Here is a 72,089-nt window from a genome sequence, read left to right on the forward strand (position 1 = left end):
TACCTTATTAATCTCTGTATTTTCCTTAGAGTCTAACACAAAGCTTTAAATATAGTACGCACTTAATTAAAAGTTTGTCAAATGAAAGAGTTGGAAATTGTGGCAGATAAATTAGTACTAGAATTAGCTTAGAGGCAGGATGTCTGGACCAAGAGAAGGCAAGATTGGAAAGAAAGGGCTGAAGTTAGCAAGAAAGATTTGCTATTGCGAATACAGAGAAAAAGGGAAAAAAAACTGAATGAATTGGGCAAAAAGAGGAAAACCTAGGATGAAGCTGTAAAATAAAGGAGGAGATGTAGGGTTGAGTCAAGAGCTGGAGGAGAACGAGCAGTGGTTAGTGGGAGCTGACCTGGGTGGAATGCTTAAGGAGATGATAATAGATCACCAAGTTTACAAAGAGCTTTCCTTTCAGCAGCCATAATTCTAGGAGGTATGTAGTGCTCATATTCTGGTCCCAGAACCCAGGAAGAAATGAGTAACTAGGGCATAATGTGTCAAGTTGTTGCCTAGTATGTAGTTCATCCTGAACCTGAGGATTGTTGAATCAGGACTCTAGCACAGAAGTAACATCTTTTCTTTTGGGAAATTATGGGGGAGGGACAGTAGGCAGAGGCAGAGGTGTTGAAAGAGGGACCCTGGCTACCTTGAGAGTAAAGAAGATAGGGCTTTTATGCCAAGCTGGGAAAAGCCAGACTTCATAACTAAGCTGTGTACCTATAAGCTCCAAACCTGTATAAAACTTAAACCCAGAGCTTCCTCCTATTTAGTATAGTAATCTTTGCTACCTAAATCAAATCGATCAATCAGTCATTCAATAAACATTTATTAAGCCCCTCCTATGAGGCAGGTATTATGCTGAGTATTGGCTCAGTATATAATTTATGAAATTCTCAATGGGAAAAAAGTTAAAAGGCACTAGAAAAAAAGCAAAAAGCCAGAGCTGTGGTTCAAAGGAAGAGGGCTTCCTTTACCCCTTGGTAACAGGGACCAGTAACAGTGCTACAGCCTGCAAGTCTTCTTTTAGTATTACCACTCAAGTGTTAGATAAAAAGACTAACCTCAAAAGAAGGTGTATCAGTAAGGTGAGATTCATGACCTTGAGGATGACCATGAACATCCCTGTATGGTTCAGAATCACAAATTACGAAAAACTCTCTAGGTGGAAGGCAGAGGAATTATAACATTTATTTAGACTCCAGAGGATAAAATCCCAAGACCAATAATTTCAATTGGACATAGCAATAATTCTATTCCAAAACCAGTAAGCCCCACTTCGATGTAGTAACAAGGAAATTATAACACAGTATTATAGCAAGGAACCAAGTCATCCTGTAACCTTCCCCTTGCTGGGGCCTTCCCTGTAAATACTCACAAATCCTAACTGTCTGCTTGCCTGCATTCTCTCCCTTCTCAGTTCCCTTGTCTCCATAATTTCCTGGTGTCCACTCTCTGCTCTGCACTCTCTCTGCAGCTCCTTCGACTCCGAGTTCTTGCTCCTTCTCCTTGGCTGAATTCCAATTCCTGTAGATCTCTGCAGATTCTGCTGCTCTCAGTTTTGGGCTTTCTTTATATACAGTCCGAGCCAGCATCTTATTGGTTAGAACTCAGGTCTCTGATTGGCTGAATTCTTGATCCATTAGAACTCAATGCACACAACATTGGCTCTGGTCTTAGCAACTCCCCTTAGGGCCCTGAGGGCTTCATGCCCAAATTGGCTTAGTACCTAGTAAGTAGAGGCTTCAGGCCTACTTAAAAACAAAGATATAATCAAGGTTTCTCACCTAGCCCCACCTGAGGCCTATTGAATGAGTGGAGAAGATCTTTGGTCACATTAATACTACAGAAGGATCACTTAGACCTGTAAATCTTAGTGGCCTTCATGTAGCTAAAGCTTCCATCTTTGTTGAGAATTATAAAGGTTAATACCTGACTGACTAGTCTCTTCATAGTCACTTATCTATTATTTTTAATGTCAATTGTATTGACACCCTTTGTCCCCTTGACTATAACCCCTTTAGTCTTCCCTACCCAGGGAGCTATCCCTATAACAAAAAATAAAAACAATAGTTGGGGGGTGGAGAATAGTTCAGCAAAACTAACCAATATACCATCTGAGTCTGAATATTCATGTTACTTTTATATGGTGCCCCAACTCCCATCCCTATAACTTTGTACTAGATGTTCCCGTGGCTGATAAGCATTCTCTATGCCTCTACCTCATAGAGTCCCTCTTTTGCTTCAACATACAGCTGTAAGCCTTACCTTCGTAAAGTCTTTTCAGGTGCTCCCTACTACTAATGTTTCCTTTCTTAATTACCTTGCATATGACCATTTTTATTTACTTGCATTTATTATGTCTATACTTCTGTACGTACATGTTGTCTCCCCCAATAGAATGTAAAACTCTTTAAGGGAAGAGATTCTTTGTTTCTTCTTTCCTTCCTTCCTGTCTTTCCTTCTTTCTTTTCCTTTGTTTCTTTCTTTCTTTTAATTTCATCCTTTCTTTCTTCCTTTCTTTCTCTCTTTCTTTCTTTCTTTCTCTCTCTTCCTTTCCTTCTTTCCTTCCTTCCTTCCTTTCTTTCTTCCTTCCTTTCTTTCTCTCTCTCTCTCTTTCTTTCCCTCTTTCCTTCCTTTCTTTGTCTGAGTACCTAGGACAGTGCTTAGTAAGTACTTAGTAAGTGCATAGTAAGTGCTGAATAAGTGCTTGTTGATTAAGTGTAATGTTCAAAACCCAGTCTTCCCACTTTTCTAAAGAAGAGAGGTAGGTTCATTTTCTTATCTCTTCCTTGGAGCCAGGCTTCACCATTATAAAAATTATAGAGGATTCCATATCATTTTGGGTTTTTGTATTGCTGCTCTTCTAATTTACATTACATTATGTGTATCATTTTTCTGGTTCTGCTTATTTTACTCCACTCCAGTTCTCACGTCTTCCTGTGTTTCTCTGAATTCTTCAAAGTCATGTTTACATTATTGGTCATTCAATTATACTTATATAGAGAGAGAGGCAGTATGGAGTAGTAGATAGAGAGCCTGACTTGGACCCTGGGTTCAAATAACAACTCACATTCTAACTGTGTGACTGTCTGCAAGTCACTTAACCTCTCAATTTTGTATGCAACTCCCCAAGACTATAAATTGCAAAGGGTATGGGTTTGAATGAGAAAGATGCAATGAATGATGGAGTTTCCTTATTGGGGAGCTCCCCTTAGGACAAAGTCACAAGTCCATCTTCTTTCCTTATTTGTCTATTATCATTCCCTAGTTGATCGGATTCCTATACATTTACTTTAAATGCATACCAAGTTGAGGTCAATGTTTCATCGTTTAGTTTTTCTGCTTGATCTTATCTGTCTCTTCTAAGCTAGGGCAGTTTCAGAAAGGAGAAAAAAAAAGAGATCTCTTGGTAGAAAGTCTTCCCTGCTCATTTATCCCTTGGTAGAAGCTTGCCCTATCAAAATATCTTTGTAAAGTGGGTGTTATCACTGTTCCACAGATAAAGAAACTGAGAGTCCCAATGATTCAGCGACTTGTCCAAAGTCACACAGGAAGGCAAAGAAAGAGATGCTATTAAAAGACAGATTTCCAAGGCTGGACTCAACCCTCCTAGACCTGATTAAGCAGATGTTTCCTGGATTGGGATTGATTGCCAACCACCTGGGCCCTTCGCGGTCTCACATAACTCAGCTTCTCTTCGGATCAAAATTACTCCAGCAACCACTGGTATTCATACTTAATCACCCGTATGTAACCTGCCTTTTTGCCCTTCCCTTTTGGAAATTGCTTGAGCTTTAAAATCCCCCTCTGCTGAAGAGGAAGCTGAATGGCTCTCACTCCTCTGGCTGTAACCTTCTGCATTTTGCAAAGATTATTTGGCAAGTGCAGCCCAAAGACCATCTCCAAGAGCATGCAATCTATGGAAAATTCCAGTCAGGTTTTAGACCCAGTCATAGTACATTTTTCTGAGGATCAGTAATGATTTGCAGAGGATCAGTAATGATCTCTGTATGCCGGCTGACAAGGGCATGAGCTCTGCTCTTATTATGCCCTATTTGTCAGCTCCTTCCTGACACAGTTGACCATGGGACTTCTCCGGAACATTGAGATGTTTAGGTAAAATTTCAGGGGCTGCTTCTGCCTGCATCTGCTTATTTCTTAATCCACATTTCCAAGTTGAGACTATAAATAATTCAGCTGAGGATAGTTATTTCTCTCTCTCTCTCTCTCTCTCTCTCTCTCTCTCTCCTTCCCTCCCTCCCCTCTCTTGTGTTCTCTCTTCATTCTTCACCTCTTTCCCTTCTTTCTCTCTCTTCTTTCTCCTCATCATTCTCTCTCTCTGTCTCTTGTTCTCTCTGTCTCTTTCTGTCTCTGTCTGTCTCTGTCTCTATCTCCCTTGCTTTCTCAGTCTCTCTTGTTCTCTCTGTCTCTGTCCCTCTCTTTCTCTGTCTGTCTCTCTCTCTCTCTGTCTGTCTGTCTCTTTCTCCCCCTTCCTTTACTTTGATCCCTATGCCCTTTGGTTTACACACTTGACATTAGTCATAAGGCCCAGCATTACAATCGTATTTATTACTACATAGGTAACTGAACTCATTAGACTTTTTACTTTTCCACCTCTGATTGTTTAAAAGTGACTTGCCAGGACTGGGTTTTTCAAGATTTGTAAAGCTCAGGAGAGTATAGCCAATTTTGGAATTTTGCCTTTGGGAAACAGACACTGTTAATTGCTCTCCTTTTCTTAAGAGACAGGAAGGAGATTCATCTCAGTTCCCTTGGTACTCCTAAGTGCTTTAATAGCTCTGTATCTGTGTTGGATCTCAACAGTGGGCAGTGTTATGTTCTTCCTTTTCCAATGTGGGAAATAAGGTGTGTTTAGCCAGTGACCTGCCTGCCCACTCTCTTAACAATCTCATTTTAACCTAGTTTCCCTGAACTGCTGGATGCATACCCCAAGAGCAGTAGGAAGGGGTGGAGGCTATGTGAAACCCTTTAAGGAATGGTGCAAAGAACTGGTAAAAAATTATTAGATGATTTTAAGTAATAATGCATGTATAAATAATCCACTTTATTGCAACAAAAATAAAGTTCAAATCAAATCAAAATTAACAAAAGTGACACTGACAGTGAATTCTTTCCAAGAGGTTCTAGACACAGGACAGGGATTATTTAATGTGGTATATATGCAGGGGAGATCAAATTGGAGGAGTCCCAGTTTGTATGGAGTTGGGCTGAGCCTGCTAGATCTCACTGAAGACCTGCATTGGGGTATGTGCACATGAAGCTCTCCTGGCCCACTCCGGTGCGCTCTTCCCTGCCCTTCTGGAGTCCTTCATATCCTCACTCCAAGTTTTAATTCTCTCTTCACTTTGTTTCCACTCTTCTCCACCTCCCACTCCCTACCAACACAATGTCCTCAGGGATACTCAGATATAGACCCAGAGTAACTGAACTTTGGCGCTGAAGTTGCCTAGCTTTGTACAGCTGCTCTGATGAAAGGAAGCTTGAGTTATCTGAGTTGGCTGCTGGCACCTCAGGATCTTGGGGAAAAAAACCACACAGGACCTTTGTAACACACTAGTTGTGTGAGCATGGAAAAGCCATCAGTGGAGGGAATTTCATGCTGGGAGTTCCCTATATTGGTGAAATCATGGGCCTTGAGTTGTACTTTCACCCTAAAAAAGGGAGGAAAAAAATAGTTCGTCACTCAATCAGACAAGTACTTGTTAAGAGCCTACTATACGTCATATACTGGGTAAACAAAGGCAAAAATTGAAAGAAATAATTCCTGCCTTCAAGGTTCTTACATCCTAGAGGAGGAGGCAACACATGTATATATAAGTATGTATAAAAGTAAAGTGCAAGCAAGATACATATAATACAAATAAACACACACACACACACAGCTAGAATGCTGCTGGGCATGGAATCAGGAAAACCTGAGTTCAGATCCTGACTCAGACCCTTACTAGTCATGTGACCATGAGTAAGGCCCTTAACTTCTGCCTACCTCACAGGGTTGTTATGAAGACAAAATGAGGTAATGTTTATAAAATACTTAGCACAGTGTCTGGCAGGTAAGGAGCACTTAAGAAATACTTGTTCCCTCCCCCATTCCATGTATTTAAATCCAAAAAACACTAGACTAACTTTTCTTTCCACCCCTTATAACCAAATTTCCAGAACTGTCTGACTACGTTCCACAATTCATCCTGACTAATATGCAGATAGTTTGTGGTAAACCTTAGTGTTTAGATCTGGGAAGAGAGGGCCTCCACTCTGAAAATGTGTCATCATGTAAGCTGGATCTGTGCTTTCACATCACTCAATAGTTCTGCAAGGCGCCATTTTTCTTCATCTTCCTTTATTGGTATTGTTCTGTATTTGCATTGTGAAATCTTTTCCTTGCAAAGCCTAATATAATAATAATAATAATAAAAAGAACATACACCAAAGGGGGAGAAAAGCCCAGAAAATAAACTCTAATTTTCTTGACTATGCATTATTACATTTTTAAAATTGCTTCCTGAATCCCTCTGGAGTTTATCAAAATGAACAGCAATTAACTATTCCAAGCTGTTGCTACTAAAATGACTTTGTCACTATTGTCATTTCAGTTCCCATTGTTTTCTGAGCACTGACAAGGCCCTCCATTTGAATATTGCTGCCTTTCTCAGCTGAAAATGAGGGTATGGAGGAAAGCAGAATGGTGCTTAGTGAAGGTGTTATAAGGCAACAGAAATGTACTGTGGTCTAGAGAACCACGTTGTGAGTAAGTTCATTGTGTAGATGAAAATAGCAAAGAGCTATAAGGCACAGAGATGTTCTTTCTCTTCTGTATTGTGAAGTCTGAGATAGATTTGGGGGCTGTGTTACCAGAGGTCCATCCCAACAACAAAAAGCCAGGAGGTGGTCAAGTCTAATTTCCTACCTAATGCTTTGGGGAGATTCTTGGGCCATGTGACCCCAAAGGTCCCTTGCAAATTTTAAGTGCTGTTTCTAAAATCAAAGTTCCCAGGCACCACTGGTCATCACCAGTCTTCTTGACCCCTGTCTTGCCACTGGACCCTGATCACTCTGGAGGAGACAGTGAAGCTGATGACTTTGCAAAGCTCTGCCGTGCCCAAATCCAATTTACCCACAAGTCATCATGCTTGTGATGGCAATGGCCCTCTTCAAGAACAAAGGACAAACAAAAATAAATATAGCAAATATCTGAGGTGGCTCCCCAGTGCCCTTACAAACTGCCCCCATGAACTCAAGGAAAAAAATACAAATAAATAAACTCTTCTTAGTTTTAATGTTTTGGATTTTGTGACCTAAATGTATCCAAGAAGTTTCAGGTAGCATAAGTATAAATGACTGTCACAATATTACTGCCAATACTGCTACTGCTACTACTACAATTATTACTACTCTACTACCACTACTACTACTGCTGTTGCTGCTGCTTCTATAACTAATACTAGCAATATCCATAAAAATAATAACAATTAATATAACTTCACAAAATAAAGACTACCAATGGGTAAATGTCAATGGATTTGCCCAATGTAACCTCCAAAGGTAGCCAATAAAATAGCTAACATTCATGAATAGAATCAAAAAGTCTTCAATAAGGTACTCTCCTGTGCTCTGTTCAGGGGACATGCCCATTTATTCAGGCCAAATAAATGTAAAACATAACTAAAATGCCCCTGCTTGGGTGGTGTCCTTTCTCATGAGAAAGCAGTAAAATTCCTTTCTACTTGCTACCTTGAAAAAAGAGTCCTCAATAGGCAAAATTCACTTGAATCCAAAAGTAATATATGACAAAGAAACATTGATCAAATGATTGAGTCATGTGGATTTGTTTATAGATATGATGGGGTTTAGGATAGCAATACAATACTGCACCATTTCCACCAAAAATTATAAAGGTAATATCTAAGGAGCATAGATTTATGGCTCAGTGAAGATTATGCAAGGAAATGTTAGAAGTTATGCAACATACGAATGAAAGTTAATGAAAATTCCATCCACCTAGTGGATATCTAGAAAGATTTCATTGGGTAGCCAGAATGAAAACTAGAGATGTACCATTCTTCAAAAACCAACCAATGAAAAGTCCCCATATTATAAATTAAACCCAAAATATCCTTGGGTACTCAAAATATGTAAGAAATGCAGCATTATCAGAGAAAAAAATTGTTTTCCATAAACTCCCAGACATAACATTGACCTATGAAAATTTAAAAATAACATTTTAATAGATGTTACCTTGCTGAATATTCATACTTTTCAAACTACATGGAACAAAAGAATTTCAAAACAAAGCAGGAAAAAAGTCATGCATGACTAGAATGAGGTATATATTATCCCCAGTATCCTGTCTGCTACTGATGTTGATCTGAAAATGCTTTCAATATACCTAGAAAAGATGAACTTATATGCTAATATTTTTATTCAACTACAGAAAGTAGCATTTTATCCTCCTATACAATGGTCTGCAGAACATTAAACATAAAAGAATAAAAGCAAAATAGCAACTTGCCCCAGAATCATTTCTATTTGAACTCTGTTGGACAAGATGAGAAGAATGAGATACTAATAAAAATAAAAAAAAACTTTCTGACTTGGAGAAATGCATCCTGGGAGATGAAGTTCTATTGGCCAGAAGAGAATCTTTTAGCATGTCAGGACTTATGGACTGAATAGCAGTTATTGTCTTAAAGTAAAAAATGTCACCCTTTTCCCTGCTCTAGAGAGATGGAGAGGCTCTCTCAAGAGGGATATGTTCAAAAGGACATAAGATTGGGAAGACACAAAGCATGCAATTTGAGTGAGGAGCAGAGAGACAATGGGAGTATTTATTGCTGCTGCTTCCACCACTATCAAGATTTGGGGCCTAAAAATATGCAGACACTACAAGGGGAAAGATGAAAGAGACTGTGATAACTCAAGTTTGTCAGGAAGGATGATAGTAATATTTCTCGCTTCTCTCTCTCTCTCTCTCTCTCTCTCTCTCTCTCTCTCTCTCTCTCTCTCTCCCCTCCCCCCAACAGGGAGACTGAGTTCCCATTGCAGAGTTTTCCTAATATTTGAAATATATTTAAAGCTTCTATTTTAATTAGTTCCAATGTTACCTTAAAGATGTGATTGAAGATAAATGCCCTGGTTTGAGCATTTCATTTATTTGTGAAAGGGAGGAGGCTGAAAAAGATGGGGCATTATGCAGTGAGAATAAGAGCAAGCAAAAATCATAGAACCTGTCCCTGGATTGGGATCTTTTCTTTTAGAAATAAAAAAAATGAGCGGTTTCCTGTTTGGTGGGTGCCTGGGATCTCACATCACACTGCTTTCCAGATTGCTTCCCCATTCTCATGCATGTGAACAGAAATCTCCCAATGGGGATGGAATTAAGAGAGATAACAAGAAAGTGGGTCCTGACTTGTGGGAAGAAAAGAGGAATGGTTGGACAATGCTAGTGATAGGCACATTCCAAGGGTGGGAGCCAGAAGAAGGAGTGAGTAGCAGTAGCAATAGTCTAGTAGGCAATTTTTTTTTCTATACATATATCCACTCAAAGACATCTAGCTAATAATAACAATGACAACAATAATAACCCCAAGACAACTATAGAAAGATTAATATTTCTTCATCAAAAATGAGGGAGACTATTGATGGATATTGTAAGACTGAATGATAAATAGGTTAAACACTTATAGAAGTACTTCCTGAATAGATACCACCTCACCAAACAAATAGTAAAGATTAAAAATAAAGATACACCTTGGTACTTTTAAATGAAACTGTTATGAACTTACTACTAGATGAAGCCCATAAAATAGCCAAAATCCTGGATTAGAGCTAACAGAGCCTCTATGGGTGACCTGAGTCACAGAAACTCAAACAGTGCGTCAACAAAGAAGCATGAGACAAATGGCTGAGTCAGCAAATTTAGGAAATAAAGGTTTTAATGATGTCAATATGAGAATATGAGATCAGGCCATTGCTATCAGAAATTTCTACACAGACACACACTTAAGAGTCCAGGGTTATATATTAATGCAGATTCTGAAAGGAAATAGTAGATCCTGTGCAACTACCAAATACCTAGAGAGACATGTTAGAATACCTAGAGTTATATTCCAGAAGCTCTCTATCCTTCAAAAACTATCATATAGCATATTGCTATGTCACAAATTAAAAAAAAACATAGTTGAGAATTCAGCTAATTGACCTTTGAATAATTATTAAAGACAAAACTATGGTCCACAATTACTCAGATATGAATAACATTGACACATGATAATTTAAGAATATCATTTTAATAGGTGTTATTACCCCAAAAATCATAATCTCCAAACTAGGTACAACAACAGTACTTAAAATATATTAAATAGACCTAGAAGAACAAATCAAAACTATATGAGAACTAGGTGAAATATATATAATCTCCATTGTCCTGAATGACTTTCAGTGCATATACAGGAGATGAAGTTGCCCCTCAAAACTTTATAAAAGTTTTATAAATTGTGTAAAATTTAATTTTATCCAATTTTTAAAAATCTATTATTTTGTCAACTTTCACAGTATCTCACTGAACATTAAGTATGAAAGAAGAATAAGAAGATAGTGACTTGTTTCTGGAATTATTTCTCTCTGAATTCCATCCAACATAAAGAGAAATAGAAAAGGCTTAAAATTTGACAGGAGGATAATAGGCTGGGGTGCCTTTCATATAGTGTCTTTAGTGACTTCTCTCCACCCCACGCATCTCTCTGAACCAACAAGCACCCTCCACACACCTTTCTTTGTTTTACCATTATTCTTTCAGGAAAGCTATATGTCAGCAATTCATGGGATACCATTTTTTCCAAAATGGCAAAAACGTCTCAGAGAGATACTATTTATCTCCAGAAACATATGTTTCCACAAACTAGAAAAGGAGGCTTTTCATGACTAATACCATGTAAAAAAGTGAGGAACAATACATGCAGCAACCTCATATGTTCTTTATATAGCATTTGAAGATTGTTCCAAAGCTTTTACATATATTATTTTATTTGATCTTCTCAACATCCCTATGAGCTGTTTCATCATCAAATTTTATTGTTGTTGTTTTATAATTAGGGAAACTAAGTTCCATAGAGGTTGAGTTATTTGTATGTGAGAATACAGCTAGTATCAGAGGTGAGCATATCATATATAAAATGATTCCTTAGGTTAAGAAGTTGAAGAATTTAGCTTCAAACACACTGCTATCTATATCAGAGATACTTTAAGATATCTATGATCTCACCAAATTGGGTATTCCCTTCACCAGAGAAGACTATAAATCACCTACACCTTCAGATCATAGGATCATAGAATTCCAGATTTAGATCATCATGTCCAAAACCTGCAGTTTGTAGATGGACCTACTGAGGCACAAAGAGTTCAAATGACTTGTCCAGGATTGCATAACTAGTGTCTGATATGAGGTTTTGAGCTAGGTATCTCTTATTCCAATTTCAGTGCCCTGGACTACATGTTCTTTGTAGGTATTGCTGTCCAGAGGGTGCAGTCATGGGGCAAGAAGATGGCCAGGGTAGAATATGAAGTAAGAATGGGACTGTCTAGATATAGTAGACTATGTGAGTTTATGCTCATTAATTCATCAATCAAGACCATCCTAAATGGAGTTCTAAAACTCAGTGAGTTATCTTCTGGAATTATCCAGAGGATATAGGGGCAGGGTGGATTACAAGAGGATGGCTGAATAGAGTGATTTACCCAAGGTCATCCAGCTAACTAGGACTAGAAGCCAAATCTGACGTTTAGTATTTTTTCCACTGCCTTTTGATGTATCAAGAACACCAAGTATTTAAAACACAGCTTAATAAGTTGATATTAAAAGAATTAAAATTATCTATTTAAAAGGGCAAGGCTACAGGCTTTACTCCATCTAAATACTGTAATAATAAACAAATTGAGGAACCCAATTGGACCTACTATTATTCATACAGAATAATGACCAGACAATGCTTTATGTCCCCATTTTCCTCTTCAAGTAACCACTCTCCTCTTCTCTACAGGCACAAGCAGTACTGTAACTGACAACTTTTAACTATAAGAGGAAGATTCAGTTTACTTATGGACAACACAAAGGTAAGTATTCCTTTCTTTTTATTTTCCAGGTATTGGTCTTATTCCAGCATCCTTAGAAACTAGGGTAGATGCTGTCAATATCTGTAATAATTAGATGCATAGAAACATAATTTAAAAAGAGAAAAAAAAGAAAAACTGAAGGAAAATACAAGTCTCTTACATTTTAACCAGAGAACCAGTATTTTATGGGATTTGTAAGATGTTACACATCATAAGAGACACCTAAAGTAAGTTGGAGTCAAACTGCTGTCTTTCATCTATAGATAATTAAAATGACCCCATGTTTCAAGATGTAAGTCAAGGATTTTCAGGAGTACAGTAAGCTTTAATGGCTAACCTTCAGGAAATTTTCTTCACAACCTAAGAAAGGTACTGAAAAGAAGCTTATGGACCAAGAAGAGAATTTAATGGGCTCTTAACCCTTTTGAATTGAGGTACAAGATGTGGGATTAGGAAATGGAGCAACTATTTAAGTCTCTTCATTCTATTTTTCACGCAGCTCAAAAAGAGTCCAGCAAGGAAAACACAGTCTCTTGAAATTGTAAGTTCATCTTTATTCTTTTCGGTCTTGAACATTCCCATTTGAGTCTTATATGGGTGTCTCTTTGAAAACAAAAATGCTGATTGGCAGCCTCTGTTCATCTAGTATAGTGCAACCCCAAAAGGAAAAAAAAGGCTTTTAATATCATAATAGTATCAGAACATAACATTGAAGTAAAATAGCACTTTCTGCTGGGCTGAGAGCACTCCAGAATTAAAAAGCCAATTTTAAATTGGAAAAAGGTTAATTTGTTGACCCTGACTTTGTTTAATTGTTACTAATGTGTTTTATGATAATTAAACACGCCTTCTAAATAATTATGCAAGGAAGCTACTAAGCTTTTAAGACTCCTGCTAATCCAGCACCCTCTGGTTGCTTGTTTCTAGTTTGTTCATTTTAATGTACCAATTATCTGAATTATAACAAATAAAATTGAGGAGAATCTTACTTTTGAGACTCTGACTCACAAATATTTCAAATCAGAGAAAATGATTCTTGCCTTAGCTCAGCTTTTTGGTTTCTTGGGTAGGGTGGCACACTTGAGGGTTGTTGTGAATGAGGAGGCCCATTTCTAAAATTTCATCATTTCACAACATGAATACTCTAATGTGTGAGGAAATGTGCTGTTACCTGATAAACTTTACAGTGCAATGATAGTATGCAACAAATATCTACACTGATTTTTAGTGAGAGTGGATTAGATACCAAAAAAACCCCTCTTTTATTTCACATTTGTTTTATGGAAATGGTTCAGAGAAAGATAATTATAATAGAACATAGAAATAGAATTTAATGTGTATTTTTTTTCACTGAATCATTGACTTTCAGAGTTGGAAGGAACCTAATTGGTCACTTAGTTCAATCCATATCTGAAGAAGAATTTTGCCCTCCCACCCATAATGTACCCAACAAGTATACGTCCAATCTTTCTTTGAAGATCTCCAATTAGGAGCAAACTACCTCCTAAAGCAGTCCATTGTACTTTGGAGTCACTTTACATGTTAGGACATTTTTCCTCTGTCAAGCTTATGTTTACCCTTTTGCAGCTTCTGGCCATTACTCCTAATTTTTTCCCTGGGGTAAAAGTAGAACAAATCAACCAACTATATATTGTTCCCTGTCCCTTTCCCAAAAAAATTGAATGTAAGCTCAGTGAGAGGAGCATGGATTGTTTCATATTTATCTTGTTATCCCCAGAACTTGGTATGATGCCTGACATATAGTAACTATTTAATAAATCCATGTTGACTGATTGATTGGTTGGCTGACAGAATCAAAGGTGAAAAAAGTCCTTCAAATTCATCTAATATGGGGGCAGAGCCAAGATGGCCACTTGAAAACAGCATCTTACAGGAGCTCTCTCACATGTTCTGTCAGATACCTCTAAAAAAGTGAATCTGAGCAGATTTGACAGAGTTAGAAACCACTAGTGGACTGAGTGGGGCAAATTTCCAAGCCAGGAGAGTGTGCAAGGTCATTGCACACTATACCCACATGTGATACCTCAAAGAGGAATGTGAACTGGTCTTAAGCCCAAAAAGCATTCCCAGAAGAACTAAAGGAGGACTTTAAAAATTAAATTAGAGAGGTAAAAGAAAATATGGAAAATAAATCACTGATGATAACAAATCTTTAAAAAGTAAAATTGGCAAAATGGCTAAGATTCAGAATCTAATTAGAGAAAATGACACCCTGAAAGGTAAAATCAACCAACTGGAAAAGGAGACTCAGAAGTAAAATGAAGACAACAATTCATTAAAAATTAGAATTGAGCAAATGGAAGCTAATGCCTCTATGAGGCATCAAAAGTAGTCAAACAAAATGTAAAGAATGAAAAAATAGAAGAAAATATGAAATATCTGACTGGAAAAACAACTTATCTGGAAAATAGATCCAAGAGAGACAATCTAAGAATCATTGCTCTACCTGAAAGCCATGATGAAAAGAGAGCCTGGACAGTATCTTCCAAGAAATCAGCAAGGATATCTGCCCTGAGGTCCTAGAACGAGAGGGTAAAATAGTCATCCAAAGAATCCACCAATCACCCCTTGAAAGAGATCCCAAATTGAAAACTCCAAGAAATAGTATAGCCAAATTTCAGAATTATCAGGTCAAGGAGAAAATACTGCAAGCAGCCAAAAAGAAACAATTCAAATATCATGGAACTGCAGTGAGAATCACACAGGATCTTGCAGTTTCTACTTTAAAAGGCAGGAGAAATTGGAATATGATATCCTGAAAGGCAAAGGAGCTTGGACTACAACCGAGGATCAACTACCCAGCAAAATTGAGCATAATTTTTCAGTCAAGGAGATGGACATTCAATTAAATAAGGGAATTCCAGACCTTTCTAATGAAAAGGCCAGAGCTCAATGGAAAATTTGATCTTCAAATGCAAAACTCAAGAGAGATATAAAAAGGTAAACAGGGGGGAAAAACCCCACAAACCTTGTAAATTGATAAAGGCAAATTGTTTACATCCTTATATAGGATTATATTGTTTTATATATGTTATGTGTGTGTGTGTGTGTGTGTGTGTGTGTGTGTGAATCTTGAGAATAGTACAGTTATTATGGCAATTGAGAGGGATATACATAGACTATGGGTGTCAGTATAAAATAACCGATATAATGATAAAAAATAATGAAGAGATGTAAAGAGAGGGTTCTGGGAGAAGAGGTAAGGAGGTAGTAGAAAATAGTAAATTGCATCACATGAAGAGGCACAAAAACATATTATGGTAGAGGGAAAGATGGGAGGGAGAAGGGTAGTATATGAGCTTTACTCTCATTGGATTTGGTTCAAGAAGAGAATAACATACTCTGAAAAGTATAGAAATCAAACTTGTCCTACAGACAGTAGGAGGAGAAAGGGGAAAGAAAAGGGGAGGGGTGGTCAGGAGGGAGGGAAGAAGTAGCAAAGGGAAAATGGGAAAGATAAGGGAGGGGAATCAAGAGGGAGGGTAAATTAAGGAAGGCAATGGTCAAAAGCAAAACTCCTTTGAGGAGTGGAAGGGAGAAGGGAGAAATAAAAGCATGAATGGGGCAGGGGGTGGGGGGGGGTGGGAAACAGGATGGAGAAAAAGATACAGCTTGTAATCTTAACTATGAATGTGAATGGGGTGAGTTCTTCCATAAAATGGAGGCAGATAGCAGAATGGATTAAAAACCATAATCCTACAACATGTTGTTTACAAGAAACACATTTGAAACAGGGGGATACATACAAATGGAGGAAACAGGGTAAAACTAAAAGGCTGGAGTAGAATATATTGTGCTTCAGCTAAAGTAAAAAAAGCAGGAGTAGCAATCCTAATCTCAGACAAAGCAAAAGCAAAGATAGATCTAATTAAAAGAGATAAGGAAGGACACTATATCCTGTTAAAAGTCACCATAAACAATGAAGCAACATCATTATTTAACATGTATGCACCAAGTGGTATATAGCATGCAAATTCTTAGAGGAGAAGTTAAGGGAGTTACAGGAAGAAGTAGACAGCAAAACCATACTAGTAGGGGACCTCAGCCTCCCCCTCTCTGAACTTGATTAATCTAACCTCAAAATAAACAAAAGAGAAGTTAAGGAGGTGAATAGAGTTTTCTAAAAGGCAGATATGATAGACTTCTGGAAAAAAAACTGAATGGGGATAAAAAGGAATATACTTTTTTATCAGTGGTACATGGCACATACTCAAAAATTGACCATGTACTAGGGCATAAAAACCTCAAAATCCAGTGCAGAAAGGCAGAAATAGTCAATACATTTTTCTCAGATCATGATGCAATAAAAATTATTTGTAATAAAGGACCATGGAAAGATAAACTAAAAACTAATTGGAAACTAAATAGTCTAATCTTAAAGAATGAGTGGTCCAAAGAACAAATCATAGAAACAATAAATAACTTCATTCAAGAGAATGATAATAATGAGACAGCATGCCAAAACTTGTGGGATGCAGCAAGAGTTCTTAGGGAAAGTTTTATATCTCTAAATGCTTACAAGAATAAAATAGAGAAAAAGGAGATCAATGAAATGGGCATGCAACTAAAAAAGCTAGAAAAGGAACGAATTGAAAATCCCCAATTAGATACCGAATTAGAAATACTGAAAATCAAAGGAGAGATTAATAAAATTGAAATCAAGAAAACTATTGAACTAATAAATAAAACTAAGCTGGTTTTATGAAAAAAAAACAATAAAATTGATAAACCCTTGGTCAATTTGATTAAAAAAAGAAAGAACAAAACCAAATTACCAGTATCAAAAATGAAAAAGGTGAATTCACCTCCAATGAAGAGGAAATTAAAACAATAATTAGGAATTATTTTGCCCAATTGTATGCCCATAAATTTGACAACCTTAGGGAAATGGATGAATATTTACAAAAATACAAATTACCCAGGTTAACAGAAGAGAAAATAAATTACCTAAATAATCCCATCCAGAAAAAGAAATCGAGGACGCAATCAATGAAATCCCTAGGAAAAACTCTCCAGGGGTAGATGGTTTTACATGTGAATTCTATCAAACATTTAAAGAGAAATTAATTCCCATACTTTATAGACTATTTGAGAAAATAGGCAAAGAAGGAGTCCTACCAAAATCTTTTTATGACACAACTATGTTACTAATAACCAGGAAGAGTTAAAACAGAGAAAGAAAATTATAGACCAATTTCCCTAATGAATACTGATGCAAAAATTTTAAATAAAATATTAGCAAAGAGATTGCAGCAACTTATCAGGAGAATAATACACTACGAGCAGGTAGGATTTATTCCAGGAATGCAAGGCTGGTTCAATATTAGGAAAACTATCATCATAATTGATCATATCAATAACAAGACTAGAAGAAACCATATGATTGTCTCAATATATGCAGAAAAAGCTTTTGACAAAATACAACACCCATTCCTATTACAAACACTAGAAAGCATAGGAATAAATGGAGTCTTCCTTAAAATGATAAATAGCATCTACCTAAAACCATCAGCAAGCATTATATGTAATGGGGATAAACTAGATGCATTCCCAATAAGATCAGGCATGAAAGAAGGATGTCTATTATCACCCCTATTATTCAATTTGGTACTAGAAATGTTAGCTTTAGCATTAAGAGAAGAAAAAGAAATGGAAGGAAGTAGAATAGGCAAAGAAGACACTAAATTATCACTTTTTGCAGATGATATGATGATTTAATTAGAAAATCCTAGAGAATAAAATAAAAAACTACTTGAAATAATAAAAAAACTACAGTAAAGTTGCAGGATATAAAATAAACCCACATAAATCCTAGGCATTCCTATACATTACTAACAAAGCCCAACAGCAACAGATAGAAAGAGAAATTCCACTTATTCTGTACTTATACTTATACTTATACAAGTATAAGTATACTTATACTTGTACTTCCACTTATACTTTTATACTGTAGACAGTATAAAATATTTGGGAGTCTACCTGCCAAGACAACCCAGGGCCTATATGAACATAATTATGAAACACCTTTCACACAAATAAAGTCAGATCTAAATAAGTAGAGTAAGATCAGTTGCTCGTGGTTAGGCTGAGCTAATATAATAAAAATGTCAATTTTACCTAAATTAATTTACTTATTCAGTGCCATTCAATCTAACTACCAAAAAATTATTTTACAGAGCTGGACAAAATAATAACAAAATTTATCTGGAAGAGCAAGATTTCCAGAATATCTAGTGAATTAATGAAAAGAAATGCTGGGGAAGGCAGCCTAGCTATACCAAATATTAAATTGTAATATAAAGCAGCAGTCATCAAAACTACTAGAGTGGTGAATCAGTGAAATAGGTTAGGTATACAAGACACAGAAGTCAATGACTATAGCAATCTACTCTTTGATAAACCCAAAGAATCCAGCTTTTGGGATAAGAATTCACTTCCACAAAAACTCCTGGGAAAATTGGAAAATGGTATGGCAGAAACTGGACATAGACCAATTATCTTACACCATATATCAAAATAAAGTCAAAATGGGTTCATGATTTAGAAATAAAGGCTGATACTATAAGCAATTTGGGAGAGCATGGAATAGTTTGCCTATCAAATTTATGGGAAAGGGAAGAATTCATGACCAACAAGAGATAGAGAGCATTACAAAATGTCAAATGGATAATTTTGATTATATTAAATTGAAAAGTTTTTGTATAATCAAAGCCAATTCAAGAAAGATTAGGAAGGAAGTAGAAAACTGGGAGAAAGTCTTTACAACCAGTGTCTCTTATAAAGGCCTCATATCTAAAATACACAGGGAACTGAGCCAAATTTATTGGAATAAAAGCCATCCCCCACTTGAGAAATGGTCAAAGGACATGAACAGGTAGTTTTCAGAGGAAGAAATCAAAGATATTTATAGGCATATGAAAAAATGCTCTAAAGCACTATTGATTAGAGAAATGCAAATCAAAACAACTCTTAGGTACCACATCTCTCCTGTCAGATTGGCTAACATGGCAAAACAGGAAAATGAAAAATGCTGGAGAGGATGTGTGAAAATTGGAACATTAACACATTGTTGGTGGATTGTGGATGGATCCAGCTATTCTGGACAGCAATTTGGAACTATGCCCAAAGGACTATAAAAATATGTATCCTTTGACCTAGCAATAACATTCCTAGGGCTGTATTCCAAAGAGATCACACAAGTGGGAAAGGGACCTGTATGTGCAAAAATATTTATAGCAGCTCTTTTTGTGGTAGTAAAGAATTAGAAATCAAGGGGATGCCCATCAATTGGGGAATGGCTAAACAAGTTGTGGTATATGAATGTAATGGAATACTATTGTGCTATAAGAAATGGGGAAGATACGGACTTCATAATAACCTGGAAAGACTTACACAATATGATGCTGAGAGGAGCAGAACCTTTGTACACAACCACAGACATTGATTCTGTGATGATTAACTTTGATAGACTTGGCTCTTCTCAGCAATACAAGGTTGAAAGGTAACTCTAAAGGACTCATGATGATAAAAAGCTATCTACATCCAGAGAAAATACTATGGAGTCTGAGTGCAGATTGAGGCAAACTATTTGCTCTCTTTTTTTTCTCTTCTTTTTGGTTTTGTTTCTTCTCTCTGATGATTCGTTCCATTGGTCATAATTCTTCTTTACAACTTGGCTATTGTGTAAATAAGTTTAATTCTAAGGTACATATAGAATCTAGATCAGACTATGTGCTGTCTTGGGGTGGGGGGAAAAGGGAGGAGGGAAGGGAAGAAAATTTGAAACTCAAGAACAGGTAGAACTGAGTGTTGTAAACTGAATATAAAAAATCTAATTAAAAAAATAAAAGAGACAAAAAGTCATCTTATACAGCTTCCTAATTTTACAGATGTGAAAATGAGACTAAGAGAATTTAAATGAATTGCAGAAGCTCACACAACAGGTCTTCCGGGCTTTCCTGACCTCAAGTCTGGTCTTCCATCTACTAAGTCACATTGGTTCACGAGTTGCCATCTTCTGTGTGCTCTCTACCTTATCAGTGTCGATCCATAGCTGTGCTTCATAGAATTCAATACTCTACATCAGATATGGCCTAACCTCAGTAGAGTATAGCATGATGACTGCTCATAACAAGCTCATATCGTAGTAACAAACTCATATCAAGCTTGTGGCCAACTGAAACACCTAGGAGGCCACATCTGTGACTTCATATTTTTACACATTGATGTGCTACATGATTATTTCAATTTATTTAGATGCAACACCCTTTTCTAAGCCACATTCACACTTGAAATTTGAAGGTAAAGTTATCAGGAATCTCTATAAACTGACTCAAGGATCTGCCCAGGATTTCTGAGATTCCAGTCATATTATATCATCTTTTGATTAACTATCATTCTTTCTGTGCAGATTTTAAAATATCTATCTTCCTCCCTGAGGTCCATAATCAAGGAAAGCCATCTCCTTTAGGGTGACTCATTTGATGAACCCTGAAGTCCTCCAAATAAACAGACCCTTCCTTAGCTCAGATATATATTTTTTTTCAAGGTAAAGACAGAGGCTTTATTTGCAAGCCTCACAGGAGAATTGGGCATCGTCCACTCCAGAATGGTCTGGGGTGGGGAAGCAAGTTTCAGATATCTTCCCTTCATCTTCAACTCACCCTGTGTCTGCTCTCTCTCTTTTACATATATATATATATATATATATATATATATATATATATATATATATATATATATATATAAACACACACGCACACATATATATACACATACCTACACATACATACACACATAGATATATACATACATACATATACACATAGATATATACATACATATTCACTTATATACATATATATACATATACATATACATATATGTATACATATATATATATATATATATATATATATATATATATATATATATATATATATACATATATATATATATGCATATTCCCTTCAACTACCCTAATACTGAGGTCTCATGAATCATACACATCATCTTTCCATGTAGGAATGTAAACAAAACAGTTCAACTTTAGTAAGTCCCTTGCAATTTCCGTTTCTTGATTACCGTTTCATGCTTCTCTTGATTCTTGTGTTTGAAAGTCAAATTTTCTATTCAGTTCTGGTCTTTTCACTGAGAAAGCTTGAAAGTCCTCTATTTTATTGAAAGTCCCTATTTTGCCTTGGAACATGATACTCCGTTTTGCTGGGTAGGTGATTCTAGGTTTTAATCCTAGCTCCCTTGACCTCCGGAATATTGCATTCCAAGCCCTTCGATCTCTTAATGTAGAAGCTGCCAGATCTTGGGTTATTCTGATTGGGTTTCCACAATACTCAAATTGTTTCTTTCTGGCTGCTTGCAGTATTTTCTCCTTGATCTGGGAACTCTGGAATTTGGCGACAGTATTCCTAGGAGATTTCTTTTTGGGATCTATTTGAGGAGGTGATCGATGGATTCTTTCAATTTCTATTTTGCCCTGTGGCTCTAGAATATCAGGGCAGTTCTCCTTGATAATTTCTTGAAAGATGATATCTGGGCTCTTTTTTTGATCATGGCTTTCAGGTAGTCCAATAATTTTTAAATTATCTCTCCTGGATCTATTTTCCAGGTCAGTGGTTTTTCCAAGGAGATATTTCACATTGTCTTCCACTTTTTCATTCCTTTGGTTCTGTTTTGTAATATCTTGATTTCTCATCAAGTCATTAGCTTCCACTTGCTCCAATCTAATTTTTAAGGTAGTATTTTCTTCAGTGGTCTTTTGGACCTCCTTTTCCATTTGGCTAATTCTGCCTTTCAAGGCATTCTTCTCCTCATTGGCTTTTTGGAACTCTTTTGCCATTTGAGTTAGTCTGTTTTTTAAAGTGTTGTTTTCTTCAGTGTATTTTTCAGTATTTTTTGGGTCATCTTTAGCAAGTCATTGACTTGTTTTTCATGGTTTTCTCGCATCCTTCTCATTTCTCTTCCCAGTTTTTCCTCTACTTCTCTAACTTGCTTTTCCAAATCCTTTTTGAGTTCTTCTATGGCCTGGGGCCAGTTCATGTTTTTCTTGGAGGCTTTTGTTGTAGGCTCTATGACTTTGTTGTCTTCTTTAGGCTGTATGTTTTGGTCTTCTTTGTCACCAAAGAAAGAATCCAAAGTCTGAGACTGAATCTGGGTGTGCTTTCGCTGCCTGGTCCTATTCCCAACCAACTAACTTCACCCTTGAGTTTTTCAGTGGGGTATGACTGCTTGTAGACTAACGAGTTCTATGTTCCATGTTTGGGGGGGAGGTGCCAGCTCTGTCTCACCCGCACTACTCCTTCCCCAAGAACCCCCAGCCCGGGCAGGGCTTAGATCTTCAGCAGGCTGTGCACTCCTGCTTTGATCCGCCACTTAATTCCTCCCACCAGGCTGGCCTGGGGCCAGAAGCAGCAGCAACTCTAGCTGCCCCACCTCCACTGCCCCTGGGGCTGGAAGCCGAACTGCGAACTCCTTCCACTGCCGCAGCTTTTCCCACTAACCTTCTCCACAGTCCTTGGTGTTTGTGGGTGGAGGGGTCTGGTAACTGCCGCAGCTCACATATTCAGGGTGCTAGGGGCCCCATGCGCCCGACTCCAAGTTTGGTTGTTCCACGCCACTCAGTCTGGGCTCTGCTCCACTCCATTCCCAGCTCCCAGGTCCCAGCTCCATGTGGAATAGACCTTACCCAGAGACCATCCAGGCTGTCCTGGGCTGGAGCCCTGCTTCCCTCTGCTGTTCTGTGGGTTCTGCCATTCTAGAATTGGTTCAGAGCCATTTTTTATAGGTTTTTGGAGGGACTCGGTACGGAGCTCACTCTAGTCCCTGCTTACCCGCCGTCATCTTCTTAGCTCAGATAGTTAGCAATGTAGGGGATATCAAAATCCTGCCCATGTTTTGTACAACCAATTCAGATTCCACTTCGTCTTTGAAATATTTCCTTATTCCCCAAGCCAAAAGCATGCTCTCCCTCTTCTGAGCTATTGTAGCAATTTTGTCCATACTTCTCTGACTACATTTTCCGTTTCTACTTTGCATTGTAGTTCATCTTTTAAAAAATTATTTTTAATTTATAGAGTAAAACAAGCATTTCCAGAACACAGTATAGTGAAAAAGATGATGAAAAAAGATGAAACTGCAAATCTATTATATACAACTAACTATTCATTTTAAATATGTAATAATTATCATTTAAATTTCTTTTTTTTACTTTTTTTCTTCCTTTCCCCCCCCCATTCCCCCTAGAGATAGCTACCATTAGACACAAATGCCATTTACACATTTATGTAAAATTGTTTTATATATACTTCTATTTGTCAGTTCTTTCTCTATATACAGATAATATTTTTCTTCATGTGTTTTTTTAATTTTCCATTTGTGCATTTATAATAGTCAAAATCACTTAGTAGCTCAAAGTCATTCTTAAAACAATATTTCTGTTACTGTATATAATGTTCTCTTGGTTCAGCTCACTTTGTTCTTTACCATTTCATGCAAGTCTTTCCATGCCTTTCAAAGATCATTGAGATCATCATTTCTTATAGCATGGTTATATTCTGTTACAACCATACACTATAGCTTGTTCAGCCATTCCTCAATTGACGGGGATCCCTGCAATTTCCAGTTCTTTGACACCACAAAGAGAGCTTCTATAAACATTCCAGTCACATTCAAAGTTATAAATACTATTTGTGAATTTCCCTCTATCTTATTTTTACTCTATATTTGCTTTCTCAGTCTCTCTTTTTACCTATCACTGTTACCTTATCTTCTCTACCACCCTCCCACTCCCTATCCCACTCACCCCCCAAGAATTTCCCTACCTTCTCCCACCATACTCCCAATTCAAATCTGCACACTCCTCCAAAAATCCTTCTCTCATTCTCTTCCCCACCCTCCCAAATCCCAGTCTACAAAGTCTAGCCTTCCTAAAAGTCCCTCTCTCATTCTGTCTCTGAATATTCTCACTTTTCCCCATGTCCAGAAGACTTCTACTCCCTTCCAGATATACACACTGTTTCCTCTTTAACTCAGATAAGAGTAAGGTTGCAACATTATCAACCTTCTACCTCACCTGCTTCCTCTCTATAAGTTCTTCCTTTCATGCCCCATTTTATACTATAATTACTGCCTTTTACCTTTTCCTGCCCAATTTTGATTTTTAGAATCACCTTATCATATACATCTCAGACCCTACCTTTCTTTCAAACTACCTTAGTAATGATGAACATTTTAAGAATACTGATAGGATTTACAGACACACACACACACACACACACACACACGTGAACAGTTTGACCTTAATGAGTGCTTATAATTAGTCTTTAATGTTCTCTTTATATTTTTTTCTGGAACTTTTATATTGCATTTTCCATTTGCTTCTGGTCTTTTTGTTACAAATACCTGAAAGTCTTTTAGTTTGCCAAATGTCCATATTTTTTATTCAGGATTACACTCAATTTTGTTGGCTAAGTTATTCTTGTACATAAACCCAGCTCTTTTGCTCTTCAAAATATAATGTTCCAGGATCTACAGTCATTTAGAGTAGATACTACTAGGTCTTGTGACTTCTGACTGTACTCCAGCAGTATTAAATATTTTTGTTTGTTTGGTTGCTGTCACTTGCAATATTTTCTCCTTGATCTGGGAGTTTTGAAATTTGGCTATGTTGTTCTTATAAGTTTTCCTCCTGGGATCTCTTTCAGGTGATAAACAGTAGATTTTTTTCTGTTTCTACTTTACTTTCTTGTTCTAGAACTCCAGGACAATTTTCCATAATAATTTCTCTTAAAATTGTATCCAGATTCTTGTTTTGATCATAACTTTCAGGTAACCTTTTCAATTTTTGAATTGTCTCTCCTCGATATGTTCTCCATAACAGTTGTTAATAGACCATGTCCTATTCATCTTTCTGTGTCCCAGGGCCTAGTACATTAACATATACAAAACAGGTATTAATAATTAGTTGATGAATGAAGGAAATGAATACAGAAGATATTCAAGTGTTTTGTCCATGAATAGACTAGTGTTGGTTCCTGTAGCCTGCTCACCTGCATCCCTATGGTCTCCAAGTTGCAATGGTGCTTTCTCAGTTGAAGATGAAGCTTTCAGAAAATATGGTAATGGATCTGACCAAAAATACACACATCGAGAGTTTAGTCTTGGCTAGATCACATTTTTCTCAGATTAGGGCAAATCTGGAAAGTTGAAGAGAGGAGAAGAAGGAAAGGAAGAGAGAAAAGGAGGGGAAGGAAAAGAAAAAGAGAAGAGTGGGAGAGAAGGTAAGGAAGAAGAGGAGAATAAAAGAATTACAATGAATGGTCAGGTGAGATTAGGTAATACACTTTTACAGAGGATCATTTCTAGTGGCTCTCAGTAGCACAAGAATAGGAGTGTAAAAGGAAAATGGCATGAGTTTGTATTTGTCAAGGCAGGAAAGGACAGGGAGGCAAGGAATTCAAGGGCTATTGAAATAGCTAACTATAGGTTTAAGACTGCAAGGGGAGAAATGTGACATTAGAACAAGGGTACTGTACTAGTCAAATAAAAAATAGTGGAGTGGAATATTCCATCTTTTGAGATATTATCTTGGGAACTCATTAGAGTATGGCTAGAACGTAGATCTTCTTCCAACTCTAGATCTACTGTGTGGTGTACTTGATTCCTTGGGGTGGGGGAAGAGGATCAGTTTATGAAAAAAGACCTTGGGAACAAGGTAGATCTGTAAATGTTAGGAGGTAGTACCAGGGGAATCATCATAGAGGTGTCAGGGAGTCTTACTACTTCAATTTTCCAAGGAGAAAGAGATCTAATGGAATTAAATGGTAGCAAGAACGCTATTGTGACTCCCATTCTATTATAACCTCTTATAGATCTTCAGGACTATTTTTTTTACCTGATAACATTTTCCAGACAAAAGCCTCCTGATTGGCTGTTGGGGAGTCATTCCCAATTAGTCTGAAAGACAAAAGCATAATGATTGGCTGTCAATGAGTCAGGTTTACATCTTATGTTATCTTCAGCACCTTCCCTAGCAGTTCAAACTCAATTTTGTTAAAAGAAGAAAAAGACTGGTCTCCTTTAGATCTAACCAGTCAGCCACATATATTTGAGACATATGACAATTTCATTGCTTCCAAGATAAAGTAAGAACCAAATGGGTATAATTTTGTAGGGAAAACAATGATATAGTAGAGTTATTGGCTTGCTTAGTCATCTTTCAAGACCTCTAGGGGCATTGGGATGAGGACGATGTGGTGGCAGTAGAAAACCAGCAAATCTAGTCTGAAAAGATGTGAGGGAAACAAAGAAAATTGTTCGAGGTAGCCTAAGTGTGCTGCCTATTTACTAGCCCAAAGTGGTACACATTTTCAGTTACCTAACTGCATACCAAAACATACTTCCCCTGTGAATTTTGCTGAGATCAGCTCACTTAGATTGGTGCTTAGATCCTTCCCTGAGACCACTCTTAGTGTTTTGGATTGCAGCATCCCCAAAGTGGAGAGTGAAATGGGTGGAGGTAGAAGTCATGTTAGTCTAGATTGATGTTTCCTAAGCTATGAATGGGTAAAACATTTAAATTCCTTACTGGTCATCCCACTACTTTTGTGAGCTATAATTCAGTAGCTCTCCAAAGTTCAGGACAAAGTACAGACTGAACAGAGTAGGCTTTTAACATAGGTAGATAGATAAATAGTCAGATATTGCAGTGATGGTAAATTCTTTAACTTGAAAAGGCTACAAGCCAAGACCAAAGTGGAGGGAGTGTTGGTGCGTGATTTTCTGCTTGCAGATTGTGCACTTGATGCAGCCTCTGAAGATGAGATACAACAAAATATGGATCAATTCTTTGCTACTTGTGCTAATTTTGCCTAACAATTAATACCAAGAAAACAAAAGTGCTCCATCAGCCACCACCCCACCATCCATACATGGAACCATTGGTTGCAACGAATGGAGAAGTTTTGAATGCTGTGGATAAGTTCACTTACTTTGGTAGTAGAGTCTCCAAGGATGTACACATTGCCAGAGCTAGCTCAGTGTTTGGGAGACTCCAAAGGAAAAGTATGGGAGAGAAGAAGTATTAGACTGAAGGTTTACAGAGCTATTGTGTTGACTTCATTGTTGTATGCCTGTGAAACCTGGACTGTACACCAGTGCCATGCTAGGAAACTGAATCACTTCCATTTCAATCTTGGGAAGATTCTGAAGATCCCCTGATAGGATAAGATACCAGACACTGAAATCCTTTCTCAAACTAAATTGCCAAGCATTCAAAATCTGCTTCAGAGAGCACAACTCTGATGGGCTGGCCACATTGCTTGAATGAAAAATGTATGCTTGCCAAAAGACTAATTTAGGGAGAACTTACACAGGGCGAGCATTCACGTGGTGGTCAGAAGAAGCAATACAAGGACATTCTCAAGGTCTCTCTTAAGAGCTTTTGATTTGGTTGTGTGACATGAGAGACACTGGTACAGGACCGCAAAAACAACACGTGCAAATTTAGAGATTCTACCCCAAATGTTCACATGACCTATGGTAGAACATTCCAAACTCGCATTGATTTGATCATTCACATTCGGACACATTAAAACTTGACTCTAACATACCAATGTCATTTTGGTCCTCTTTGTGTATACGTACAGAAATACATGTGCATGTATATATGCACACATATACATATACACTCATATACCACATATGTACATCTTTATGTGTATTTGGAAACATGTACATGTGTACTGTGTGCATACACGTGAATGTATGTGCAAGTTTGCATATACTTGTACATGCATAAAACTATGAATACAAACACACATTTATGTGCACATACAATGCATGCATATATTGGAGGATTTCAGACTCCTCCAGAAAGAACTCAGTATTATCCCTCATACATGCACACGTTATGATATGTAATTATATAATATTTAACACTTTCAAATGTATTTATACATGTTTACTTATATTACATACATATACATTTATATTTTAGACATACACAAAAGTACATTTACATACACAGACTTGTAGAACTAAGGTAGTAAAAATTTATAGCCTGGTAAAATTTGAGGGAAGAGGAAACTTGTTGGAGGAGGAGGAGAGGTAGTTAGAAAACACTGATCTAAAGGGTCTCTGGCTATAAAGTGTGATATCACCAGGGGTTGGCATTTCTATTCCTATATTCTTTGCTATCTGAGTTATGACAGGTTTTCCTCAGCAGCTAGCCTGGGTTAGTGACTATCACCTTTCCTCACAGAAAGATATCCAACTCCCTTTCTTTTACTCAAAGCTCAGGTGTCTGTGTTTTGTTGTGTTTTCAAAACAATGCTTCTAGGATCTCAAAAAGAAAAAAAAAACCCACAAAACCCCTCAGAACAAAACAAACACACAAACCAAACTCTTATGAGGAGGAAGAGGGCAATTCATAGTTGTTGTAGGAATTCAAAACCCAGAAAGATTGAAAATTGTAGATTTTGTGTTGTCTTTTATGACTTTCTGCCATCAAGCTATCTCTGTCATAAAAAAGCAACCCTCCCAGATGTACAGCTCTGAACATCACTAAGGCAGACACATTATCACAAGAGCTAGAGCACTCCAAAGCTGGAGGGCTCCTAAGGAGACTGGCTTACAACTGAGAGACTGCCAGGGGAGAAGCTACAGAGCTATAAAGTCATGTATTCCCTTTTTGGAAAGGCCACTGTGAAAGGAACTTTTCCATTTCAGGAAGCAAAACATGGTCCAGAGAAGAATCGTTTCTAACACATCCCTTGTTACCACCACACATTACCACCCCACCATTCAGTTTTGGGGGGGGTATAGAGAAGAGGAACCCAAAAGTCTGATATATGCCATACATAAACAGTAACACAATAGCAGTATCAAATTTTTGTCAGGCAATTAAACTTTATGCCAGGCTAATTCAATTTTGCTGCTGTTTTATTAAGTCCTTTGAAAAAAAAAGATGAAGAAACAAAACCGAAATCTGTTCTCTCCAATAAATCACAAGTTTCACAACACAGTTCCTAATACGAGTGCCTTGTTCTGCTATTTTGATATATTTAATATCTAGCCACGAATTTCCAGGGTCATAAATCTACAGTGATAAAATTAATCCTATTGCTGAAGACAAATAAATATTTTATTGAGGTTTTATGAGCTTTTGTTCCCTTTTCGCTTGCAAGTAGCTGTTGTTTAGTGGCACAAAGACATTTTTGCTGCTGAAAAATGTATTAGGAACAATATAGTAATAATAGAATTCCTATCTCTGAAGCTGTTGCTCACTTGCAGAGTAAAAAAAGGAAGTGTATCCCAAAGAAAACTTATAATATTTTGTCAACAGAAAACCTCCCATCCTTATGCTTACCTCAATTTACATTCTGAAATCGCCTGCATTTCAATTATGGCCACTAATTTTAGACTCTGACACATTTTTTCATGTAATCTTTTAGTTTTCAATAAATTCAGCATCTAAGTCTAAGAAAGAAGATGAGGTGCAAGCGTATAGACCACCCACCACACTCAAATTGCCTCGGTTCTCCGCTTTTGTATGCCAAGTAATTTTTCATCTGGGTAGCTATACTAATGCAGGACAAAACTGTAAACAGGAGAGCAGGAAAAGCAGGAAGAAGGAGCTAGCATGGTCCAGCAGAAAGAATGCTGGTTCTGACATTATACAGTCTGAGTTCAGATTGTGCCTCTGGCACTTAATACCTATGTGATCTTGCATAAATCACTAAACTCTCTTGGGCCTCAAGTTTCCTCATCTGCAAAATGAGAAAGTTAGACAAGATGGCCTGTGATTTTCCTTCCAGATTTAATGGAGGAAGATTCTAAGATGAGAGAGATGATAGTTCTACTTATATTTTGACAGTTTCAAATTTCTTTCCCTTTTTTCTTTTTTTTAAATAATACTTTATCCCCACCCAAATTACGCATTACAAACAACATATCTATATTCAACTGAATGTGTATGTTATTCCCTCTTTGGGCCAATTCTGATGAGAGTAAAGTTCAAGTGTTGCCTGATACCACCACCCCATCTTTGCCTCCACTGTAATACTGTAATTGCTCCTTCATGACTCTTTTATGTGAGATAATTTGCCCCAATTCTATCTCCCCTTTCCCTCTTGTCCCAGTGTAATCTTTTTTTTTTTACCTCTTTTGTTATTTTTGAATATCATTTCATTGTAATCATCTCACACCTGCACCCTCTGTCTATGTATATACTCTTTCCAAGATACTTTAAGGTCTTCTTCCATTTTTTTCTGCCTCTTCCTTGTGATATCCTGGTATTTTCTGCCCTCTCTCCAGTTCCAAAACTCAAATTGATAGTAGATAGAGTCTGCAGTCAGAGCTGCAGTTATGGTTAGCATTCATTTTAAAATGCAGACTCCTAGAAAGTAGGGATTATTTCAGTGTTTGAAATTGCATCCCTAGCACAGTGTCAGGAACCCATGTAGCCCAATCATTAGGATTTAATCACTCTGGCAAAACTCCACCTTCAGGAGGCATTAGAATCTTACATTGTGCCTTTGTGATTATATACCTGGTGTTCCTAAAATCTGGACGCATAGGCAAAAATGCATATTTTCAAGAAATGAAATGAATGAAATTTTCAACATTTTATTTAATTGGAATATTGACGAATAACACCTTCAATATGATTTCCATCATTTGTGATGCAAAGGTTGATGTGCTTTGCAAGATTTACGTGAACTCAATGTAATAACTCGGTAACTCCACATTGCCCTCAATTTTAGCACATTCACTCTTGGAATATGAATATGAAATCATATGATATTATTTGAAGTTGAAGATGTTATTTGTTAATATTCCAATTAAATAAAATGTTGTTGAAAGTTTCAATCATTTCATTTCTTGAAAATATACGTTTTTGCTTATGTGTCCGGACTTTAGGAACACCCTTGTAAGATAAATAATAAACATATGTGTATCTATATGGCATAAGTAACAACTACATTTATTCAATCCAGTGGAGAAAGCCAGACAAACTGTGTGTTTCATAAACTAGGATGCCCTAGACTCCCTTGGACCAAATCACCAAATTCCATAGTCATATTATGTTGTATTAGAGAAGGGATTTTTTAAAATCATAAATGAATAAATGAATGAATGAAAAGAAAGCTCTTATGACATGCTTAAGAACTAAATTTGCCTCCTGAAATTGTAATCAGACCACCATGACCACTGATATTAGAAAAGTTGTGTTGAGAGATTTCCCTGTATTTCCATTCATCATTTCTGTGACTTTCTATATAAAAATAATCCTCATTGGTCACTATTCCCCTATGTGTATTATTTCCCTCTATCATTTTTTAAGATCTTTAAGAGCAAGGACTATCTTAAATTTCCTTACAAATGAGTGGAAAAGGGAGAGGTGAAGGGTGGACAGCATAGCAGCAGGGCAAGAATAAAAAAGATAGCTGGGGCTGGCTAGATATGTTGGACCAATGGGCCATGTAAATTTGTGCTCATATATTCCTCATCATCTTAGTCCCCAAATGTTCCATAGGTAGGAGGATTTAGTTACTCAAGGCAAAAAGTCTGGTGGTCTAGAAGTTTCAGCATCAAAAAAAATAGGAAGAAGGTAATTGGGATGGATTCAAAAGTGCATAAAAATCCTAAATCTAAGACACTGAAAAGAAGAATTGATAGCTTGAACCATAACATTAATTATAAGAAATCTATTTGAAGCAGAAGGAAGTAGTTGAGAGTTCAGCTACACAATGGGATAATATCTACTCCTTTCATTCAAACTATATCTCTGTGGTAGTCTACAGCTCATTAGGCACATATGTGCCTGATTCAATTCTATCCAATGTGTGAAGGATGGACTGGAGTGGGGAGAAGCTTGAGGCACAGAAAACAATTATTGTAATAACTAATATTATATATACATATATGTAACAATTATTATACTAATAAAAAGTAATAACTAGTTGGGTGGTGAAGAGGGCCTGAATTTAAGTTGTGGCTATTTGGGTAGAGTGGAGCTGGAGATGTTATAGAAGCAGAAATTTGAGGAGTTCATAGTTGATTAGATATGTGACATAGATATTGGGTAAATAGCAAAGATCCAGGCCATCTGACTCCAAATCCAGTGCTCCAGAATGCCGTGCTTCCTTTTCTGAATAGCTCTTAGCAAAGAATTTCATATCAAGGAGGTCAAAAGGAGAGTCTAAGACAGGCCTGCACAACCTGCAGCCTGCCCACAGCCCACTTGCAGCACACCAAAGGATTTCCTTTACATTTTCCTCAACATTTCCTCTACGTTTTTTGCAGGCCTCCTAAAATCCTTTGGCAAGCCATAGATTATACAGGCCTGTTACGTCACAATTTTTAATTATGATGACAGGAGGAATGATGGTATCATTGGAAATAAAACAGAAAAATTAGGAAGAGAGAAAGGTTTTATGGAGGTTGCAGGAAACTTGATTTCAGCTATGAATATATTGACTTTGAGGTGACAGTAGCATATCCAATAGTAATATCTAGCAGATAACTGGAAATGTAGCACTGAAGCTCAGGGGAGAAGTTGCTGTAGCAGACAGGTTTGGGAGGCATCTGCATAGAAGTCATATTTGAAACCTCAGAAGTGGATAAGATTGCTAGTGAGATGGAGAATGAAAAGAGAAATATCCTGAGTATAGAACCTTGTGAGGTGTCCATGGTTAGGAGATGTGATAAGGAAGAATGAAGGATGTTAACAAAAAGAGTCAAAGGTACAAGGTAAACCAGGAGAGAACGCTGCCATGGAACAAAATTGAAGACAGATTATAAAGAAAATGGGGGTAGTCAACAGAAATAAAGTTTGAAGTGAGATCAAGGAGGTTGAAGTCTGAGAAGATGTCATTGGATTTGATTATTAGGAAGTCACTAGTAACCTTTTAGAGTGAAATTTCCACAAGACTGTGGACATGGAAGTCTGATTACAAGACACTGAGGAGTGAGTAGGTGATAAAATAAAGCTGGTAAACAAAGATGACTCTTTCCAGAATTTTGACAGGGAATGGGAGATGTGAGCTGTAAGGTAGCAGAGTCAAGGGAAAGTTGTTTTAGGGTAGGCAAAACACAGTTCTTGGTGATATCATCCATTTTTGGACTTTAGCTATCACTTTTATGAGACTGACTTTTAAATATATACCTCAGCCCTGACTTCTCTTCTAAGCTACAGACCTGTGTTTCAAATTATCCACTAGATCTCTCCCATTGGGTGGCTTTTCTTTTTGAAACAACATGTATAAAAGCAAAACTATCTTCTTTCTAAAACCTGCCCTTACTCTTCAAATCCCTATTTCTGTTAATGACACACCTACTCTATTCATCCATAACTGAAACTCTGAAGCCATCTTTGATTGCTGCATCTATTCTTTACCTTTCACATTCAATCAATTGCTAAATTCCAACATTTCTAATTTTGCAACAAGTTTGTCCAATTTTCTCCATTTCCACTGCTGCACCCTACTTGAGACCTTCATTACCTCTGTCTTTGGTGAGTGAAATATTTATTTTTATTTTACCAGTATTTTGTCCCCTTTCCAATTCCTCCTACAGACTCTATCACATGACTATCACATCTGACCCATCCCTTCCACTTACAAATCACATACCCTGCTAAAAAAAAAAAAACCCTTTACTGACTTCTGTTACATTATTGCATTGAGTCCTTTTAAATTTGGTACATAAAACTCATATCAGAGATATTTTATGGTAACATAACACAATTAACATTCTCCCAATCAACAGATATGAATATCCTAGCTGCATTGATTTTGTTAGTGCAAAAGCTTTTCAATTTCATATAATTCGTACTATCTATTTTATCTTTGGTGTTCATCTCTATTTTTTCCTAGTTAAGCACTTTTCCCCTAGCCAGACACCTGATCTGCTTCTCTTAGATTTTTTAATAGTATGAACTGTAACATTCATGTCACATAATCATTTTGAGCTTATTGTAGTGGCCATAGTTTAAGACATTGATCCAAAACTATTTTTTGTTAAATTTCTTTCCAGTTTCCACAGTAGTTCCCATCAGATGAGGGATGTATTGCAAAGTAATTTATGTTGTTATGCTTATCAAACACTTGGTTAGTGAATTTGCTTCTGAAAACTCGCTTATCGAGTCTGTTCCACTGATTTTCCTTTCTATTTTTAACCAGTATGATAATGATGATGATTATATTATAATTTGTGATCTAAAAGTGATATTCTCACTCATTGCTATTTTCTCTTACTTTCCCTGAGATTCTTGACATTTTGTTTCTTCCAATAAATTTCAAGTTTCTCACTGACAAAGGAAAAAATGTAGTTTGGCCAAGATATCTGAGATAATGCTTGAATATAGGTTGTACTGATTCTGAGGCTGGTTCTCTATCCGCTACACTATGATGCTTCTTACATATTTATGCCATACAAACTCTCAACTTCTTAATCTGTAAAATGAGGTTAATAATAGAACCTACCTCATAGGTTTGTTGTGAGAATCAAATGAATAAATATATGTAAAGTACTTTGCAAACCTTAAAGGATTATATAAGTGATCATAATAATGACAATAGAAGTAGGTAATACATAATTATATTACATAGTTGATTATGTAATGTGCATAATCATATATATGTATATATATATATATATATGTATGTAGTGATATTATTATTATTACAGAGTTACTTATATAATACAGGTAGACCTAGGTAGGTGTGGTAAAACCTGTAATTCCAGCTCCCAAGGAGGCTGAACTTGAGGCTTGAGTTCTGGGCTTCAGTAGGCATAAAGCCAGTCGGGTGTCCACATCAAGCCTAGCATGAATATAGTGGGAAGGAAGGATGGAGGTAGGGGTGGTGTCAGGCTGCTTAAGGAAGGGCAAAGCAGCACATGGCAGAAATGAAACATATAAGAGCTTCTGCATCTGGGCCCAACCTCTGTATTTTTGGCATATACAACATAAGAAGACCTGTTATTAAAAAAAAAGTAATGGGAGCACATCCCATAGAGCATATGTGGAGCTAAGCTAAGCTTACCTGTCTACTTTCAGGGATGTGTATTGAGTTCTGAAGGACTTTGAAATGTCACAGAGATTCCTTGCTCCTGTTATGGCAGTGGAGGGAGGGTACTGGCTACTGATCCAGGAAGAGCTACTTATCTTCAATCTCTTCTCCTCAACACCTGAATATATAGCTTAGAATCAATAGTGACTGCTTGCACTTGGCATCTAGCACATGTGCTACTAGGTAAACCTGAGACTGGATATCCAGGCCCTGGCTATCTCCTTTGTTTTATGTTTCCCTGTGCATAGGTGACCAAACAGTTATCCTGAGATTGACACCTCCAGACTTAGAGACAACTTCATGAATCTGAAAGGTCTGGGACTCCTAAGTTATGTCAGTAAGGCAAGATTCATGACCTGGAGGATGACCATGAACATGCCTATATGGTTCAGAATCACAAAGTATGAAAAATTCTCTGGGTAGAAGGCAGAGGAAGTATAACATTTATTTAGGCACCAAAGAATCAGATCCCAGAACTAGTAATTCCAGTTCGATATCGCAGTAATTGTATTCCAGAACCAGTAAGCCCACGTCAATGTAGCAACAAAGAGATTAAAACACAGTATTACAGCAAAGAGCCAAGACATCCTGTAACCTTCCCCCCCTGCTAGGGGCTTCCCATAAACACTCACTCATGAATCCTGTGTTCTCTCCCTCCTCAGTCCTCTGGTCTGCAGCTCTCTGGTCTCCACTCTCCCATCAGCACTCTCTTCTGCAGCTCTGTGGACTTGGAGTGCCTACTCCTTCTCCTTGGGCTGAATTCTGAAGTCTTGCTTCTCTTCTGACTTCTGAATTCTCAGTTCTCAATAACTACCTTCTGGGTGTATATGTTCTTTTTAGGGCCCGAGGGCTTCATGGCCAATAGGCCAAAGAGCGTGGAAAAGATCTTTAATCACTGATTGGCATCACAAAAGTATGGGCCTGCCTCTCTTAACTGGCCCCACCTGAAGCCTATTGAATGGGTGGGAAAGATCTCCTATCACTTGATCACCACATAGGTCTCTTTGTCAGTGCCAGTTGTACTGTGGGAGATGATCCCTGCAGTGACCAATATGCTTATTGGAGAAAATGACCACCAATAAGAGAAAGGGCATAAAACATTCTCTGATTTGCCAGAAATGGGACTTGAAGAAGCTGTTCAGATCATGCAGAGTGAAAGTGGCTGTCCAGAAGACTCTTAAAATATCATGTTGCATTGTTTTTAAGAACTGACCTCCTGGAAGAGTATAATGGGAATTAGGCCTTAAAGTATGATGTTTGTAAATGAATGCCGTGAAGTTTTTGTTTTGTTTTGTTTGTATTTTAATCATTTTAAATAATGATAATATATAAAAATATAAATACATAAAATATACAAAAAATCATATAGATATAGATATATAGAGATATAATAGCTATCCTGTACCTTATCTACATTGTACACTGAATATTCTCTTTTGGGGAGACCATAGACATGAGCCAAATCTAATTTTGTATTCTATTAGCAAGATGGCTTTACAAGGAGCTAGGTGTCTCTGGCACTAGGAGTACAAATTCAAAAACAATGAAAAAGGGAGCCTGAACCCTCTCTTTAGAAAATATGCTTTCTCAGGACTGAAGATCTGAGCCCAAAGCTATACAAGAATGGTACCTTAGTGGGAGAGAGCATTCTTAACACTTAGGGCCTAGTGGGATTTGTTTTTATGCCTAATTAGATGGTGATTACATGAGGAAATGTGATGGGAGTAACACAACTTGACTATTGACCATGTGTCTTCCTGATTATCTGAGGAGTGAGCCTGAGGTTAAACTGAACAGTGAACTCCATTAATATGTTTGACTAGGTTAATACAGTGAAGGTTAGGGGATAGGGCATGGATGTTCTAAAAAGAAAGATGTCATTCTTTTTTTTTTTAGGTCAAAGTGGAGCAGGTTGTTCCAGTTCTCTGGAGGGCAAAGGAGAAGGAAGGAAGGAAGGGAGGAAGGAAGGAAGGAAGGAAGAAAGAAAGAAAGAAAGAAAGAAAGAAAGAAAGAAAGAAAGAAAGAAAGAAAGAAAGGAAGGAAGGAAGGAAGGAAGGAAAGAGAGACAGAGAAGAGGGGGGAGGGAGGGAGGAAGGAAGGAAGAAAGAAAGAAAGAGAGAGAGAAAGAAAGGAAGAGTAAAACAATGGATAAATTAAACTCAGAAAAAAAACACAGAATAGTTTAGAAGCTTGGGAATGTCTGTCTGCTAGGTAGAATTCTTTCAGGTGAGCTTTCAATTTCTTTAATCTTAAAATTATATCATTACTTTTTTTCCTTTATGAATAAACTTCTGAGGAAGAGTGTGTTTGTAGTCTGGAGTATATAGAAAAAGACAAATGAGGAGAAAGAAGGATTAGAAGCAGGAGCCAGAGAACCTTGGAATGGTGGCAGCAAGGCCATGACAATGTAGGTAGAATAAGGATTTTTCAGGGTTGAGTTGCATGGAGCTGGAGGTTGCGTTTAGTTGTAGCAAGAAAAATCTCTGAGCCAAGGACATGGTTCCCCTGGATTAACTCAGAAAACGAGAAAAGGGTGATTGAAGTTCTCAGCAGGATAATACCTTGTGCCTGAGTAAGGGACCCAGAATAATCTCTTATACCAAACTGCCCAGCTCATTTCATTGATGCCTCAGGGGTCTGATTTCCCAAATTCTTTGTGGACTTCAATAATGAAAGAGAATATTAGGCCATCAAATATGCGAAGGAAACCAAGAGGAAGTTTGGAATTTTAAATTTCCTTGACATGGACAAATGATCAGTTAAAAATGGAATGAGGTTCAAAAGGGAAAAACCAGTAAAAGGAAAACTAAAAAGGAAAGCAAACTACTGATATCCATTGTAGAGAAGGGTTAATTGGCTCTTCAGAGCAGTCAAATGTATCATAGCCAAGAAGGCCTAACAGTTTGCACTGCTATTTGAAAAGTTTAACAAGACATTCCATGTTTTAATTAGTCCTCAAGAAATATTAACTTTCAGAGAAAGAAATCAAAGCTATCTATAGTCTTGTGAAAACAATGCTCTTAATCAATGAGAAATACAAATTAAAATAACTCCTAAGTACCACCTCACACCTATCAGATTGGCTAATATGACAGAAAAGGAAAATGATAAATACTGGAGAGAATGTGGGAAAAATTAGGAAACTAATGCACTGTTAGTGGAATTCTCAACTGATCCAACCATTCTGGAGAGCAATTTGGAATTATGCCCAAAGGGCTATAAAACTCGGCATACCCTTTGATCCAGCAATAACACTACCAGGTCAGTATCCCAAAGAGATCATAAAAAGGGAAAAGGACCTACATGTACAAAAATATTTATAGCAGCTCTTTCGTGGTGGCAAAGAATTGGAAGCTGAGGGGATGCCAATCAGTTGAGGAATGGCTGAACAAAGTTATGGTAAATGAATGTAATGGAATACTATTGTACAATGAGAAATGATAAGAAGACAAGAAGATTTCAGAAAAACCTGGAAAGACTTACATTAACTGATGCAAAGTGGACTGAGCAGAACCAGGAGAACATTGTACACAGTAACAGCAACATTTTGTTGTGATTGACTGTGAATGACTTACCTCTCCTCAGCAATACAATGATCCAACAATTCCAAAGGAAGAATGGATGGGATGATGGAAAATGCTATCTCCAGATATAGAAATGGTGGAGTCTGAATGTGGATTGAAGCATGCTATTTTCATTATCTTTATTTTTCATAGTTTTTTTGTTCCCTTTTTGGTCTATTTCTTCTTTCACAGCATGACTAATATGGAAACATGTTTTAAATGATTGCATACACACATATGTGTGTGCATACACACACACACACAAATATATATATATATATATATATTATATATATATATATATATATATATATCCTATATAAAATTGCCACCCTATGAATTGGGAAAGGGATGGGAGAGGAGAGGAAGGGAAAGAGAAATTTTTATTTTTAATGAATGTTTAAAATTGTCTTTACAAGTAATTGGAAAAATAAAATAGTATTCAAAAAAAAGAAATATTAGCTTTTCTACCAAACTGCTTTCTTTAGCTGTTTTTCAGTTGTGTCCAACTCTTTGAGACCTCTTTTGGGGTTTTCCTGGCAAAGATATTGCAAAGGTTTGCCATTTTCTTCTACAGCTCATTTTACAGATGAAGAATCTGAATGAAACAAAATCAAATGGTTTGCCCAAGGTCTCACATCCGGTAAGTGTCTGTAGCTGTATTTGAACTCAGGAATCGGAGGCTTCCTGACTCCAGGCCCAGCACTCTATCCACTAAACCACCTAGGAGCCAAACTGTACTACTCTCCATAATATGTTTTAATCGTGTGCCTTCCTGTCTCTATGCCCTATGACTAAAATGAATTTCCCCTAATTCCTATGACTGATGCTTCTCCAGCCCTTCAAACACCAACTCAGATGCCTCTTCCATGAAACCTGCCCTAACTATACTCCCTCAACCAAGTGAAAATCACTTTCTTTGCCTGACCAGGGGTGGGCAATCTGTGGCCTCAAGGCCATATATGCCCTTCTAGGTTCTTGGGCGTGGCCTTTTGACTGAGTCCAAGTTTTACAGAACAAATCCTTTCATTAAGGGGGTTTGTTCTGTGAAGTTTGGATTCAGTCAAAGGGATGCTTTTGAGGCCCTAGAGGGCCACATGTGGTTTCAAGGCCTCAGGTTCCTCACCTTATTTCATTCTCCTTTGTATCACAGTTACTTATACACTTTTTCCTCCTGCTTCATTGTGAACATCTCAAGACAAGTGCCTCTGCTATATGTCTTTGTAGCCTAGCACTCATCATAATACCTTGTATAAAGTGGTCATTTAAGAAATGTTTGTTGAAAAAAAAATGAATGGATGGATGAATGGATACATGTTTCCAGTAGAAATCAACAAAAATAGTTTAAAAAGTATGTGCTGATGCATAAGTGAAAAGTTTTGAAACATTTTAATTTAGATGATCGAAAAACATGGTGAAAAAGGAAAATTTTGTTTTAGCATATGATGATATTCTAAAAAAGGGAGGACTTTCTCTTAAACTATATCAAGAGACACAAATTAGGTGGTTTTCAAAAATTAATTCAAAAGAACTTAATAAGCATCCATTTTGTATCAGATTACATGGCAGGTGCTAGGGACGTTACAATATTAAAAATGAAAACAACTCCTTTCCTCAAAGACCTAGCATTCTACTCATTGGGGAAAAAAGAGATTTCTTTTCTTCCTATCAGTGTCTTTCTGCATTACCTCAAGCAAATCATTTAAGATTTCGGTGCTTTAGTGTCTCCATTTACATAATAGGATGTCACATACTTTAAGAAACCTCACAGTATGCAATGAAGTAATGAAATAATATATATTGAATTACTATAAATCTAGACAATATCCCTCTTGCCCCCAATATTGGTGTTATTTTTCAGCATATACAATTGTGGGGGCAAGGACAGGAGGCAGTGTCAGGCTAAGGGGCAGAGTGCTGCCACTGGAAGCATGAAATAAGGAATGGCTGATCCAAACCATACTTCAGATATTTACTACTTTTATGACCCTGGGAAAATCACTTAATCTCTATGTGCCTCAGGCAATTTTCCAGGATTTAACTACTAAATCAGAAATAGAATATGAAGGGAGTTCTCATGTTCCTGCTCCTGGTATTTATTAAATATGTATATATGCATTTATGTGTGTATATGTATGTATACGCAAGAGGTAACTCAGTGGACAGAGTGCTAGACCTGAATTCAAATCTGACCTCAGACATTTTCTTGGCCAAGTCACCTAACTTCTGTTTGCCTTAATCTACTGGAGAAGGAAATGGTAAGCCACTCCAGTATCTTTGCCAAAAAATCTATGGAGGGTGTGGTCCATGGGGTCATAAAGAGTTGGATATGACTGAGCAACAGCAACATTGAACAGACAGGGTATTCTAAAAGTCTTAATCCACTAAAGATTAAAATTGCATTAAAATTTTTGGGCACTCTGTGTGTGTGTGTGTGTGTGTGTTTGTGCTCACATGCTTGTGTGCAGGTGGGTGTGGGTGTGTGGGTAGGTGTGGGTGTCAGTGTGTGAGGGGGATGTACATTTAAATTCACAAAAGTTTATATTTCACAATAGAACTATAAGCGTAACTCTGGTTAAACAGTTACTCTTTCTTATCTACAAATAGAACATATTATATTATTCCCAATATAAGCTGTACTTGAATTTAGGGCCATACCACTGAAATAAAATCTCTCTGAAATAGAAACACTCATAATTAAGAAGACCTGGGTTTAAATTTTGCCTCTAATGCCAACTGAGTATTTGATCATTAGCAAGTTACTTAATATTCCAGTGTCTCACACAAATCTATAAAAGTTGTGGATAGGGTGGAGCCAAGATGTTGGAATAAAACAGGGACTGTCTTGAGCTCTGCCTCAAACACCTCCAAATACCCATAAAAATGACTCAAAACAAATTCTAGAGCAGTAGAACCCACAAAAAGACAAAGCAAAACAGATTTCCAGCCCAAGACAACCTAGAAGGTCAACAGGAAAGGTCTATCACACCAGGTGGCGCAAAGAGCACAGTTCTGCATGGGCCATGCTTGCACAGACAGGCTGGAGCAGGCCTCAGGGGACTGAATCACTGGTAACTGTGGCAGTTTCTAGACTTCTCAGCCCACAGGCACCAAAGACAACTTAGAAGTTCAGAACAAAAGCTCTGTTAGACGTGGGTGAGAAAGGAGCATGATCAGGGCCCTGGGGCTGTGGAAGTAGAGATGGTTGTATCAGCAGAGGTTGCTTCTGGAACTCTCAGCCCACAGATGGGTGGGGGGTTCAAGTGACAGATCAGAGGTAGATTGCAGAGATCTCTTTGGTGGCACTGAGGCAGGATTCTCTTGCTTTGTGCTTGGATCTGGGTTGCAGTCCTGGGTGGAGGTCCTGGGGCAAGGAAGAGCCTATGGCAGAGCTTGTGGTGGCAATGGAAAAGGAATCCTCCTCACAGTTCCAAGGCAGAAATGAGTACTTATCACTCACAGACCAGAGCACAGTCCAGAAGAGAAGTAAACACCTCTCCTTTGATCATACAGCCTTGGAAGAACTGAACATTTACAAGTCCCTAGAAAAATCTCTGAAAACAGCTGCACAAAACCACTGAAGCTTGAGACAGTATACCCTTCACACTGAAAGCAGAAACCTACCTTAACAAAGAGCTCAAAAGTCAAGTAATTGGTTGGGAAAATGAGCAAACAGCAGAAAAAAAGACAATAGAAGCTTACTTTGGTGACAAGATCAAAATATACACTCAGAAAACAACAAAGTCAAAGCTCCTACATCCAAAGCCTCGAAGAAAAATATGAATTCATCATAGGCCATGGAAGAGCTCAAAAAGGATTTTGAAAATCAAGTAAGAGAAGTAGAGGAAAAATTGGGAAGAGAAATGAGAGTGACACAAGAAAATCGTGAAAAATGAATCAACAGCTTGCTAAAAGAGACCCCAAAAAATACAGAAGAAAATGACATCTTAAAAAATAAACAAACCCAATTGGCAAAAGAGGTGCAAAATGCCAATGAGGAGAAGAATGACTTAAAAAGCAGAGCTGGCCAAATTGAAAAGGAGGTCCAAAAGCTCACTGAAGAAAATAATTCCTTAAAAATTAGAATGTAGCAAAAAGAAGTAAATGACTTCATGAGAAATCAAGAAATAATAAAACAGAACCAAAAGAATGAAAAAATAGAAGACAATGTGAAATATCTCATTGGAAAAATCACTGGCCAGGAAAATAGATCCAGGACAGATAATTTAAAAGTTATTGGACTACCTGAAATCCATGATTAAAAAAAACAAAACAAAACCTAGACATCATCTTTCAAGAAATTATCAAGGAAAACAGTCCTGATATTCCACAACCAGAGGGGAAAATAGATATTGAAAGAATCCACCAATCACCTCCTGAAAGAGATCCCAAAAGGAAAATTCCTAGGAATAGTGTAGCCAAATTCCAGAGTTCTCAGGTCAAAGAAAAATGTTACAAGCAGCCAGAAAAAAAAAAAAAAACAATTCAAGTACTGTGGAAACATAATCAAGATAATACAAGATTTAGCAGCTTCTACATTAGGGGATTGGAGGGTTTGGAATATGATATTCCAGAGGCCAAAGGAGCTAGGATTAAAACCAAGAATCACCTGCCCAGCAAAACTGAGTATAATGCTTCAGGGGGAAAATGGATATTCAATGAAACAGAGAGAAATAGAGGACTTTCAAACATTCTTGATGAAAAGACCAGAGCTGAATAGAAAATTTGACTTTCAAATACAAGAATCAAGAGAAGCATGAAAAGGTAAACAGGAAAGAGAAATCATAAGGGACTTATTAAAGTTGAACTGTTTACACTCCTACATGTAAAGATGATATTAGTAAGTCATAAGACCTTTCTCAGGATTAGGGTAGTTTGAGGGAATGCATACATATACATGTGTGTATATATATATATATATATATATATATATATTTATGTGTGTGTGTATGTATGTATGTATGTATGTATACATATATCTGAGTGTATATGTGTATATATATATATATGTATATATGTAGACAGAAGGCACAGGTGAGTTGAATATGAAGGGATGATATATAAAAAATAAAATTAAAGGGTCAGAGAAGAATGTATTTGGAGAAAAAGAAAGGGAGAGGTAGAATAGGATAAATTATCTCACATAAAAGAGAAAAGAAAAAAAACTTTTACAGTGCTAGGGAAGAGGGGGAAGGTGAGAGAGAAAGAGTGAACCTTATTCTCAGGCAATTTGTCTTAAGGAGGGAATAACATATACACTCAGTTGAGTATGAAAATCTATCTTACCTCATAGGAAAGGGGGGGAGGGGATAAGAGAGGAGGAATGATGGAAGGGAACAGGGTCAAAGGAGAGAATAGAATAAATGGGGGGATAGGATGGAGGAAAATATAGTTAGTCTTTTACAACATGACTGTTATGGAAGTATTTTACATGACTATACATATATAACCTATATGGGTGGGGAGGGAGGAAAGGAGAGAATGGGGAACTCAAAGTTTTAAAAACAAACGTTAAATGTTAAAAATTGTTTTGACATGCAACTGGGAAATAAGATATATAGGCAATGAGGTATAGAGATCTGTCTATGGGAAAATAGAAGGGAAGGGGAGAAGAGAAGGGGATGGGGGTGATAGAAGGGAGAGCAATTGGGGGTAGGAGTAATCAGAAGGCACCCTGTCTTGGCGTGGGGGGACAGGAGAGATGGGGAGAAAATTTGGAACTCAAAATCTTGTGGAAGTGAATGTTGGAAGCTAAAAATAAATTAATAAAAAAGAAGAGAAAAAAAGAAAAAGTTGCAGAATAGGTACTGACCTACATTAGTAGGAGAATTACTTAGACCAATGAAATCACAAGTTTGGTCCAGTCGTAGATATACACAGATATGTAGATTGATTTCTGTATATAATCACTTACCAGGGGGCCCAAAGTCATTATATGTCAGAGATTACATTTGAATCCGGATCTCTCTGATTGATAAGTATATGTTTTCACAAGAACATAGTCCACAGAGCCTCAAGTTACTTTAGTACTTAAAATATTTTTCTACCCAGATCCTAGCTGCTATCTTATCAATGGATGAACATTTGCTAAGCACCTATTTTTACCAGGGATTCTGCTAAGTGCTAGTGATACAAAAAGAGGCAAAAGACAGTCCCACCCTCAAGGAGCTTACAATCTAAAGATTGTGATTGTAATGAGTCCCAGGAAGATAAGCCTGCCACCTCAACAAATCACTTCCATTTTCAATTCCTTTTCATATGAAGTCTTTCACCTTGAAGCCTAGAGCAGAGATTGTCTTTCTTTTAGCTTGTATCTGTATTCCCAGCAAGATGCCTGACACAGAGTAAGTGTTCAATAAACACTTCTATCTATCTATCTATCTATCTATCTATCTATCTATTCATTCATCTATCCACCCATCATTATCCATCTATCTACCTACCAATTCAGAACCTGAGGTTCTGTTTACTACCTTATTGTTTTAGGTTAAATTTCTGCTTTTTTTTGTTTTTTTGTTTTGTTTTGTTTTTTTTTGGAGGTGGGAGGCAGGTCAATTGGGGTTAAGTGACTTGCCCAAGGTCATACAGCTAGTAAGTGTGTCAAGTGTCTGAGGCTGCATTTGAACTCAGGTCCTTACTCCAGGGCTGGTGCTCTACTCACTGAGTCACCTAGCTGCCCCTCAGGTTAAATTTCTGATACACATTAACTGTTTGACTCTGGGGGAGTCACTAAATATCCAGATATAGAAATGCATATATTCATATGTGTGTATGTGTGTGTGTTTGTATGTATGTATACAGACATATAAGGGGTAAGGCTGAGTCTATAATCAGAATCTCACATGCATACATACATACATATGTATACACATATATGCCCACATACACATTTATGTTTGTATGTCAGAGGCAGAACTTGAACCAAAGTTCTTGTGATTATTTACATATGTAATTATTTGCAAACATATTTATGTATTTCTTCCAGTTAGCAGTTATTTTCGGGGTGGGGGCTAGTGGCCTGTGTTCCAGGAAAAAAGGTAAACATAAAACTAAATGTATCTATATATCTATACATGTGTATACATACATATATACGTATCTGTTTACTTTTTCTTGTGAAATAAAAAGCTTTTTCTACCTTAAATAATTTTTTAAGACTTATAAGAAAAAAAATGTAGTATTAACCTAAACCCTTATAGTGAAATTTTAAGATATTTTGAGAAACTGATGGGAGCTAATGATTTTAATGGTGGTTAGATAGACTCTTCCTGTGAATCACCGCTTATCCTTGATAATAGGAATGTGAACTGCATGCCTTTACTAATTGTTCTTTGCCTCATCCATTAATCAGTGTTTAGTCTTAACGTGCAACACATTCAAAACTGGAACTTGATCTGAGGGAATTTCATAGAATCTCGGATCCATTATCTTGTTTTGATGGGCATAAAGAATAAAGTTCCAGGAAGTGTGCTTCTGGTAGGCATATTTACTGTGCTTTAATGGCCCATACTTTGCATGGTCATATTCTAAAGTCTAATAACCAGCAAAGTGATTGTGAAATAACCCTTTGGATATAAAGTACTATCTCAATGCTAAACAATAGTGGTGCTGGGTTAGACCCAACAGTGAGCAAAATGGAATAAACTACTCCCAGAGCCAACTGTTCTTCCCAAAGGAGATAAATTAACTCCAGTCTTTTAGTATTTTCCCCTTCTACTGTTATGATAACCTGTGAAAATGTATATACCTCATACAGATAAGCAAGGTGGTCCCCCAAAATTCCCCCCAAAGTAATGTATGCTCCTTGACTCTTTGTTGGATCATATTTAATAACCATATTTCCTTACTACTGTTGTTTTTGTCTTCTGACATTCTAAGGGGAGAGACTTTAAGAGAGAAGGATTGTGGGCAATTTATAAACATTAGCAGTATCAGGGATATCTTTTCTGAAAGAAAAAGGATTTTACATTACTATATACATATATATATACATATATATATATCCGTAAGCAGCCTAGAATGCCCAAAAAAAGAATATTTGAAGATGGTAATTAATAATTATAATAATAATGATACCACAGGGCAATTGGTTAAATCCCTATGGTGTCTATAACATTCTGAACAAGCAAAAATGTAGTCAGACTTTTTCCAGAATATCCCATACACACATACCCCACTCCTCACAATATATACATATATACAACATTGAAATTATCCATTGCAAGCTTCTCTCAAGCAACAGCCCAGGTTTCAATAACTGGAGGAAAAGCCTGACAAATGACTTACAATGCTGCCCTCCCTTAGATGAGGAAGAGAGGAAAGGCTGAAAAGTCCCTCTGAATGTATTCTTCAATCATGCATTTTTGCAACTCAATTTTTTTTGCTTAGCCTCTAACCCTGAACCTGAAAAAGAAAACCAAAGCATATAAGACTTCAGGCTGAAAAGGATCTCTCCTTCGCCTACTCCCTATCCCCCTCCTCCCCCCCTCAAAATTCACATGTATTAATTTAGCTTATCACTCAGGTCTGCCAAGCAGGCTTTTCTAAAAGGACTAGCTAAATCCAATGGTCTATTTGTCTTACACCTTTTAATTAAATGACCTCACCTAGTTTCTAGCCCCTACTTCCTCTCCTCGTATTATAGAAGCCTTTGCATTTTCCTTCTGATTAAAAACAAGTAACAGCTCTGGATAGTGAAATGAGAATATGTAGGACTCACAACAGATCGTAAGGTGTTTTCGCTTTTCAACCTGGATATGTCATGAGCATTTCATTCTGGTAAAAGGGAACCTTGAAATGTCAGGAGAATGATGACTAATCCAGCTCAGTCACTAGCAGGCTTTAGGTGGTGAGGGAAGGAAGGGCTCTTTGAAAATGGGGAGAGTGGTTGAAGCATGAAGCAAGAGTGTTCGATTTCTAGAAAGTCAACAGAAATGTTAAAAATTAGCCAAATCTGCTGTGTTATGGAAAATGATAGGAGCAGAAATAATAGCTGTATGACATGTGATTAAATATTTAATTAAGCTGAATACACACAAGTATCTTAATTCAGAACGTATTCTGTAGAATAGCACTCTACCAAAATGAAGAAGAGAAACATTTTAAACCCACTCTTTCTTGCTGATTATGTTTAATAGCTAACTTCCTCTCTACTGAACTTGCCACACAATCTCACACTTAGACCAGGTCATTTTATTTGTTTTCCTGTTCTGCTCCTAGGACCTGATTCTATGCTCTGAATTTCTGTCTGAGACACAAATTGTTCCTACAAATTCAGGATCTTTGATTCGCAGCATTACAGCCTTTTTCGTAATTATTCTAAATGACTTTTGAGTAGCTTTACACAATTGGCAAAAAAGACGAAGATGATGGCGTTATAGCCCTTCCACGCCAATGCTAATGTCTAAAAGATAATAATCATAATAAATAAACTCTCTTGCTCTCTGGATCCAGTGATTTTCTGTTGGAACCAGTGTTGGTCCTGGGGAAAACAGAGCACCTCTCCTTTCCTCTCCTCAATGCTACCCGCCCTCCCCCACACATATACCCACATATATAAAGAAGGAGTGACTAAGGCCTGACATCACTGTCCCTTGCCTGGCAACAATGCCCCCTGGAGGTTGTTTTTGTTGCTGTTGTATGTCTGACCTAATTTGAGGTTTTCTTGGCAAAGGTACTGCAGTGCTTTGCCATTTCCTTTTCCAGCTCATTTTACAGATGAGGAAACTGAGGCAGACAGGGTTAAATGACTTGCCCAGGGTCACATAGCTAGGAAGCATCTGAAGCCGGATTTGAACAATTCCCCTTGGAGACTGCAATAATTGTTGTCTGATACCCACCATTAACCCTACATTATGGTTAACAATCCCGCAGTCTTCCCGTTAAAAGGATGACTTAGTCAATAGACATAGGAGCAAGTTACCCTTTATTCCCTTCTTCCATTCTCTTATCTCCATCCTCTTCATCTGTAACTCACCCATATGGAGTCCTGACCACCTCTTTCAGTGTGCCCTCTGGGATTTCTGTTCCATATTAAATTAAATTTCTTTCATCTTTTACCCATTTCTTTTGCCATCCTTCCACTTATTAGTTCTCATTGAGCCCTAGCTTCTCCCTGATGACACTCCATCCTGGGCCATCTTACCCAACATTGTCTGTCCCTTCACTGACCCTGACATCCTCCTCTAACACTGTCCCTGGTGAGGAATTCAGATGATCCCTTACTCCCCATTTCTACTTCCAGACTCTCCTTTTCACCACCACCACTCAGCAATATTTCCTATTTTGAAATTGACTCAATTTAAATTTCCCACCCAATCCACCCTTCCCCACCAAAGGTCATTTTTTCTCCTTTCTCAAGAAGTTCATCATCTGTATCATTGTCTTCCTTTCCTCCTGAACTCCTACCATTGAATTAGAAGACATTAGCATTCATATTGATGCTCCCTCGAGCTCCCTAACTTCTCAAGTCTCTTCAAATCTCATGGTCTATTCTTTCACTCCATCATAGTCACACACAGAGGATAGTTACAACTTGCATCTCTCCATCACCCCAAAGTGTTCCATTTCCTTAATGATAATAAAAAGGTCTGACATTATTCTCTCTCACAATAACATCCTATCATTTCAGCTCTTCCTATGCCTCACCTTTCCCAAACCTATTCTCCTCCCTTGCTGTGACCTTCAATTCCCTTAACCCACATCATTTTCTCAGGCCATTACCCTTGATATGACCTCAGTTTCCTCCCTAACCATCTTGACCCTATAGTTCAACTCTAAGCCATCATGAATCCTTCACCCAGTTGTCATTTTGCTCCTTATCCCCTGTCAGATCTCAGCCCTGGAAAACTCCTGCTATCCACCTTCTCTACTCCTGTTTATATACAGCTGAAAGAACTAGAGAAATGTACACAATTACATTGAGCAAGTTCATTACAAATTCATGTTAGTCCACTTCAACAGAGCCTTCTCGTGGGCAAGACAATCTTTTTATTCTTCCTTAATTGATTGTCTAGCTTGCTCCCCTCAGAAGCTGTTTAAAACTTTTTTTCTTCATTGCTTCCTATGGTTCTTGCCATTTTCTTAACTGTGGACCTCTTTTTAAAAAAGTTTTTTTTAATTGATATCTTCTGTTTCTTACATCATCATACTTAGCCCAGGTATTCCTCTTTCCTCTCCCACAGATTGTTCCCATCTAACAAATAATATTTTTTTAGAGAGAGAAATGATCAACACAACTAATCAATACATTGGAAGAAAATCCAAACGTGTTCCATGAGTAACTCCTATGGACCTTCTACCACCATAAAAGGGTGGGCTAGGGTGGTTGTCTTATATCTCTTCAGTCAAGTCCTGCTTGATCTTTGTAATTCTGTTACATTATCTTTTGATTTGTTTCAGTGTGTAGAGACCCTGAAACCCTGGGAAAAAGAAATGAGGCCATTCTCTTTGAGCTACCTCTTCTTCCCTTTACTTTAACAGAAAACTTTAATGTCATTTCTCATTTTCTATACCTTTCCCCCAATTTCTGGTAATGATGTGGCCCTTGTCCTTATCAAAGTCAAACCTCCACATGTACCTTTGATCTTGTCTTTCACTAATCCTCTTAATTCTAGTGCTTTTCCTCTTTTGATTATCTCCTATCCTGTATAAAACTTACTTTGTATATATTTGTTTGCATGTTGTCTCTCCCGTTAGACTGCAAGCTCCCAATGTAAGGGACTACCTTTTGTCTCTTTTTGTAACTCCATCACTCAGCACAGTGCCCAGCACATAGTAGGTATTCAATACATGTTAATTAAACGAATGAATATACCTTCCTGTCTTCTTCTGAAGATAAAATTACTATGAAAATTTCTCTCAACTTAATTGTTTCCTATGTGATTTTACCTGCCTTGTTTTTGTATGTATAAAACATTTTAAATGTAATATAAACAAAATTGTCTACTTTATCTTCAGTGATTCTATCTTTTGCTTATTCATGAGCTCTTCCTCTATTTAAATCTGTGGAGGCTATTTCCTTCCTTGCTTGTCTATTTTATTTTTATGTTGTGACCTGTTATGTCTATTCTCTCTCACAATAACATCCTATCATTTAGATATAGATATATGGCCAATGAGCTCATAATGTCAATTTTTGATGGTCTTTTCTAACATCAGCCTTCCCAACCTGTTCCCTGTTCCATTTGCTTCCCCTCTTTTTTCCTTATACTCTCTGGGTTTTCATGATGCTACTATATCCAGGTTCTCCTCCTACTGAGGACTGCTCATTCTCAATCCACTTTACTGGGTCATTCTCAATAAATTTGGATATGCTCCAAAGCTCCATCTTGAGTCTTCTCTCTTTACAAACTCTCTCAGTGGATGCATCATGTTCCATGGGTTTAATTAACTTCTCTAAAAGGATGACTCACAAATCTTTATACCCAGACTTAATCTATCCCCCAAGCAACACTCCCACATCACCAGCTGCCTACTAAATGTTTTAAAGTGATTGTCCCAGAGACATTTCAAACTTAATATGTCCAAAATAAGATTCATTATCTTTGTTTCTCCAAACTTCCTCTTCTATACTTCCTTATTTCTGTTGAAAGCACCACCATTCTTTTAATCTCCCAAATTGGTAACATTACCCTTGACTCCTTACTGTTGTTTACCCCACATATATGACTAGTTTTGAGATCCTTGTCAAGGTAAACTCCTTAACATGCACTCATATCCTATCTCACTCTGTCTTCTCTTGTAGGTTACCCTTTCTATTATCCTCACTCTCCAATATTCAATCTCTTCGTATCTACTGGCTTTCTCTGCTGCCTGCAAACATGATCATGTTTCCTCCATCATTAAATCTTTTACTTAATTTTACAATCCCAGCTAGCTCTATATATGTCTTTCTTCTTTTGTGGCTATACTTCTAAGAAAGCCATTTACATTAGCTTTTTCCACTTTTCCTCTCACTTGCTTCTAAACCCTTGGCAATCCACCTTCTGACCTCATCACTCAACTGAAACCTCTCTCTCTAAAATTACCAGTGATTTCCTAATTGGCAAATCTGATGGCCTTTCCTCAATCTTCATCTTTCTTGACTTCTCAAGGTGTTTGACCCCGTTGATCGAGTTATCTTCTTGGAGACTCTATCTTGTATAGGTTTTCATGACACTCCTTTCTCCTGGTTCTCCCATCTGTCTGACAACCTTCAGTCTCCTTTGATGGATCTTTATCTGGATCATATCCATTCCCTCTGGGTGTCATTTCCTTCCCACATCTCAATTCTGAGCCCTCTTCTCTTTTTTCTTTTAGCATCATTCATCCCATCTTCTCTCATGGGCTCAATTTATCATCTTTGCACAGATGATTCTCATATCTATATATCAAACTCTAATCTCTCTTTTGAATTCCATTCTTGCATCAATTACCTTTCAGACATCTCAAACTATATCTGTATATCTCATAGAAATCTCAAACTTAACAAATCTAAAAGATAACTCATTATCTTTTCTCCCCACAAATCCTCCCCTCTTACTGGCTTTCCTGTTATTGTTGAAGGCACTCCCCATTCTCTCAGTCACCCACTCTTACTGGCATCCACTCTCCTTATCAACAATAAAACCTCTCACATATGTCCCTTTCTTTCTACTCACACGAGCACCACCCAGGTATAGGCTCTCCCCACCTTACACCTAGACTATTGAGATAATTTTCTAGGAGGTCTCCCTGCCTCATGTCTCTCTTTAATGCATCCTCCACTCAGCTGCCAAAGTGATTTTCCTAAAATTCAGATCTGACCATGTCACCCCTCTATTCAATACACTCTCTTGTCTCCCTGTTACTTCTAAGGTCAAATTTAAATGCTGCATTTGTTATGTAAAGCTAACCTGGACTCTTCCTAACTTTCTAGTCTTCTTATACCTTTCCTCCCTCCATATACTCTTCAGTTTATCAATACTGAACAATTTATTGTTCCTCAAACACAATATGCTATCTTCTGCCTGGGTCTTCATTGGTTGCTCCCCATACCTGAAAAGCTTTTTCCTCTCCCCTCTCCTTCCTGGCTTACCTAGCCTTCTTTGAAACTCATTGAAAATCCTCTGTGGGAGAAGTATCAAGACCATTGAGCTCTATATGGGTCTCCCGCCAGCCCAGTCCACCTCCTCCTCCCCTATCCCCATCCCATTCTCACCATTGTAGACTATCTCATCAGTGGAGGCACTTGTTACATTCCAAACTATGGGCTCATGGCACAGCAGTTCTTCAACTATGGAGTTGGGCTCATGTACAATGACTTCCTCATCCTTCAGGGCTATATAAACTTCACAGCAGACCAAGGAGATCTAACTTTAGTAATTAACAAAAAGATAACCCTGAACACCCCACTTGTTTCATCCCCAATGGACACAGTCACCAAGTCTGGGAGGGTCATAGCTGTGGCATTGACAGGAGGTATTGGCTTTATCCATCACAACTGCACCCCAGAATTCCAGGCTAATGAAGTACGCAAAGTGAAGAAATATGAGCTGGGTTTCATCATTGACCCTATGGTCCTAAGACCCAAAGATCAAGTCAGAGATGTGTTTGAAACCAAGGCAAGGCATGTCCCAATCATGGACAATGGCAAGATGGGCAGCCACTAATGGGCATCATCTTCCCTTGTGACATTGACTTTCTTAAGGAGGAGGAACATGACTGGTGCCTGGGGGAGACCATGACCAGGCAGGAGGATCTAGTGGTGGCTTCTGCACTAATGGAAGCCAATGAAATCTTGCAGTGGAGCAAGAAAGGCAAGCTACCCACTGTGAATGAGGAAGATGAGCTAGTAGCCATCGTTACCTTCACAGACCTGAAGAAGAATTGGGACTATGCCCTGGCATCCAAGGACACCAAGAAGCAGCTTTTGTGCAGGGCAGCCATCAGTACCCATGAGGACAAGTATCAACTTGACTTGCTGGCCCAGGCTGGTGTTGATGTGGTCGTGCTGGACTCTTCCCAAGGAAACTCCATTTTCCAACCTCCAGGTTATTGGTGGCAATGTGGTGACAGTTGCACAGGCAAAAAGCCTCATCGATGCTAGAGTGGATGCCTCGAATGTTGGCATGGGCAGTGGCTCCATCTGTATCACACAAGAAGTGCTGGCATGTAGGCAGCCTCAGACAACAGCTGTGTACAAGGTCTCAGAATACACATGGTACTTCAGTGTTCCCATCATTGCAGATGGCAGCATCCAAAATGTGGTCCACATCACCAAAGCTCTTGCCCTTGGAGCTTCTTCAGCGATCATGTGCTCTCTGTCGGTGGCCACCTCAGAGGCCCCAAGTGAGTACTTCTTCTCTGATGGGATCTAACTAAAGAAAAACTGGGGGAAGGTATCCTTCAATGCCATAGACAAGAATCTCAGCAGCCAGAACCATCACTTCAGTGAAGCAGACAAAATCAAAATGACTCAAGGGATGTCCAGGGCTGTGTCCATCCACAAGTTTGTTCCAGTGGTGGGATTCAAATAAATTAACAGCTGGTTCTCTGCCCTAATGACTGTTTTTTAATCAGTCACTTAGTAAGCGTTTATTAAGTACTGGACAACCTCAGTCCAAATCATGCATAAGTCACTAACCATATGAGTAGGGAGCAGATCTCAGATTTTTATTTTTGCTCATCCTATATTTGATATCATCTGGGCTCTGATACTTCACAGAGTTTCAGAATTAGCAGGTACCTCAGTGGCTAGCTAACCTGAATTCCTTGAGAATATAACAAAAAACATAGAAGTCCCACCAGAAGCAGATGCTTGAGCCATTCTCCATCATGGATAGAAGCTCTCTTCTCACTAGTCTCCCAGGCCAGTTTTTTTTCTCCCTCCTCTTTCCCTCCAATTCATCCTACAAACTGCTAAGTGAGCCAACCTTCCTAAACTGTCATTACCATCACGGGATCAGAGATTTAGAGCTGGAAGGAACATCTTAGATCATCATCTCCACCTCCCATATTATTCAGATAAGAAACTGAAGTCTGGATAAGTTAAATGATTCATTCAAAGTCATGCCCTAGCCCTGTTTAAAAATGTGACATTGTTCCCTACCTAACTACTTAACACTGGATTATAGACTATCTTTTATTCACCTCATTGTTGGTACTATTCTCTTGTCTCTACTAACTAGAACCTTAACTTCTTGAGGTAAGATATTATTTTCTATTTCTATATCCCCAACAGTCCTGGAGACATAACAAATATCTTAACATCTAGTTGTTTATTTAACTCCTGTAAATAATCCTGCCTAAGATTCTTAAGGAAGAAACTGAGCGCTGGTGTTAAGGCTGTTCTTAAGAACATGTAGGATACTTTCCTTTCAGCAGAACACCTACCGTCAATTATCCTATGAGTTCTTGAAACAGTCCTTTCCCTCCCTCCCTTTGCCTGTTTTACACCCTCCAGAGACACTATCTGACACTATCAAGCAAGAAGTAAACAAGGGGAGAAAGTAGGCTATTTGTATTGGAAAGACTCTACTTAGATGGGACGGGGTGCTAAGTATGCTGGCATCTTTTCCCTCACTAAATATAAACCAAACAAAAAGTTAGCCTGACAACTTTTTACCATTAGCCTTAAAAATTCCACAACACATTTCACTGATTCACCAATTTTTAAGTGATCTATTGAGCTTGGAGTTGTTTGGCACCTATTGGAAAGCCTGCTTGGGGAGGCAGGAAGGAGGAGGAGGAGGAAGAGAAGGAGGAGGAGGAGGAGGAGGAGGAGGAGAAGAGGAGGAAGAGGAGGAGGACGAGGAGGAGGAAAGAAAGCAAGGCAGGATGGCCTTTCAGCCACTCCACCCTGTGGCTCGGCAGAAGGGACCAGAAGTAAGAGTTGGGTGGGTGGAAAACAATGTTTTTGTGCCTCCTCTGAACCTTGACCCACAGTTGCCAAGACAAAAATGCCCCCATCAGTCAGCCACAGGAGACAACCCCTTCCCCACTCCAAGCATCCAAGGAGGAAGTGGCAGCACAGTCTGGAATACTGAAGCACTGCTGCCCAGGGACAAGCAGTTGGCGAACAGCCCTTCCCAAAGCTCCACCCTGCAGAAACCTTGGCTCAGCCAATGAGAGCCTGTGCACCTGGGACAATGAGATGCCCAGAGCACAGCTGGACCAATCAGAAGCCAGGAGCTACCCTGAGGAGAGAATGGGAAGGGAAGACAGGGAGGAGAAAGGATGATGGAAAGGAGAAAAGATCAAACAAGTTTCTCACCTTGGGAAGCAAGGGCTGCTTCCCTGTGGACATCACTACCGGTGCTTAGAAAATGCTGTTGCACAGATGAACATTAAAAAAGAGCAAGGAATGTAAAGTTGTGCCCACCTTAGAGAGAACCCTGATTACAAGTGCCATTTAACAACCGATTCACTGAACTCAACATAAAATTAGGTATTGGTTCTACCGAACCAGTGCATACTGACTGAATCCCACCTCTGGTTTGTTCCCTACTTGATTGGAAACATTCCTGCCAAGATATTGGTGTCAAGAGTCTAACTCATGTCAGAGCCATGATGTACTCAGGAGAGCTAAAATTTGAGAAGAGGACTTCTGCTCAGGTGGAAGGAGGTGTCCGTGGACTTCATTCATATGAGATGCAGCTCTTCTGAGAAGTGGTCTTGTTTGCTTTTACTGCCTCCCCCCTCCCTCTCTAGGATTTTCAATAAAAAGTTGGATATTTTAAAAAAAGACTTGGTTCAAATCCTACTTTGTGCAAGAGGCTTTCCCTAGCCCTTCTCCCTTCTAGTGTCTTTCCTCTGAGATGACCTTCCATCGATACTATTTTATCTGACATGTAAATTGTCATTGGCATGTTGTAATGATATAATAATCTCGAGTATTTATACAACTTTAAGACTTGCTAACACTTTAATCAGTTCCTCTGGTCCAATTATCACCCTCATTTTAAAGACAGGGAAACTGAGGCTGAAAGAGGTTGTGACTTGCTCAGGATCATACAGAGGGACTCAAATTCAGGTCTTGCCAACTCTAGGATCCACGCTCTGTCCAGTGTACCACTTAATTGCCTCCTCACTAGATTATGAGATACTTGAAGGCAGGGACCGTGGTATTTTGCTGTTGCTGTCATTGTTTCTGCTGTTATTTTCCTTTCATGGTACCTTTAGGGCTTAGGACAGTACTGAGAACATAGTAAGTACATAAGAGATATTTGTTAAATGACTTATTGACTGACTTAAAACAACCTTGAGAGACAGGCATGGCAGATACTTATCTCCATTTTATAGAAGATGAAACTGAAATTAAGATGTTTAAGGACTCAGTTTACAAATTTAGAAAGCGACAGAGTCAGTATTTAAAGTTTTAAATTTCCAAGTCTAAGTCAAAGCTCATGGAACTTAATCATGATGGTTCCAAAAAATAGACATTTTCAAAATTGTCTGACTATATTTCTGTGATTAAGCAATTGGAGGAAAACACGTCAATTATGAATTGAAAAGCTGACCAGAGAATGCAAATTGTTGTCATGCATAGCCAGCCTCAGTTAGGATGAGTTGGCTTCAAGTATTGTCTCTGAAATCTCAATGTCTACAAGTTCTACAAACCATGTGTCCTCCCAGCTCCTTCAAGCCACTCTCTACAACTCATTGGAGAGCTTTTGTAAAGGGATTTCCCCACTCTCCCCATAGAGATCACAGGACTAGACCTCTCTCCTCCTCCAGATAAAAAATGCTTAACAAATGACAATTTCATTTCTTTTTTTATTGTGAAGAAAGAAAGAAAGGAAAAAGAAAGAAAGAGAGAAAGAGAAAGAAAGAAAGCAAGAAAGAAAGAAAGAGGAAGGAAGGAAGGAAGGAAGAAAGAAAGAAAGAAAGAGAAGGAAGGAAGAAAGAAAGAAAGAAAGAAAGAAAGAAAGAAAGAAAGAAAGAAAGAAAGAAAGAAAGAAAGAAAGAAAGAAAGAAAGAAAGAAAGAAGGAGGAAGGAAGGAAGGAAGGAAGGAAAAACTATTACCACCAACAACAGCAACAACAAAATGGTGGATACTAGAAAATTTCTTAAAAGTCCAATCTGCTAGCGTATTTTATGTTTTGCTTCATAAGCTGAAACTGAACAAGAAGAAAGAATGTATGTCACCAGAAATTACAGGTCTATATTCCCCTGTCCTTTGACCCTGTTACAAATTGTCTTCTTTCAGCCTTCTACCACTGCCAATTCCTTGTACCAGTGAGCAAAAGCAAACTCATCATCAGTTTGAGTTTGGTAATGTAATGATGTGTTTTATAGTTGAAGTTTAGGTCTTTAAAAAAAATTTCTCCCCATGTTGTACAGTTAATTATTGTAAGATAACATATTTGCAAGATAAAATATTTTCCTAATTTTCTCCAACTGCTAAATTATTCTTATAAAATGAATTTCACATTTTTTTAATATTTGTTTTCAGTAGGGTAGCAGTAATGTTTTAGGTGGCAAGAGGAAAGTTTCAGAGAGATATTCAGATTTGGCCATAGATATATGGATGGCCTAGAAATATATACGTACACACGCAAACATGCATATATACATATCTATGTGTATATACACATACATGTATACATGCATGTACATATATGTATTATGTGTGGGGAGAGACAAAGACAGAGATAGAGAGACAAGTAGAGAGAGGAAGATACTGAGAGACAGAAAGAGGTCAGGCAACAATTTTGGGTATGATTTCATTTTGTGACAACTATTGTCCCGTGTGTCTTGCTTCTACTGACATTAGGCTTGACCCTAAGCAAAAGAAACCAGATTGAGCTTGTTTCCTTATCATCACTTAGTTCTTTGCCTGTTGTGTGCTAGTTTTTATTTTTGTTGTTGCTTTGCCAGATACATGCATTTCATTGTTCTCATTTGTGGTTTTTCATTCTGTGTTTTTTCCCTTTGTAACATGGGTTTCCTTTTTCTTACTTTCTAAATGAGGAAGGAGGGAAGATGAGAGGGAGAGAAGGTAGATCTGCATAAAAGTAAAATTTAATTTACAAAAAGAAAATATATGGGCTATAACCAAGGCTAAACTTGTAAAAATAGTCTATCATCAAAACTATATTTATTATCCAATGTTTGTTTTCATTATAAATAATTAAAGAATATGTGTCAAAATCTTATGAATGCAAGACTAAATAATATAAAACATGTAACAAGAGCAAAGGAACATGTTATATATTGAATGTTTTTAAACATTTGAAATTTATAAGATTTACTGTATAAATCAATAAATATAATTATTTTACTTTGTCCCAATTAATTTGCCTACCTCTATAACTGTATCTAGATAGCTACTGATTGATCCATCTGTGTGTATGTAGAAAGCTAGGGAGATGTTTGCAAGAGACAGACATTTAAAGCCTTTTAAGAGTGGCTCTAACATACCTTTCTAGCCTTATCATATATACCCATACACATCAATATGAAAATCCAATCACACTTCTCTTCCTGATGGTCCTCATACAAAATATCCATCTTCTACCATCATCCCTTTGCATTGGCTGTCCTATTTGCCTGGCATATACTCCTTCCTCACTTCTATGTCTCAGAATCTGTAGTTAACTTCTAAGTTAACCTCAAGTACCAATTTCTATAAGATGTCCTTCCCATCCCATCTAGTTTATACATATTTTGTATATAGTTAGTATATAGTATTTATAGTTTATATGTCCAGACATCCACAAATGTAGGGAGATCCAGAAAAGAGTCCTACTTGTGACATGTAATGGCTACGGGACCTGAAGCAAGTCATCTAAATCTCTCATTCCATCTCTAAAGAAACTTTCTGAGGTTATAAATTATAGCATATGTGCCAAACTGCATTACTAAAGTGATTTTCTTCATCAGAAGTTGCCTCTATTATATTATTAATATAATTAATTATAATATACTACAATTATTATATATAATTATATAATATAATTATATAATATATAATTATATAATCAATTAATAAATAAACATTTATTAGGCACCTGCTATATGCTAGGCTCTGAGGACATAAATAAAATGAATAAAAGTCTCCACTTGCAAGCTGCTTTCATTCTAAGTAGGGGGAGACAACAGGCACATATAAGTATGTATAAAATACATATAAAGAGCAAATACAAGTAAATTTTTAAAGTTTAAATGTAATAGAGTTTTGGGAGGAGGAAACTAATGGTTGCTGGTAGGGTTAGATCAGAGATCAGGAAAAGCTTCATGGAGAAGATATGGAAGGATTCCTTCTTGAAGAAAGAGCATGGAGATTCTGTGAGGTGGAGGTAAGAAGTCCCTACATCCCAAGAGTGCAAAATGGTCATTGCCAAAGCAGAGACAGATGAAGTGTTGTGTGTGAGAGTCAGAGAAAAATATAATTTTTCAGTATCACAGACTGTAGGAAGAAGATGAATGTACAATGAGGTTGGAAAGATAGGCTGGGGCCAGGTTGCAAAGGGCTTTAAAAGCTAAAGAGAGGAATTCACATTTGATTCTAGAGGCAACAGGGAGCCAATGGAGTCAACTGAGTTGGAGAAAGGCTTGGTCCCATCTGAAAGAAAGGAAGAAAACACTTACATTAAGCACTCACTATGGGCCAGCCATTGTGCCTGTGGGGATACAAACATAACCAAAAAGAAAGTTCCGGTCCTCAAGAAGCTTGATTTCAATGGATTTCAATTTGCAACACTCAAAAAGTAGCCAACAAGCCTTGGGGGAGGGTTGAGAAATGAAGACATTAGGGTGTGTTTTTCAAGTCCACATTTATGTCTAGAACAGGTCTGGGAAGAGAATGAAAGTAGACCAGCTTCACCCCTGCCACAAAACGGAGGCTCCAGGAGAACCCCATCAATGGAAAAAGAGAGATAAGCCTTGAGATTAGTAATCCATAGTGAATGAACTGCAAGGGTAGTGGGCTATTTCAGGTGAAAGAGCTCCCAAGCCAATCCTGAGAGAAGTTCCAGGATGAGCCAGCACTATTAAGGCATGGTTTTGAAATCCAAAGGAAGTCAGAAAGAAAGCAGGGAAGAGAATGAATGCACTTAAGGAAATCACCTTGGCAGCAATATGGAATATTGATTGGAATGGTAGAGATTTCAGACAAAGAAACCAATTAGGAAGACACTAGCCAATAATCTTGGCTAGGGGGTGATAAGGACCTGATCCTCATCACCTGGGAGTAAAGTGTTAAGTGGAAGTTGTATAAATAGAGAAGGGGTCTGATTTGAGAGCTGTCAAGGAGATTGAAATGGCAAGATTTGGGTATTGATTGGCTATATGGGCTGAGGGAGAGTAAGGAGTTGAGAATAAAACTAAGGTTACAAACCTGGGAGAGTGGAAGAACAATGGTGCCATTGACAGAAATAGGAAGTGTGGAAGAGAAAAGAATTTTGGGAGAAAGATGATAAGTTCTGGTCTGGGCATGTTGAGTTTGTCTCAGATGTCTCTGAAACATCCAATTTGAAATGTTCTATAGGCAACTGGCATTTTGTTATTGATACTTGTGGTATTGAAAATTGTGTGTGTGTGTGTGTGTATTTAAATTTTATATATAGATAGGCATATAGAGAGTTTTTATATATACATATATAGTTAAATTTGTTGTTCAGTTGTAGTTCAGTCATACCTGAGTGTTCATGACCCCATTTGGGTTTTCTTGGCAAAGTATGTCATTTCCTTCTCCAGTTTATTTTATAAATGAGGAAACTGAGGCAAACAGGGTTACATGATCTGCCCAGCATCACACAGCTAGTAAGTGTCTGAGGCCAGATTTGAATGCAGGAAGATGAGTCTTCCTAACTCCAGGCCCAGCCCTCTATCCATTGTACCATATAACTGCCCTAAGTGTCTGAAGCAGGTGCGCTGCCCAAAGGAATGTAAATTTTGATCACCGAAACCTTGAAAACCCCATATCTTGGTGTTTAATACCTAGATTTCTTTCTTAAGGACCATGCCTAACCCAATCACTCTGGCTGTCATTGATCCACCAACAATAGGTCCCAGGCCAAGCCCTGCTTGGTCATTGTTCAGACCCTGTTTGGCTCAGAATGAATATAAATTGCAATTGTTTCAGTGTTGTCTAGAAATCCCTAGGGTATTCCCCTCCCAGACTGATTTTTTTTTGGCTAAGTAAAAGAGGCCATTCTCTGCCTCATTTCTTACCTAGTCTTAATCATTGATTGGGCCTTGTCTCAGTCAAACTGAGACCTATTAAAGACCAAGGTTTCCTACTGTAACCAGGGCCATCTCCAGTCATCCTCATCTATATCTTGCCACTGGAACCAGATGACTCCAGAGGAGAGAGTGAGGCTGATGACTGTGCACAGTCCTGCCTCACTTAATTCCAATTCACTTGCAAATCATGGCATCACCTTTCAAGTAGGAAGGACAAATAACAACAGCAACAGCTGCCCTGTATATTATATATAACATGTAATGTGTTTATGTGTGTGCATTATAGGATCACAAATTTAGAATGGGAAGAGACCCTAAAGGCATTCTAATGCAAAAACCTAGTTTTAGAGCTGAGGAAACTGAGGCCCAGAAAGCTTAAGTGACTTTCCCAATATCATACAGGTATTGAGAGTCAAAGCAAGGATTTGAACCTAAGCCATCTGACACTCCATTATACCTAATGTATCTGGATGTAGATTTGTATATCTGTAGTTGATTCACTTCAGGGTTCTTAACTTTATTTGTATCATAGACCCCTTGGGAAGTCTGATGAAGCCTATGGATCCCTTCGCAGAAAAAATGTTTTTAAATGTGTAAAATAAATATGTTGGATTACAAAGGAAACCAAAGATATTGACATATAATTAGCAAAGTATTAAAATAAAAAAAGCCAAGTTCATGTGCTCCAGGTTAAGATGCCGTGTTATAACTAGGCTGTAGCATGTTCTGAATGATTAAGTCTAGGCACAAAGTAGTTTAGTGGGTTTCATCAAAGAGATGTTGGAACTGAAAAGGAGGCAGGCTGGAGTTGCAGCTAAGGGAAAGGAAAACCAATAGACATCCTTCAAATAGACATCCTATGTGCTCCTACGGTGCCTGGTGAATATTAGGAAAGTTAGAGGAGATATTTCAGTTCACTGTTGGACTGTTGGTGGAGGACGTATGGAAACACACAGACAAGTGTCACACAGGATGAGAAAGCATGGACTGGTGTCCATCCGTGCCCTGGGAGGTATGGACCTATCAATAAGATCCTACACTGAATAAGGGGGAAAGGGAAAGAGAAGGAAGGGAATAAGCATTTATATAGCACCTGCCAGTGCTGGGTACTTGGCCAAAGTGCTTTGCAAATACTTTCTCAATTGATGTTCACAACAACTGCCAGGTAAGCTCTGTCATTATCCTCACTTTAGGCAAGCAGAGGTTAAATGGCTGGCCCAGGGTCACACATCCAGAAAGTGTCTGAGGCCAAATTTTAACATAGGCCTTACTGACTCCAAGTCCAGTACTCTATCCACTGAACCACCTATCTGCCCCATATGGTTTGATATACTAAAGTCAGTTTGTACACAATATTCCTAATTCTGTTTTGTTTTCTTTCCTTCTCTTTTCTTGGCTTGCAAAAAAAATCTGTTTTGTTCTCCCCTGCCCACAACTAATGTCAAACATGCTGCATTTGTGAGAATCATTGACCTCTAAATATTCCTGGGCTACTTGACACTTAGCAGCCCTTTCCTCAGTGCCATAGTGGGGAGCCATAGAGTGATAAAAGAATAATAATCTCCAGGTGAAAACACAATCAAACAAACAGGATTGTGAACACAATCAAAGGACCCAAACAGGAGGTACTTAACAAAAGAATTAAAAGGAAATCTTGCCAGGAGGGCCAAAGTGATGGGCTGCATGTTGAAGAGTTGAGTTCAAAGCCAGACCCCTTGCTTAGGAGAAGAGATGCTTTAAATTAGTCCCTTTGTGCCTTATGTTTGGCTACCAGGAAACCTCGCTGCTATTGCTGTTGGTATTTAACACTATCTTGGAAATACATTCAGAGAAACTGAGCAGAAGATTTCCAGGTTTATGGCAGGAAAGCCAAGGGGGACTGATGAGGAAGGATGAGGAAACCATAGATGGATGGTGTAGAAATCTAGCAGCAGAATTGGCAACATTTCCAAAGTAAAGAGCTTCTAGGCTAATTTAATAAAGGACACATTTTCTCTAATGATGGTTTGTACTAGAAAATCAGGATAGAGAGCAATGCTGTCATGTAAAACACACTTTATTGGGTACATTGGAGACCAAGCAAGTGACAAGCAATCATAAGAACATGTAACACTTAGGTGGTTCTCCTTTCTCTTTCTTTTTCTCTCTGACTTTGTTTTTCTATCTTTCTTTCCATACACACATATGAACATATGTATGTATATATAAAATATACATTTATATGTGTATTCATGCATACATGATAGATACACATGCATATATGCATATACATATGTATATATACAAATATGCGTGTATGTACATACATATTTAGGGTATCAGGGCCTTTTCAACATTAGAAGTCTAAATCTAGGTATTTCTGAATTTGAAATATTTACTTAAGAGTGTGTACCATTCAAACTACTACCTTTAACATAGTCTTTAAAAACTAGACAATAGAAAGCCTTAGGAAACATATCCTTCTTTCAAACTCCACACAGATTTTTTCACTCCATTTTTATCAGAGCAGTGATGTCTTTAGTAGAAGGAACTTTAAGTAAGAAAACTCTCTCCACTAATGCCAACCAATGCTTGCTCTATAACTTACACTCTTAGGGAGTTGACTGTAGGCATCTAGAGGTTAAGGGACTTGTATAAGATCACACATCCAGTTTGTGTTAAAAGTAGAACTTGAATTCATCTTCCTGCCTTCAAAGCCATATCTGCTCCCTTGATAATAACTTATTATTATTATTAGTTGATGTTTATGTAGACCTTTAAGCCTTGCCAAGTACTTTGTTTGTAGGTATTGCTTATGGGTCTCACAACAATCTTGTGGGATAGGTGCCTTTATTACAACCATTTTATAGATGAAGAAACTGAGGTTCAGAGAGGTTAAATCATGTGACCAGGGTCACAAAGCAAGTAAGGATCTGAATCCAGGGCTTTCTAACTTCAGGTCCTGAACTGTACCCATGATTCCATGCTACCTCTTGTAGTGGAAAGAACACTGGTTTAACTCCCACCCCACTGCTTTACCAATATGTAACCTGGAACTAATTACTTAACTTCTCTTTTTCAAATTCATCTAAAAATAGTGTTAATATTTATACTATTTACTCGAAAGACTGTTGTGAGGAATGGTTTCTGGACTACAAACACCTATAGAAATGTTAGTGATTGTATAAAGTAATCCTTTTTAAAAAAAATTCCATTAGTAAAAATGAACATAGGAGGTTAAACCTTTTTTGTTGAGGAATTACGTTATTTCTTGTCTGCTAATTACTTAGTACACTGCTGAAAAGAAGGGTGTGTAGCAAAATATGCATTAGGCTGCTACTGGCTGCTACCCACAAAAGTCTTCAGCAAAGGCCTAACTTGGGATTTAAACATGATGAGCACCCAATCAGAAAGCTGACTTCAAATCCACTTCTGTGAGTCCCTGAGCAAGTCAAGTTACATCTGTTTCTTTCATCTGCCCAAAGGCGGGGGCAGGAAGGGGAGATTGAGATTGGACAACATAATCTCTAAGATCCCTTTCAATTTGAAAACCTTTGATTTCATCTTATTTAAAGTCCAAATCGTTCTTTCATTAACCACATCTGCCTCTTTGGTCAATGAAAGAAATGTTGCCCGTTGCCTGAGACGTTAACTCCATTATTTCTTGACCAATTAAAAACAACAATTGTACACCAAATGTATAAATTTCTAACTCATAAATCATTTTTTCCTTTCTTCTTTGTGTCCTTTAAAATGTAACTAGAATATGAAAAGAATTAGTTTTCAGAGTGGCTGCAAGGACTTCCCTCCCCCTCCCCACCCAACCCAAACAGTGATTTCCTGAAATACCATAGGCTGATTCCTATTACTGAAGGAATATTTTTAAGTGGAATTTTGCCAGGATGAAATTGTATATTAGTTTCAACTGCAACTGATTTCTTTTCATCTCAAGAGACCTGAGTTCATATACATACTTTAGGACACAAGTGTAAATTAGGTCTCATCCTTATCTATGTGCCTGAATGTCAGATTATGTCATGGCTGATAGAGAGGGAGAGAAGGAAGGGGAAAACTTGAGTACCAAGGAGGAACAGGTTGGAATGGGTGTTGAATAGTCACTATTCCTTCATATTCATAAGCAGAAAATTCACCCGAACCTTATAAAGGCAAAAAAAAGCAATAGGAGTGAGATCGAAATTGAATTGGTGAGCTGAAGACCATAAAAGGACCAGCCATAATATGAAAAGTGACCTGGGCCTCATCTTGACAATAATTCTAGGAGCACTTTAAACAAAGATAACACAGTGAAAGATCTCAGCTTCCTAGGTAAGTGCGCAAAACTCTACTGTGGCTTGAAGAGGTATTTAAAATGAGCATTGTCTCAGTTAATTTTCAGAGCTTTCAGATTGAGAGAGAAAAAAAAGTAGCAAAGATATTTCACCCTCCCCCCCCATATTCATTTTACTATTTCCTTTTCATTAGAAGATTATAGATTTAGCCCTGGAAGATACCTTGGAAGTCACATAGTCCAATTCTCTCACAGGAAACTGAGATATTAAAAGAATCACTTGTCCAAGGTCACATAGGTACTAAACTGTAGAGCCAAGATTTGAAGCCAGATCCTTTCACTATCAATCTGCTGCATTTTTTTAAAGTGCCAATACTGCTTTTTCTCATGTTTAGAACTTTCCCAGGCTAAATAAAGGACGATCTTGTAGGAATGAAGAGATATAGGAATAAGAAAGCGGTACCAGGCTCAAACAGCTAACAGCAGCTGTTCAATTGTCTGATTCCCTCCTTTTTTCACATTTGGGTTAAAGTAACTGAGGAAGGTGTGCTACATGGGTGAAAAATAGAGGCTTTGATTTTGTGTGTTCAGTACGTGAGTTTTGAGGCACAATTCCTGCTTAAGTGATACATATTTAAAATATAGTGGGGAAATTCTAGCTTTGGGACCACATGGGTTGGAGGGGAGGGCAACTCAGCTTAATTTAGCACATCCATCCATTCTCATAATTGAACTGCCTGCTCATTGCCACTGCCAGGGCAAGTGTGTGAATAATTTCTTCCCAAGAATGGTGCACTGGTCATCACTTTCAGAATAGGGCTGCTGAAGGCCCAAGAGTTAAGGACAGATGAAAATCCATTTTAAAAAAAGTGATTAATTGGCTAAGGAAGTGAAATAATTTGATGATTGCTGACTTTATTAGGTGACAATGAACACAGTGAACTGGTGTTTGTTAATAATAATAATGGGTGTTTATAGGGTTTCCTAAGGTTTAAAAAGCATTTTACATTCACATAATCTTTATGACAACTCGGTGAGGAAGGTACTCCATACCTACCCATTCATTCATTCATTCATTCATTCATTCATTCATTCATCATTTATTTTTACCCGTGTGGGGGAGCTCCTATGAGGAATTTTGTGTACCAAAGTAGGTTGCCACATTCTCTGGAACTTAGAACTTTAGAGAGCTGCCTGGCACACTAATAGGTAAAGTGATTTGCCCAGGCCCATAGAGCCAGCACAACTTGAACCTAGGTCTTCCTTACACTGAGGCTGGTTCTCTGTGTTAGCCATGTTGTTCTCTTCCAAATTCTGCACAAGATATAAATGAGGTTCCAACGAGAAGCAGCTATATGACATAGTGAATAGAGTAATGGGCCTGGAGTCAGGAAGATCTGAGTTCAAATCCAGCCTCAGACACTTATTAGCTGTGTGACCCTGTGGAAGTCACTTAGCCTCTGTTTACCTCAGTTTCATCACCTGTAACATGAGGATAATAGTAGCACCTACCTCCCAGGGTTGTTGTGATGATCAACCTAGGTGATATATGTAAAGTACTTAGTATGGTGCCTGGAACATAGGAGAGGCTTAATAAATGCTTATTTTCTTCCCTCTCCCTTTCAAATGACTTGCCCATGATAAGTGACAGAGATAGGAAACAAATCCAGGTTTCTTCCTATTCTTAAGTATAGTTCTCTTTCTTCTACCCCATACTGGAGGACAAAAAGATACACTTATTTTTATTCCTTTCTGGTGCTAAACTGAAGATCCCATGGTCTGCATTTGGTTTTGAAACATAACTGAAAGAGTACTTGTTCTCTAAAAAGATGTACTTTGGTCATCTCTAATGAGCTTACATCTGTGATTGGGGTGTATGGGGTGTTCAGGGAGAATATAGCACCTCTGGTGTAAAGGCTTTTCAGTGTTGCTTATCCAACTTTGGTGTCCATCTGTCACCCAGCACTCACCTGGGGCTCCAAAAAGCTGTAGCATGTGCAGAGGCCACACCCTGTTAAAACCATCTCAGTATGTTGCAGTTTCATGGTTTGTTGTGTGGGCCATCTTGAATGAGTTCACAGACTCAGACCATCTCCAATCCAAGTAAAGTGACAACTCTCATGAAGCAGGCTAGTATCCAAGAGAAAGTGGCAACTTCAGTAAGACAAGATAGGCAATTTAATAGTACAATGATGCTGATTATATAACAGAAATTATGAATATTAAAAAGGCAGGAGGGGTTTGTGAAGGGATTCGGTAATAGGGGAGGGGTCCTAGCCTCGATGGAATTTCTCATGCAATTACTCACAATGCATACAGAAAAGCCCAAAGGGGGCATTAATATATAATAATGATATTATATCATCATTACATTATCATTATCTACATCATAAGTTCACCTAAAGGGCAGCTTTTGCTATTACTGCACAAATGCCTACTTAGAGAAAGTCTCTTCTACTATTCTTGGGTCCACATCCTGCTGGAGCATCCTGGTGGTGCTGCTTTCTGATTGTCTGGCTATCATTGTCCTGTCTGAGATTAGATGGATGTGGTCGGGGTTAACTGCATGGACATACCTGCTGTTTCTGTGGGAAATATGAGGAATGGATCTAGGGGCAGTGGCTAACTAGAAGCAGTGGCTTGCATTCCATCTCATGGACATGTCTGCTGTCCTAGTGGGGTATGACTTCATGGACACACCTGCTGTTCTAGTGAGGCAATGAAGCATATATGAGGAAGTTAGGATCAGGAGTAGGGGAGCAGTGGCTAGGTAGGGGCAGTGGGCCTGCTGTTCAATGAGGCTTATAGGGAGGGGGGAGGCTGTGGTGTGGTTAAAGCCAGATTGTGTGGTCAAATCAGGACATGCCTGCTCTTCAGTGAGACCCATAGAGAAGTTGATATATTGAGACTGGGGGCAGCGTCATTAGGATTCCATCAAGATTCCATCAACCACGTTAAGGATAATTGATAGACCTCACACCCCTCAATGAGTAGGGGAAATCTACCCCAAGCATGTGAAGACTTCCTTCTGCAGAATGGGAAGATGAGAACAATTTGTTCCAATGGCAACAAAGGCAGCTGAAGCAGGAGCTTCATTGAAGCTTCATTGAAGACACCAGGGTCATCCACTGCATCCCTGAGCCGTTGCCAGTTGTCTTGACTTGTTTTGCCACTGAACTTTGATGTCTCTGGAAGAGAGAGTGAGGCTGATGATTGCGCAATTCTGCCTCACTTAAATCTAATTCATGCACAAGTCAAGACATCACCCCATGATAATGTCGGTTCTCTTTGAAAATGAAAAACAAAAAATAACATCTGTGTTCTAAAATTTAAGTAGGTTACTGTGGGAAAGGTACAAAGAAACACTTCTTTTGGTTTTCACAACTATCCAATGTTATGTACTCCTGTTTCCTCCTCATATAGCATAACTTTCTAGCTGTCTACATACTATGGAGCCAAAAAGATGAAAGTTTATGACAAAGAGTCATGTTGTAAAAATGTGTTTGTTTGTATTTTATTTGAGACAATTTTGCTATAAAAGCACATTTCAGTCCTTTAAAATACCCGTCTAGATGATTTAGTGTGTCAAATGTAAGTTCCACACCTCTGTCAGTGGTAAACTCCCAGCAAACACATAGCAGTTCAGCAGAAATTGGCTTCTAAATTCTGTAACAATGAGTTAGGTATGTTCCCAGATGAGTGCCATTTTCTTACCTGGAAAAAATACTTAACAGGTTCAACTCAAGTTCTTTGATATGTTTACCTTTTTTAATATACTGTTCTTATTAACAGAGAATATAAAAGGTTAAGAACCAGATCAGTCCACAGGCTGAACAGATACATCAGTGTACCATATTCTAGAAATTAATTCATGATAGCAACTTTCATTTTCTTTTCTTCTTCCTTTTTTATTTTTAAATTGCATCTTCTTTCTCATTTTGACCAATTTGTTAGAAGTGTATTTAAAAATCAGAAACTTAAAAACAACCAATTGGCAACTCATTGACCTATAAATGTAACACTGATTGCCATGTGCTTCTGCTGCAGTAGGGAGAATCAAAATGGGTGTTTGAAACCACAGGTCCCTCCGGGAGAAGGGATAATCACACACTGACAGTACACTGGGGCACTTTAATGTCCTGAATGGAAATTGGAGGACATCGAGACAGTTTATGAGTCCTGAGAGAAGGAAGAAATTGATGTCTATAACCGTAACACCCTCTCTCTGTGGGGAGGCAGTCAACTTCTTGGCAAAGATTTCAAGCTTAATGTTTCCTGAATTTCTCTCTTTGCCAGCACTACCCTACAAGGAGGGGTGGGGGAGAGGAAAGAGGTAGCAAACACAAGGATAACTTAAATGTATCGTTCTCTAGATTTTATAGCTATCAAGGATCAATGGATAGATGCCGTAGTTATTTTGAGGGCTTATCTCCATTAACATTTATTAGTATCCAATTATCTGCTGAAAACAAAATACAGAATTTGAACCATCAATCTAAATTTAGACTGTCAGTTTTCAACAAAAAGGAAAAAGCAAGCATTGTTTGGGAAACTACATTTTGTTAAGCCCTGTGCAAAATGTTTTATCTCTTGGAAAAAGATACTTGTCTATCAGGTCATGAAGAACCTAGTTCCCCACAAATAGCTCTTCTATTAGCATATGTGATAGAAATGAATAAAGCTAAGAGGCTTACCATGTACCATTTAGATGGCAAGTTCCTTGAGGTAGGGCTGATCTTATTTATCATTATGTGCTCCTCACAACTTGCACATCTTTACTTGTAGTGTATACTGTCTAATAGTTTGTTGAGTGGAAATATTAGTGTCTCTGCATCTAAAGCTATTTTAGCAAGTTCTGAGAATCACATCTTCTACTCCTTTAAAAAATATATGCATTATCTATTCACATATCCATCCATCCATCTATCCATCCATCTATCTATCCTTCTTTCCTTCCATCCATCCATCCATCCATCCACCAACCAACCCATCTATCTATCTATCTATCTATCTATCTATCTGTCTAAGAGTGGCTTGCATTGATGAGAACTTTTGCAGGGGGTGGGGCTGGGGGAGAGAAAGAAGGTTCAGACCTATGATTTCAATGATATAAGGAATTCAGTGTAAAATCACCTTCCACCAATGCAATGCTAATTTTTCTGTAACTTGTCTCCAAGATTTGCCTGGGACACTCAGAGGTTAAATGATTAATGAGTGGCCACATATATGCCTAATATATGTCAAAGGGAGGATTTGAACTCAGATCTTCCTAACTGTACTATAGCTGACTGACTTTCAAAAAAGCTTATTAAGATCTTAAACAGATTGTTTGGGAAATATAATCATTCACAGAATCAATTTGCTTCTAGTTTGGTTGGAATGCTGGGGGAAAGTTCAGATAATTTATCTTAGGGTCTCAATGGCAAGCTGCTTTCCAAGTATCTAACAGCAGCAACAATCATGCTTAGTGTGGTTTGGTTTTATTTGTTTTTTCCCTCTTAAATTGACTTGAATACTGCAGAATATAGATATGTACTCATTTTGAAGCAGTGTTATAGCAAGGTAATAATCATGTAGATGAAAGCCCTATAAAAGAACTAAACGTTCGAGTGATTATTGAAACTTTTTAAAGGCACTGCTTTCCAACTGTACTTTCTATGGAACTTCCTAAGTAATTTCTTTTCTATACTGAGCCTGGCTCATTTTCTTTTAGTTCTGTCTCTGGAGGGCTTTTTAAAAATACTTCTTTTTTCTATTAGGGAAGAGATAATGAAAAGAGAAAAACTAACTTCTATTTCTTCCCCAATATGAGAACAACAGGAATAAGTGTACGAGAAGAGAAACCTATTTCTCTCTGAGAAAGTTTTAATCAT

The 72,089-nt window shown here is 37.9% G+C and overlaps 1 long non-coding RNA gene and 1 pseudogene across 1 annotated transcript; one reads left to right on the forward strand and one right to left on the reverse strand.

Annotated features, from left to right (window-relative positions):
* Positions 1-5,098: 5,098 nt before the first annotated feature.
* On the reverse strand, positions 5,099-47,645 carry LOC118831760. The gene is made up of 4 exons (XR_005009153.1): positions 47,520-47,645; positions 47,087-47,203; positions 26,057-26,118; positions 5,099-5,669 (listed from the first exon to the last, which is right to left on the reverse strand). It is a non-coding gene; the product is annotated as an uncharacterized LOC118831760 (long non-coding RNA).
* Positions 47,646-49,585: 1,940 nt separating this feature from the next.
* Positions 49,586-56,425, forward strand: LOC118832143 (annotated as a pseudogene).
* The last annotated feature ends 15,664 nt before the right edge of the window (positions 56,426-72,089 follow it).

The sequence above is a fragment of the Trichosurus vulpecula genome, chromosome 9 (genome assembly GCF_011100635.1).
Source record: "Trichosurus vulpecula isolate mTriVul1 chromosome 9, mTriVul1.pri, whole genome shotgun sequence".
Lineage (NCBI taxonomy): Eukaryota > Metazoa > Chordata > Mammalia > Diprotodontia > Phalangeridae > Trichosurus > Trichosurus vulpecula.